A 72089-nucleotide genomic window follows, 5' to 3' on the forward strand; every position below is an offset into this window, starting at 1 on the left:
ACAGGCAAAAATGAGGCAGGGGAGGTTAGCTGGCCAGATGATGAACTGATTTTGAGGTCAATTGATTAAGTATATTAATAGCCAAAAGGGGGGAACAACTTAAATGTCCACTGACAGATGAATGGCTAAAGAAAATGTGATATAAATATAGTGGAATTTTATTCAACTATAAAGAGAAGGAAATCTGGTCCTGTGCTACAACACGTAAGAAATTGGAATACACCGTGTTAAGTGAAGTCAACCACAGAAGTCTAAATTGATTCCTAAATTGATTCCTGATTCTAAAATGATTCCTCTTATGTCATTTAAAGTGGTCAAACTGTAGCAGAAAGAATGGTGGCTTCCAGGGGCTGCTGGGATGTGGGAATGGAGAGCTGCTGTTCAGTGAGTATAAAGTTTCAGTCATGCAAAACGGAAAAGTTCAGGAGATCTACTGTACAACATTGTGCTTACAGTTGACTGTACTGTACACTTAAAACTTTAAAAGAGTAGATCGTATGTTGTTTGTTTTTTACCACCAATAAAAACAAAAAGAGAGTAATTGAACAAAAATTTCTGTAAACTGGTTTCTGTATACTGCTCATACTTTACCTTTATTGAGAATCTATCAACATTCAGAAAACTAAGATCATGGCATCTGGTCCCATCACTTCATGGCAAATAGATGGGGAAACAGTGGAAACAGTGAGAGACTTTATTTTTTGGGGCTCCAAAATCACTGCAGATGGTGATTGCAGCCATGAAATTAAAAGACGCTTTCTCCTTGGAAGGAAAGTTATGACCAACCTAGATAGCATACTGAAAAGCAGAGACATTACTTTGCCAACAAAGGTCCGTCTAGTCAGGCTATGGTTTTTTCAGTAGTCATGTATGGATGTGAGAGCTGGACTATAAAGAAAGCTGAGAGACGAAAAATAGATGCTTTTGAACTGTGGTGCCGGAGAGTTCCTTGGACTGCAAGGAAATCCAACCAGTCCATCCTAAAGGAGATCAGTCCTGAGTGTTCATTGGAAGGGCTGATGTTGAAGCTGAAACTCCAATACTTTGGCCACCTGATGTGAAGAGCTGACTCAATGGACATGAGTTTGGGTGAACTCTGGGAGTTGGTGATAGACAGGGAGGCCTGGTGTGCTGCAGTCCACGGGAATGCAAAGAGTTGGACATGATGAGCGACTGAACTGAACTGAACTCTGTGACTATAGCCATAAAAATATGTTAAAATATGACATGTAAAATAGTTATGAAAATTAAAAAAATCATGAGACCACTGAAACAGTTGCATAGAGCTAAGATCACTCCTACTTTACAAGTGAGAAAAATGTGACAGCTACATGTTAAAATAAGATCATGTGATCAGTAGGAAAGATATAACTCAAGCCAGGGAGTTTGACCTTGCCTTGTGTTTTATTCACAATGTCTTAGACAAGTCAAAGTATTAGGTTTAAATCATTATCACAAAATATCAACAAAAAGAGAGTGAGTGCTAAATTGGTGGTAGTAAGAAGGACACCATGATGAAGAATCAGCAAACTATGCACTTTGCAAGAGAAAACAGTCCTTGAATTCCAAGCTTTCACATAAGGTCCTATCCATTCTATTCACTTACTCACTCTGAGAAAAATAGATTCTCCATTCTCATGAAAGTTTCTAGTCCCTTAAACATACTCAGTTCTTCGATTTATTGCCTACCAAACTAGCTCTTCATGACTGAATTCCATCTTAAGAATCATATCAGTCACCAACTGTTGTTGATTCTACTTCCAACATGAATCTTGACTCTGTCATATCTGTGCCATTTCCCTGGTCCATCTTACCTAGATGACCACAATCACGCCTTGCACATATCTCCCTGGGTCTGTTCTTGCCCATCTTCTGCTTGTACTCCTCCATGGGACTATCAGAGTCATCTTTTAAAAGTATGAATCACTTTTGTGTATACAGATTAAAGACACCCCTTATATGTGGAATCTAAAAAGAAATGATACAAATGAAGTTACAAAACAGAAACAGACTCACAGATTTAGAGAATGAGCTTATGGTTGCCAGGGGAAGGATGAGGGGAAAGGATAGTTGGGGAGTTTGGGACAGGCATGTAAACATGTTTATGTATGGCTGATCCCTTCATTGTTTACCTGAAACTATCACAACTTTGTTAATTGGCTATACCCCAATACAAAATAAAACATTTAAAAAAAAACCAGCTCTCAGTTATAGTCTATATGGGATTCCATGGAGACTCTGGTAAAGAATCGGCCTGCAATGCAGGAGAGGTGGGTTCGATCCCTGGGTCAGAAAGATCTCCTGGAGAAGGAAATAGCAACCCACCTCAGTATTCTTGCCTAGGAAATCCCATGGACAGAGGAGCCTGGCGGGCTACAGTCCATGGGGTCACAAAAGAGACAGACATGACTTAGTTAACAAATAACAACAACAGTAGTCCATATTCCCTGAAAGGCCAAACATAACTTGGAACATGTTTATCTCTCCAAGTGTCTCTCATTCAGTACCATCCTCACCAGTCTTCCTTCAGCTTCTTAGAAATTACAAGCTCTTTCCTATTTCAAATATTCTGCATATTTTATATCCATTGCTCAGGTAGCTCTTCATCCCTCCTCAATTGGGTAATTTACGTTTGTCTTTCAAAACTGAGCTTAAAATTCACAGACTCAGAAGGCTTTCTTTAACTACCAATCTACATGAGAACCACTGTTCATTTTTTTTTCCTTTAGGATGCTTTTCACAATTTATAGTTACATCTATTTTATTTATCTATTGGCTATGCCATGCAGCATGTGGGAACTTAGTTCCCTGACCAAAGATTGAACTCAGGCTCTGAGCAGTGAGAGCGGGGAGTCCCAACCACTGGGCATCCAGGGAATTCTCCACCTACCCTTCAATGCTCCTCATGAGTGTAACTGAGTGTGGTCTGGTATTTTATATACCCCGTACTTCCCTGCATGCATGGGAGCTAGCACAGTGCCTGGCACATAATAGGCACGAGAGGGAATGGTTCTTTCTCTCTTCCAAAATTTTCTTTTACATCAAGGTAACATGGGTTTGGGTAGACTCAGGGAGTTGGTGATGGACAGGGAGGCCTGGCGTGCGGCGATTCATGGGGTCGCAAAGAGTCGGACATGACTGAGCGACTGAACTGAACGTTAATTCTTAGTCTCTACTCTCTCCTTTCTTCCCAAATTTCAGGGAGGAAATTAATCTAATTGGAGAATGAACCGGAATAAAATTCTCTCTTTTTCTTAGAAGATACAATGACCAGCACTTGTACCTCTTGTTCTCCTGTTCCACCAGTCCTTCTTCGGTGGAAAGTACTGACCTGATCCTGCTTTGCTTGTGACTGCAAAGGTAATTATGTTCATTTTGAGGTTGGTTTAGGAAGTCCATTATCCACTGACACAGAAATTACATCCCGTAATTTCTACGTTATGAAAACTAGGGTCATGTTTTGGCTGAACAAATATCTCCTGTCTCAATTACTTCACAACCTGGGTGGGATAGAGGGAAATATGTGTTAGGCCTTCTCAAAGATGTTGCATCTCCTGAAAAGAAGGGAAGGAAAAAGAAGCTGGATACCATATGTCTGGGCTTCCCAGGTGGTGTTAGTGGTAAAGAACCTACCTGCCAGTGCAGGAGATGTAAAGAGACATGGGTTCGATCACTGGGTCGGGAAGATCCCCTGGAGGAGGGTACAGCAACCCACTCCAGTATTCTTGCTTGGAGAATCCCTTGGACAGAGGAGCCTGGTGGGCTACAGTCCATGGGGTCGCAGAGTTGAACACGACTGAAGCAACTTAGTGCACTCCATATGTCTATATGCTTAGATTTTCCCTTTAATGTTTCCCGTCGGTTAAGTTGCTCCTATTTCTCAAGAGAAAGAAGTGGGATGGTGAAGCAGAGCAAATGCAGAATTACTGCCCAAATGGGACTTGCCTAATATTGAAGGAAACATCAGAAACGGGAAAGAAATGTGCTATTTTAACAATATGTTAAAAAAAATTAAAAAAAAAAACCCAATATGTTATCAGTACATACTTGGTGATTTAATTTATGAATGAAAGACTAATACATGGTATGATAAACTGAGCAACTAATTTCTTTCAATCAAGGGCTGTAACATTGTAAAGGCAAGGAGTCCACAGTGACCACATCAGAACTACCTTATCTGATTTTTCATAATTTCAGATAACAAAAAAAACAACACAGAATGGAGCTCTATAACTCCACCTTGGAAAGTGGTTTCATCTTGGTGGGGATTCTGACCGACAGTGGGTCTCCTGGACTGCTCTGCACTACAATCTCAGTCCTGTACACACTGGCCCTCACCAGCAATGGCCTGCTGCTCCTGGTCATCACAGTGGATGCCAGGCTCCATGTGCCCATGTACCTCCTGCTCAGCCAGCTTTCTCTCATGGATTTGATGCTTACATCTGTAGTTATTCCTAAAATGCTTGTGGATTATCTGCGTGGAGAGAATGTCATCTCCTTTGAGGGCTGCGCCCTTCAGATGTTCCTGGCACTGACCCTGGGTGGTGCAGAGGACCTCCTACTGGCCTTCATGGCTTATGACAGATATGTGGCCATTTGCCATCCTCTGAACTACATGGTCCTCATGAGGCCCAGGATCTGCTGGCTCATGGTGGCCACCCCTTGGACCCTGGCATTCCTGAATTCTGTGATGCACACTTCATATACCATGCATTTTCCTTTTTGCATGACCCGGGAAATCAGGCACCTCCTCTGTGAGATCCCACCCTTGTTGAAATTGGCCTGTGCAGACACCTCCAGATATGAGTTTGTGGTGTATGTGTCAGGTTCCGTCTTTCTCATGCCTTCCCTTGCTGCTGTCCTCGCCTCCTATACGTTTGTCCTAGCTGCTATCCTCCACATGTCCTCAGGAGAGGGAAGGCAGAAAGCCCTCTTCACGTGTTCTTCTCATCTGACTGTGGTGGGAATGTACTATGGAGCTGCCATGTTTATGTATGTCCAGCCCAGCTCCCACCACAGTCCCCAACAGGACAACATCCTCTCTGTATTTTATCTTGTTATTACTCCAGCACTGAACCCTCTTATCTATAGTCTGAGAAACAAGGAGGTAATGGGGGCCTTCAGGAGAGTATTAGGGAGGTTTTCTCTCATCTAGGATGGTGGCTGCCAGTGTGATATTGAAGCTCTATAACTCCTAGATGGTGCTTGATATCCACTCCTGGTTTTATGTGGTTCTTCTACATTATGAAAATTCTGAAAATCTGCCACATTAGAACTAAGTCCTCATTTGGTCTTACAGACACAATTTTGTCTCCATCAGCTCTGTATTTTGATAGTTAAGAAGCATTCATTTCTCTGATCAATATTCCAGGATATGTTTGAAATTTTTTTTCTGTTCTGACAGAGTGACCTTACATTTTACTTCAGTATTTTCTTTTCTTACCCTATGACAATCCTATACCCAATCACAGAGAAAGTTAGCCAGATTTTTTGGGCAGCTCAATTTAAAGCAGAAATAAAAACTAGAGAGGAACATGAAGATAAAATGAAGATACAAATATTGAATTTTACTTGCTGCTATTGACAGAATTTCTTGGTTCTTACCTTCCTATTAGTGAGCATTTGTAGTCATATAATATTAGACACTTTACTGTGGGCAGACCTTCCCAGGTTTATGTCAGAGTCCTAGACAATGGAAAAAAAATTCTTATAGGTTACCTACACCTTGATTTCTGCACAATTCCTCAAGCTACTCATGTTGTATCAGGACAGCCAAGTACTTTCTTTTCACATTATTTACAAATAAATCACATTATAAATTATTGATGCCTTAAAGGTCATGTGTGAAAGCAGCCAGCAAACTTGGTAATGAACATCATAATTCAAGAGCTCCCTGCTGGGAACATACTCCTTTAAAGCCTCAGCCCTGATTGATACTCCTGAATAGGAATTAATGGTCAAATCGACATCTGAAATGGAAGCAGTCTTACCAATATCTGCATCATCACCACTTACACTTTTCCCAGTGACCTTGTTTTTCCTTTATTAACTCCTTTCTGCCTCAGACACTTTGAAGATTTCTTAAATTCTGAATTTAAAATGAACTTCTCTGCTCCACATACCTTGCCTGGAAACTTTTAGCTACTCTGTAATGCTTGAAGCTAATTACATAAGGAAACAAGTTAAAAAAAGATAACTTTCCATGAAAAATAAGAACTAATATTTCCTTTGGACAAGATTTAGCAAAGATCCAATCTATCAGTAAGTTTTGTGGTATTTTTCTTTCCCTAAAAACATCCCAGTTTTCAACACTCAAATATTCAACTCTGGTCCCAATTACCATTATCTCTGCCCTGGACTTTTACTATAGCAGATTACTAACTGGTCTTCGTAATACCAGGAGCTAGATAATATACCCTTATTTTAATGCATGATGTTATCTACAAGTAATATATACATATGTATGTATGTATAAGGGCTTTCCTGGTAACTCAACTGGTAAAGAATCCTCCTGTAAGGCAGGAGACCCTGGTTCAATTCCTGGGTTGGGAAGATCCCCTGGAGCAGGGATAGGTTACCCACTCCAGTATTCTTGGATTTCTCTGGTGGCTCAGACAGTACAGAATCCGCCTGCAGTGCAGGAGACCTGGATTCCCTGGAGGAGCATGGCAACCCACTCCAGTTTTCTTGCCTGGAGAATCCCCATGGACAGAGGAGTCTGACAGGCTAAAGTCCATGGGTCACAGAGTCAGACATGACTAAGCAACTAAGCACAGCACAGCATGTATATATATAAATAAACTAGTTCTATATATGTACATATAACAGTCTTATGTATTCACCATCTAGCATTAGCAATACCACTGACGCCTTTGCTTCTCTTTTCTAGTCTCATCTTTTTGCCTCTCATCAAATATTCCAGGTCCTGATGGCAACAACACAGCTCTCAGCTGTTTTATCTCACCACACACACATCACAATCTGGATACATAGCTAGGTTTGTTTATTACATTTTTATTTTAAATGTTTTATTTTATTTTAAATTATATAAAATATTTACCTGATTAAAAAATCAACCTGTGAAGTAATATCTATCCCGAGAAGTCTAGCTGGTGTTTTTGCCCTCTCCAAACTTCTCACTCCCATTCCCTACAGCTAATGATATATACATGCTGCTTGCATAATAACTATTTTTTTGAAATTTATTGAAATTATGTTTGTAACAATATTTGTGAATCTTCCATATACACTGGAAAGAGATATAATTTTTATTATAATAATTTGCAGTTTGATATGTATTTGTACTTTTTAATTGATTATATCTTTAGCTTTTGTATTTTTGCTATTTTTTGTCCATTTGCTCTGTCTTGAATTGGGAAAGGTTTATTAAAATCTTCTCCTTTATATATATATTTCTCTATTCCTCATTGAAGCTTCTGTACAATCTGCTTTTAAAGTTATTATTGGATATATAAATATTAGTTACTTTTAGCCTTTAGAATTATAAAGATTAAAGCAGGACAAATACTATCCTCATTTCACAGATAAAATGACTGATTCTCAGAAAGAGTTGATGGTTTTCCAATATTTATACAACTATTAAATGTTCTAATTAGAAATGGTCTCTCTTTTGTTTCTGCTGGACAAATTATCTTTATTCAGTGCTAACTGAGCGAATACTACTCTAATTTTCAGCTGCCTTTAACAGAGAAATAGTCAGTGAGCTGTATTGTCCAATTACCCTTTGACATCATTGTAAAAATGTATTATTGTTGATTGTACAAAAGTAAAAAACAAAGTAGCATCAGTGAAATAACTGTGAATGAAAAAAGTCCATACACACCGCTATAGAATTGTGACATATTTTTGAAGATCTATAGCTAACAGAGGGCTTCCCTGGTAGCTGAGCTGGTAAAGAATCTGCCTGCTTTGGAGAAATGTCTATTTAGTTCTTTGGCCCATTTTTTGATTGGGTCATTTATTTTTCTGGAGTTGAGCTGTAGGAGTTGCTTGTATATTCTCGAGGTTAGTTGTTTGTCAGTTGCTTCATTTGCTATTATCTTCTCCCATTCTGAAGGCTGTCTTTTCACCTTGCTAATAGTTTCCTTTGATGTGCATAAGCTTTTAAGGTTAATTAGGTCCCATTTGTTTATTTTTGCTTTTATTTCCAATATTCTGGGAGGTGTGAGTTGCCAGTCCAGGTTTGATGCACGATACTGGATGCTTGGGGCTGGTGCACTGGGACGACCCAGAGGGATGGAATGGGGAGGGAGGAGGGAGGAGGGTTCAGGATGGGGAACACATGTATACCTGTGGCGGATTCATTTTGATATTTGGCAAAACTAATACAGTTATGTAAAGTTTAAAAATAAAATAAAATTAAAAAAAAAAGGCAAAAAAAAAAAAAAGAATCCGCCTGCATTGCAGGAGACCCCGCCTCAATTCTTGGGTTGGGAAGTTCCCCTGGAAAAGGAATAGGCTCCACACCAGTATTCTTTGGCTTCCCTGTTGGCTCAGATGGTAAAGAATCCTCCTGCAATGCGGGAGACTTGGGTTCGATCCCTGGGTTGGGAAGATCACCTGGAAGAGGGCATGCCAATCCACTCCAGTATTCTTGCCTGGAGAATCCCCATGGACAGAGGAGCCTGGTGGGCTACAGTCCATGGGGTCACAAAGAGTTGGACACGACTGAGTGACTAAGCACAGCACACAGCACATAGCTAACAGGAAAGAAAGTGAAAGTGAAAGTCGCTCAATCGTGTCCGACTCTTTGCGACCTCATGGACTATACAGTCCATGGAATTCTCCATGCCAGAATACTGGAGTGGGTAGCCATTCCCTTCTCCAGGAACAGAAGAAACATATCAAAATATGTTTTTGATATCAAAAAATAGCAAACAGGAGAAACATATCAAAAGAAGAAATAAATCCATCAGTAAGTACACAATCAGGTCTGCGTGCCCATGAGTGTGTGTATGTGTGTACTCCAAGGTTTACACAACAAGAGTTTTTACTCCCAGATGAAATATAAATAACTTGTGTGAGAAATAAATCCTGATCAAAAGCCCCTGGACTTTGATTGTTCCTATAATTGCCATCATAAGACTTTTCTTCACCCATTAGCCCTAAGGATAAGATATTCCAATAGCTAATTTTCCACTCCAACAATTATAAAGTTGAAATTGATTAAATATGTTCCCATTCCTAGAAGAAAACATAGGGTGAAATTCCTTAACACTGGTCTTGGCAATTATCTTTCGGATCTCAGACCAAAGACATAGACAGCAAAAGCAAAATAAACAAGCAGGGCTACACAAACCCTCTCCACAGCCAAGGAACCATCATAAAATAAAAGGGAAACCTACAACACAATGGGCGAAATATTTTCAAATTGTGTTATATATATGTCTAACTTATTTTACTAAGCATTATATTTTCTAGTTCCATCCATGTTGATGCAAATGGCAATACTTTTATGGCTGATTAATATTTCAGACAGAGAAAGATAAAATCTAAAAAATAATCTAGATGAATCTTTGTGGAAAACAGAAACAGACTCATAGACATAGAAACAAATTACAGTTACCAAACAGGAGAATGGGGTATGGAGGACAAATTAGGACTATAAAATAGGTAAGCAACAAGGATTTACTGTATAGCACAGAGAATTATACCAAAGATCTTATAATAACTTATAAAGGAATATATTCTGCAAAAAAAAAAGAATCACTCTGCTGTACACTTGAAACTAACACAATATTATTTATTAAAATAATTTTAATTATTCCTCAATTAAAAAATGAACTTAAAAAAGAAAGATAAAAATTTCTTTATAATATACTCACAAATTGAAAATATAATATGACAAACAGATATGAATAAAGAAAAAGCAACAAAGATGTAGTGGAGATAATTTGACAGTAAATTAGTCCCATTTCTCTGGATAGTTGTAAGGACATATGAAATCACAAGGAGATTTCATAAACCAGAATACATAATGATTTGATTGAAAGAAGAGGTAAAAATTAACAAGGAAGAAAGATAAGAAAAATTTAATCACATATCTATAATATAAAGAATGCAGTTTGGATTCAACAGAAAAATTACAATGAAAAATATAACTTGACTGATACATTTTTAAAATTACATCCAAGCAATAAATAAATGTTTTCATACTGCCAGAATAAAAGGGAAAGAAAGACAGATGGGAAAATTTAGTAGCAAAGATAATAAATGACTACAGTATTTTTCTTTTATTAAAAAGAACTAAATATCGATGAGTAAATAAAGCATTAAGTAGTTTAAATCTAGCATGTTTCAGAAAAAATATGGAACTGTCTTTAGCATATAGTTCAAACATTTGATTTTTACATAAAGTATCTCAAACCTGTTATTTTCTAAGATGAGTTAAGCTTTTGTAAAAGGTAGCCATAATATCCTCAAATTAACAATAATTTTAACAGCAGTTAAAGTGAGAAATATGAGAAAGGATGCATATTTCCACTTTTCTAAGGATTTAAATTAAAGGATGGTCAAATGCTTGTCGGCATGTATTTTACATATTGCTTCTGCTCCCAAGAAGAGAGACTTGATTCTTTCTCATATTCAGAGCCTATAGAATTTTTTCTTTGATTAGAAAAAGTCTGGGAATTAGAGGATATTCACAGAACTCTATGAATATAAACAGAAGAAAGAAAAATCTACAAAAGATCCCATGGTATCTCATTGTGTAGAGATAATGGAAGGAGCTATGCTCAGCGATACCCTGGGGACCTTCTGCTGGCATCGTCTCTCAGGGCCTCATCTTTTATGATCCTCTCAGAGAAAGACTCAATTCAGTGTTGGTGCTTAAAAAAGTAGTGTAAAATTCACCCAAGAACACAGTCAGAGATTGAAATAGAATCCACAGAAAAGTCCGTTTCATATCCAGCTGTTAGGAAAGAGGACTGAGAATCACTGTCATCCAAAACCAAACTCTGGACGTGCAGCTTGGATCCCTGGATCTCACTCTGCTGGACTCACTGGCAGGTCTGCTTACCTACAGTTCCCCATCTCTAGAACAAACTCATCCTTGGTCTCCAGGTAAGGAGGAAGATGCTGAAGGCATCAAGTCTCTGCAGAACCAGAGTTTGTCCTGGGAGAAGGGCTGTGTCTTTATTTTTACAATCCACAGTCTATTTAGGAGAACAGATTTTTCTTTATCTCTCTTATCATGAATTCTCACTCTTAGAAATCTTGCTACTGGGTACTTACCGAGGTGGTCAGTTTGTGTGCTAAAAGGCACAAGAAATCAAAAGATCCATTGTCTCTCAAACTCGCTACCCCTTTTCAACTGTAAGAATCTTCCTGTGTTCTTACCTTTCATCCCTGCTACATAGGTGTTCTCTTCCTGTTTCACTTTTTCCACACTCTCTGGGTGGTTCCCACTGAACTCACAGGAAAATACCTAGGACACAAGACAGAGCTGCTTGTAACGTACTCGACATTATCTGGGAGGTGGGAAGAGTCCAAGCACAGGAGTACTAGTGCGAGGTGTGTGGATGCTTCCTGCTCCAGTACCTAGTATTCAGGCTGCTGCCACATTGCACATCTGCTTCCATGGGAAGAATGAAAAAGAGAACAGGATGTATATTGAGGGTCTGTTCCTATTTCTACTGGAAGAGGAACAACTGCCACTGACGCCTCTCTCTTACACCAGTGTTCCAGGTGGTCACACCTAGTGTTACTCCCTCTTCGTGGTCACAGGATCTCCCCAGCCCAAAAATACCATGAAGCTGGACCTGCATCACCTGTGTCTTCCAAATTTCATGCTATGCTTTTAAAAGCATTATTAGCTTAGGAGTGTTTGAGTGCAGGTTTGTGACAGTGCCTGTGAGTATGAGAGGAATCTATTCGTTTCTGCATGTATTCAGTCATTCATATACTAATTCAGTCAGTGAATTTCCTAAAAATTTACTATATACTGGGTGATGCAGTCAATATGGATTCAGATAGGACTTTTACACTGAAGAAACATAAAACCTAGCCTGGGAGACAGGCTTGTAAACAAATAATTATGTATAAATTAATGAGAACTTTAAAAAAGCATGTCATTATATACATATATCAAAACTCATCAAATTGTACACATGAAAATATGCATAGTTCATTACAAGTAAATTTACAATGATGAAGCAGTGAAAAAAAATGGGCTTATCAGAAATCATTGGGAAATGAAATCAGTAGCAGATTATTTTGGCTACTGAGGTGGCAGTTTATCAAAGATTCTTTTGTGTATTCCCTTTACATTGTATCAATGGAAAAGATATTTCTCATTTTGTTTTATCAGTTCCTCAAATTATTTCCTGACTCTGCCTTCCTGGTCCCTCAAGGCCAATATATTATACAGTTGGTTCAGGCTGGATCCATTGCATTTCCATCTGGACAGATATTTATGAATGGAAACCTCACTGTAACCATGTGGTCTTTGAGTCCTGCTTAGCAGTTCATGAGCAGGTGGTCCAGTCACAACTGATCAGGCCACGTTTGTCCTATATTGCCAGTTAGATGTGTGGTTTTATTTTTGAAAACAAACCCTTGTATATGGGCAGTCTTCGACTCCATCTCCCCCCGCCCCGCCCCCCACCCCATCCCAAGATGTCCCTGCCAGGTAGCTGACTTTCTGCTCTGACATCTCCTTCATTGTAAAGGCAGTTCTAGGACTAGTACTTCAGTCTTTCCCTGGAATATCAGACTCCAGCCCTGATTCCTAGCCATTTGCCCATGACCCTACTACCTTCCCTAAGTCTTTCTAAACTCTTTCCCCAGGAGCTTGGATTCAGCAGGTTATTCCTTGCTTATTCCTGAGATAAAGCTATAGACTTTGAGTAGTGTTTCCTGCCTGGCAGCAGAGCATTGAACCAGTGCCTGAGACACGTCTCCGACTGATTGGACTTCTGATACATCTGCAGCATGAAGGAGCTCAAACGTGGTTATGCCAGATAAGACACTGCAACTCTGCAGGCAGCTGTTGTGGCTGCATTGGGTCACCACAAAAGGCCCTCCCTCTTTCCCAAGTGCATGGTGCTGCCTAAGTCTGGGCTGGTCTCCACTATCCTGCCTCTGTCATACAGAAGTCTGATCATGCCTTACTCTTGAGTACTTCCATTGAACCTTGATTCTCTGATCCAGTGAAGAATTTAGAACATAATCAGGACTGTGGATTATAAAATCATATAAAATGGTCTCATAAAATTTACTTTCTACTTGGAAGGATGATAAGGCATCTCTTGGAATCACAAAGGAAAAATTAATTATTTGTTCTGCTTCTTGATGAAATAAAAGTGAAAGTCTGACTAAAAAGTAAACTACAAAAAATAAAAACCTGAGTTCTCTATTAAATGCAGAAAACTTTATAATTTTTCAAATCCACATAATATGTTAGTGTTCTTTTTAGACAGCTTCAGTAGAAATATGGTGGTGGAAATTTTTAGAAATTCATGTCAAAAATTTTTAGAAATTCATGTCAAATATTTATAAGAATTTTTTTTAAATCAGATACACTTTTTATTCCAGTGAGATCTTTACTTTCAGGATCTGATGCTCAAATGTAGTCAGATTTTTATAGCTTTATTGATGTTACTGTGTAGACAGGAATAAACATCCATGGGCACAAAAAACCAAACCTATCTGACTGAATTCATCTTGCTGGGCCTTTCTTCAGATCAGCAGACCCAGATCATGCTATTTGTGATATTTCTCATCATCTACCTGCTGACTGTATTTGGGAATCTGCTCATCATACTGTTAATTCATACTGACTCTCGACTGCATACACCAATGTATTTCTTCCTTAAAAACCTGTCGTTTAGTGATCTCCTTTTCTCTACAACAATTGTCCCTCAGATGCTATTCCATTTGCTGGTAACAAGAAAGACCATTTCCAAGTCAGGGTGCTCAATTCAGATGATTTTTTTTCTAGTAGCAGGGTGTACAGAAAGCTCCCTGCTAGCAGTGATGTCCTATGACTGCTATGTGGCTGTCTGCAAGCCCCTTCACTACTCCACCCTCATAACCCAGAGGATTTGTGTTCAGCTGTCCATAGGATCTTGGACTAGTGGAGCACTTGTGTCTCTAGTAGATACAACATTTACTTTATATCTTTCATACCATGGCCAGAACATAATTAATCATTATTTTTGTGAACCTCCTGCGCTCTTGAAGTTGGCTTCAGAAGAAACCTACAAAGCTGAGATGGCCATCTTTGCCATGGGTGTGATAATTCTCCTCGGTCCTCTCTCCCTTATCCTTTTCTCTTACTGGAATATTATCTCCACTGTGATTCAGATACGGGCAGGGGAGAGGAGACTCAAGGTCTTTTCTACGTGTGGTTCTCATCTCATTGTTATTGTCTTCTTCTATGGATCAACAATATTTACCTATATGCATCCAAATTCCAAGAAAATGAATGAGGGGGATAAGGTGATCTCAGTGTTCTATTCAGTCATAACATCTATGATGAACCCATTCATTTATAGCCTAAGGAACAAAGATGTTAGGCAGGCATTTAAAAAACTATTTGGAAGATAGAGTCCCTTAGAGCCAATGATCTCTGTACTGACATACCATCATGGGGATGAAGACATTTTAAAGTGATTCAACATCTGTAATAGCTTTCTCTCTGAAGTGTCTCTAGGCTGATATATCAGTAAGGCACATACAGGTGCCCTTGTAAGTCTAGAATATTTCAAGTTTGTCTACTGCCTCTTGATTTAGATTATTCTTTGTGTTTATAGATTACTTGCCTCATAATAGATTATTATGAGGCAAGTAAAATAGAGCTTTGCTCTTATATTGCATAGTATAATATTATATTATATTGATTATATTTATATATTACATTATATGAATACTTAAAAATATTGAATAGGATCTTCATTTACACTGCACTATTCATTCACTAATCCATATTCACCCAGTGATATTACCTTTTGATTCTAAACTTCACAGATAATTGTTAGTCTCATCCCACGCTAACATCAAATACAGTCTTCAACAGATCTTGGAGTCCTACGCTAGACTCTAAAAGTTCTAGTGAGAAGATATCAATGACTTTTTTAACCCTGAAACTCTGATACTGGACCCTTGGCTTTTTATTTGTTTCATTTCCTGCAGTCTCAAAATACTCCTGTAGCCAATTCAGCTGCACATGGTGGCGCTGTTGGCTCGCACAGTAATGTGCGGGACCTCAGATTCTGGTAAGTACGATACATCTTCTGTATATCATGCACTGTTTCTCTCCAAGGATCGTCGCTGGCTAAGGGAACTAGATGGAGAGGAACACTGCCTACATCAGAACTCTCAAGTCCTTTACCTCTGACACCAATATACCACTGTTGCTCCCCCTCGGACATGCTCTCCCCTCTTCTGCAGGTTTGACTTGCCAACACCCATCAGTCCTCTTTTTTGTAAAGTGGAAGAGAATTACTGACATATGAGAAGCAATCCTAGAAGGTGAAGATTGCTCTGTAGGATGAAAGGATGCCTTTGGTCTTTTCTAACTCTGCTATAACCCTCTGTAAAAGCAGAAGCAGCATCACTGACAGACCTGTAGCTTCTGATCAACGTCCAGCCTGGAACACTGCCCCTCCCTTAGAAGAAAATCCATCATCCTCTTCTCCCCTGCCCTGAACTAAAGATCTAACTCTAAAAATCAGGAGTTTGAGCAAACTCCCGGAGATGGTAAAGGACAGGGAAGACTGGTGTGCTGTAGTCCATGGAGTTACAAAAAGTCGGATATGAGTGAGCGACTGAACGACAACAGCAAAGATCTAACTGCAAGTATTAAGTGAAATTTCTTAATGCTTCACTGGTAAGTGTGAACACTCCCGATTCACATCCATAGCCTGTTTCAGGGCTTGTGAGTGATGAAAACATAGTTGGGGACCATCTCAATCTTGCCCATTTGCTCTCATGGTTGTCCATTTCTCTTGGCAGAGGTCCCACGACGCAAACTCATTACATTACTTTTTCCTCCATTTCCAGACTTACATGTACCTCCTGACTCACCCCTACCTACCTGCTATGGAGCCATATGTAGAGATTCTTGTCATACGAAGATGAGTGCTGCTAACCATAACCAGATCATCCTTTCACAAAGTGAGAAGATTATGAAAGCACTTATCTTTTACTGAGCAATTTCCACTTGGAATTCTGCTCTCACTTCATGACCTTCTCTTTAGGCATCTGCAAGGTGACTGTGGGTGAAGGATGGTATGAGCCAGGAATAATGAGAAGCCCTCGTGAAAGTCAAATTTGCCACATTGACTTCTGCCAATTCCAGCTTCCGTGTCCATGGCCTTTTATGAGCACCCAGTGCTGTTCAGTATATGTGACAAGGTCCTTGCTGAACTGAGTGCATCATGTAGAATGATCCTACATGGGAGAATAAATCTGTGCAATACTAGATTCACCATGTACATAGATGTGTATTGTTTTCAGATTATGTGAACCAGTATGCACCTATACAAGGAAACAAAATCCTGCTCCAAAGGTTCTTTGAGAAACTAAGTTATAAACAGCAGCAACTACTTACACATGCTGCTGCCTCATGACCATTCAAAAGCTTAGTCCATTACTTGCTCTTTTCTTTCCATTTAGTAAAAGGGAAGTTGTAGCACATAATTGGAATGATTGTTGCACAAGTGGCCATGGGTCACTTTGAGTTATAGAAAACTCAAACAGGATAAGAAAATACAGATACTTAAACACAAGGAAACACCCACCTCTGACTGGATGCCAGACTATTGATGACTGTGCAGCAGAAGATAGATGAATTACAGCATGTGAGAAACTAAAAGCCCCTGAAGTCGCCACAGTCTGGGAACTATTCATGTTCTCTAGAGCAAATAGTTTTTCAAGTTTAAAGAAATAAATTTCCTTTCATTATGCTACAGGTTGTATGATTGTTATTTTTGTATTAAATCAACCCATATAATATTGCTTTCAATAGCACAGTTTGAGCTTATTTACACAATGAATATCTAATTGATTTATTAACTAAATATTTATTGAGAACTCTTCTAGGTGCTGAATATATAGGAATGGACAGTTTAAAATTCCTATCCCCACTGAGTTTACATTTTAGAAGAGGGCAATAAAAATGAATTAACAATAAAACACATAATATGTCTGATGGTGATAAGTGCTTTGAGAAAATAAAAGCAAGGAAAGGTAGGCTGCAGTTTTAAGCAGGTGGTCAAGAAAGACCTTTCTGAGAAGGTCATCTTATATCTTATATCTTAAAGGACATCTTATATCTTGTAGAAATCAGCATTTGTGCTGTGACCAGAAGGTTGAGAAGAAAGAACCAACCAAGAAGAGATTTAGAGAGGAGGGTTTGGGCAGAGAAAATATAGTGTCTTGGATTGCAATAAGTTTTTTTGAAATAAGGACAGAAACAGATCAGAATGGAGGTTGATGAGTGACAGGGGGAGTGCAATGAATGAGGTCATAGACATAGGCAGAGGACAGATTGGTAGGGTCTTGGTATTAGCTTCCTAGGGCTGCCATAACAGATTTCCACAAACTCTGTGACTTAGATCAGAGTTCTATGAATAGAAATTCATAGTTCTGGAAGCCAGAAGTCTGAAGTCAAAGATATATGCAGATTATGCTCTCTCAGAAAGCTCTAGTGGAGGAGACTTCCTTGGCTTGTGGAACCATAACTCCAATCTGTGCCTTTGTCTTCAAAATGCCTTGTTCCTTCATTCTGTTTGTCTTCCGCATTTTTTAAAAAGGCATCCTTCACTGGGTTTAGGGACCATTAGCTCAGGAGGATCTCATCTTGAGATTTCCCATAATTACTTCTGCAAAGAACTTTGTTCCGAAAAAGTCACATTCTGATATTCCAAGTAGACATCTTTTAGGGTGACACAATTCAATTCATTACAACCTTGGAAGTCCTGAAAAAAGTGGTTTATTTTATGTTCAGTAGAAAGCCATTCCAATATGCTTTTTAAAGGTCCCTTTGAGCTTTATTTTCATGGCTGCAGTCACCATCTGTAGTGATTTTGGAGCCCAGAAAAATAAAGTCTGACACTGTTTCCACTGTTTCCCCATCTATTTCCCATGAAGTGATGGGACCAGATGCCATGATCTTCGTTTTCTGAATGTTGAGCTTTAAGCCAACTTTTTCACTCTCCTCTTTCACTTTCATCAAGAGGCCTTTGAGTTCCTCTTCACTTTCTGCCATAAGGGTGGTGTCATCTGCATATCTGAGGTTACCGATATTTCTCCCAGCAATCTTGATTCCAGCTTGTGTTTCTTCCAGTCCAGTGTTTCTCATAATGTATTCTGCATATAAGTTAAATAAACAGGGTGACAATATACAGCCTTGATGTACTCCTTTTCCTATTTGGAACCAGTCTGTTGTTCCATGTCCAGTTCTAACTGTTGCTTCCTGACCTGCATACGAATTTCTCAAGAGGCAGGTCAGGTGGTCTGGTATGCCCATCTCTTTCAGAATTTTCCACAGTTTATTGTAATCCACACAGTCAAAGGCTTTAGCATAGTCAATAAAGCAGAAATAGATGTTTTTCTGGAACTCTCTTGCTTTTTCGATGATCCAGCGGATGTTGGCAATTTGATCTCTGGCTCCTCTTCCTTTTCTAAAACCAGCTTGAACATCAGGAAATTCACGGTTCACATACTGCTGAAGCCTGGCTTGGAGAATTTTGAGCATTACTTTACTAGCGTGTGAGATGAGTGCAATTGTGCGGTAGTTTGAGCATTCTTTGGCATTGCCTTTCTTTGGGATTGGAATGAAAACTGACCTTTTCCAGTCCTATGGCCACTGCTGAGTTTTCCAAATTTGCTGGCATATTGAGTGCAGCACTTTCACAGCATCATCTTTCAGGATTTGGAATAGCTCAACTGGAATTCTATCACCTCCACTAGCTTTGTTCGTAATGATGCTTTCTAAGGCCCACTTGACTTCACATTCCAGGATGTCTGGAGAAGGCTAAGCACCGAAGAATTGATGCTTTTGAACTGTGGTGTTGGAGAAGACTCTTGAGAGTCCCTTGGACTGCAAGGAGATCCAACCAGTCCATTCTGAAGGAGATCAGCCCTGGGATTTCTTTGGAAGGAATGATGCTAAAGCTGAAACTCCAGTACTTTGGCCACCTCATGTGAAGAGTTGACTCATTGGAAAAGACTCTGATGCTGGGAGGGATTGGGGGCAAGAGGAGAAGGGGATGACAGAGGATGAGATGGCTGGATGGCATCACTGACTCGATGGATGTAAGTCTGAGTGAACTCCGGGAGTTGGTGATGAACAGAGAGGCCTGGCGTGCTGCGATTCATGGGGTCGCAAAGAGTTCGATACGACTGAGTGCCTGATCTGATCTGATCTGATCTTGAGCATCATTTGGAGACTGGATTGTAAGTGGACAAGGATAGAAACAAGAAAAGCAATCAGTAAGACTGAGCTTTGCTATGGTAACCCGGGAGAGAGATGATGGTCTTCTCTAGACTTGTAGCAATGGAGAGGTAGAAGAGATGGTAAGACTTAGGAGTAGATAGGAAATAGAGATAAAAAAAAAGAAGAACGAAATATCTCTGCTAAGGCTTTGAGCAATTCTGTATATGATGAAGAGGACTCAAAACAGAGGGAGTTTGGATGGAAAATTGAGAATTCTCCTTTGGACTTGTTTATATAGTCCTATATTATATGTTTAGTTCTCAAACAGTCTTCTGTATTTGAATAGTTATAATAAAGCTTTCGTTTAAACAGTCATGCCATCTTAAATTGCATCTTGTACCTCTAGTTTTTTTTCCCCCATCAGCTGAAAATAATTAAAGCATTCTTAGTATAGCTGCAGACAGGAATTCTGAAATCTCCTGGCACTTTTTATTTGGGAGGTATCATCAAGATAATGCAGCATACAAATATGTCAGCTGTATTTTATATGAGTGATACCATTATTATTGAAAGCTATTTAAAAAATTCTTACAGAACTTGGAGACCTCAGAGTTCCTCGGACTGACCTGAAAAACAGTAGTGAAGAAATTCACATCAGGTAAGATTCAGGTATTTCTGTTTGTGATTACCATAAAAAATGCCCCAGGGTATCTGTCATTGTAGAAAGTTAAAAAAAAAATAAAAATAGTAAAAGTGCAGCTTGCTCCAGGGAATGCCCTGTTTATAATAGCTCTTAGCATGTTAGGTTTAAAGACTTCCTTCAAGGAAAGTTCTCCAGAGAAGTTTGGAATTTTAACAAAAAGTCACACCTTGGCTTGATATAGAGTCAGACATATAGTCCAGGTAGTGTCCAAACCTTCAGAATATCTTGTAAACTGCAGTGGAGGTTGACTGTTGGGACATGGATTAGCAGACTGCAGAAACCGCAGCTTTCTTCACTCATCAACTTCTCTCTTCATCACCACTGTCTTGTGTTTCCCTCATGCACCATCATCTAGGTGAGAGTGGGTGGGGTAACTACGGAGCATTGATTCTCTTAGGGAGTCTGAAATCTCAAGTCTGTTCTTCGGAATTGGGCTTTGCCTTTCACTCTCCTGTTCCTCTCTCTTTTCAACCTGGTTTCTAGAAAGAATACTTGCTTGTCTTTTGCTGCTTCTCCTGAATAAAGGCCTCATGAATCCTTTTCCGCAACTCCAAGGAGGAGGATGAAGCTATTAACCAGGGATACTAGAGTGACTGCAAGGCTGTGGATATCCACTGCTGCCTCTCTTTTTGCATCAAAAGTTAATCTACCAAATTCTTCTCTGCCTGTTGCTATCTCAGTGCTCTCCTTTCAGAGACTGCTTCCTCCTTCCTTTTAACCACTTAGGTTTGAACACTGGGAGGAAGGAAGACCAGGATGGAACCTGAATTTCCTGTCCTGGCAGGATCTTGTTGTGTTTGGAGGTCCCTGAATGGCCACACAAGGCTATGTGAGTCTGCTCATTTGTGTGTGCTGACATACACAGATCTTGGTATCTTGTCCTTTATCACACTGAACTTGTCCTTCTTCATTTGGATGTGGCTGACAGTTTATTCACTCTCTTTAATCTGGTAATCTAGGATTTAACCCAAGATTTTAATCTTTAACCAAGGATTTTCTAAGTCAAGATCTTCCACCCCAGGTCAGAGTTCGATGTTCCAACAGCTAACATAGCCCTCTCTTTTCACTTTTATTTCTCTTGAGAGAGTGAATGTATTGGTTTGCTGTGTAGGCATGAGTCTGTTTATTGATTCATTTAACTCATTTTTAAACCTGTACTATGTGTCAGGTGATGTTAGTATACAGATAAGTGAGATAGATTTTACTATCTTGGAAAAACAACCTAGCCCAAGAAGATGGATGTTTAATCAAATACTTAATGTACAGTGTAATCTTTTCATGAAAACAAGGATGTATAAATCTTCTTCTGGACGTTGTGAAGAGAACAGTCAGTTCTACCTTGTATTCTGATTACAGACCTTTAAGAAAGTGATTACTTTAAAGCCGACTCTAGGTAACTAAATGGGTGGTTAAAATAGAGGAACCAGAACATTTATGTGAAGGAATGCAAAGTTTTAGAGAACTATAGATGATTGTTTTGACTGTAGTCTAAGATAATAGGTTAAAAAGAGAAAATTTATGATGTATATGTTGGCAGATGACAGATCACCCAAAGAATTTGAAAAGAAAAGAATGCTATGAAATTGAGAAGAGAATTCACAATTCTACAGTAGTATCATTTGCATTTTTTTCTGATTTGTTTTCTCTCGTGACTTGAGACAACCAGAAATTATAAGTAAAAATTCAGGATGGGGTTCAGAGGACATAATTAAGATGTAGAAAAATAAGAGAAGAAAAGCAGAAAGCGATCCTACAATAGCAAAAGTGAGAGATTTTTAAGAGATATTTATAGTTAAATTATGCCAAATTCCTTAGACATTGAAGATGATATGGGATGAGAAAAAGGTCATTGAATGGACAAAAGAGTATCTTTGATTTCAATACAATCATAAAATTAAAAAAAGAGACTGAAAGGATTTGAAGAGTCAATGATATGATAAAAATGTAGAAGTAATGGGTAATGAGTAACTGATGAATTTACGAATGAAGTCAGATAACAACAGGGACTAGTATGATAAAGGAAGGTTGTGCTGATTCTCTTTTTTTTTTCCCTAGAGGAAAAAGTTAAGGTAGTTAAAATTTAAAAGTTACTCAACTATCTTAAGGCTCAGTTTCACTATTTATGAAAAATGATTGGATAATATTACCAAAGAGTAAGATCATTCTAAAGAATGAATGGGATAATGACTATCAAGAGTTTAATGCAGGACTTCTCAATGAAAAGCAGCTTTAAGAAACAATATTTATAATGGTCCAGAATATAAAGTCAGAGGATAAGAAGAGGCAAGAAATGAGAGTGAAGAGGTAAGCAGGCACCAGATAACAAAGGATTGAGTGAAAGATTACTTATTTTCTGTATATAAAACAATTTGTTTTTATTAAAGATATAAAATCACATAAAAATGGAAAGAAAAAATTTTTATAATCCCATCACCCAGAAAGACACACACATGAACACCTTGGCCAGGCAAGTTTTTAAATGAGAATATTTTTAAATATAACATATTTTTATAATTCACATTTCATCTTAAATGTTTTGCAAAATTTTGATATTAAATAATTTTACAGTTTTGGGGGCTGCATAGTATTCCATCATTTGGATGTTCTATATTTGATTTTTTGAGAATATCTCTTCCTTTAAAGAGTTGTAGTTATAATATTGTAATAAAATCCTCACAGATTTATTTTATCCATATTGTATTTTGACAAAATATTATTATATTTATTCATGACAAACTAGTAAGTCTGAATTTACTATATCAAAGTATACTGCTCATTTTAATGCATTTTCTATATGTTGACAAATTACCCATCAGGCAGGTTTTAATATTTTTGTTTCCCAAAAAACAAGAACTTCATTATCATTGAATACTACAAATTTTAAAAATTCATGCCAATGTGATGGTCAAAAAGAACATCTAATTTTAATTTGCCTTTTCTTGTATTGAGATTGAAATTCACTAATTATGAATTGTCAATTCATGTGTATACCTTTTCCCTACAATATTTATAATTTATTTTCTGATTATCATTAGACTTTTTAATACTAATTATAAAATTAATATCAAGGATATTAATCCTTGATCTCCTACATTTGCTAAAGTTAATTTTTCCATGTTGTTGGTTACTTTCAATTTTTGTTTTGTGAATGCATTAAAAAAATTTCCCCAGCTTTACTGAGGTATAATTGACAAATAAAAATTGCATATATTTAAGGTACACAATGTGAGGTGTTGATGTATGTATACATTGTGAAATGATTACCAAAATCAAGTTAATTAATATATCTGTCTCTTCACAGTTACTTTTGGGGGGGGAGAAAAATGAAAATCTATTCTCAGCAAATAAGTGTATAATACAATTTTATTAACCATAGTCACTGTGCTATATGTCAGATCTTCAGAACTTATTCATCCTGCCTGATTGAAATTTTTTACCCTTTTATCAAGATTTTCCCATTTTCCCTACTTGCCAGTCCCTGGTAACCACCAGTCTACTCTCTGCTTCTATGAGATCAATTTTTCAGATGCCACATATAAATTAGACCATAAAGTACTTGTCTTTCTGTCTCTGGTTTATTTCAATTAGCATAATGTCCATCAAGTTCATCCAAGTTGTCACAGATGGCAAAATTTCCTTCCTCTTTAAGACTGAATAATATTCCATTGCCTATGTGTGTGGGGGTCTGTATCACAATTTGTTTATCCAATCACCCATGAACAGATTCTTAGGCTCTTTCCATAATCTTGGTTATTGTGAATAATGCTGTAATGAACTTGGGGGTGCAGATGTCTCTCTGAGATACAAATTTCACTTCTTTTGATCATATATCCAGAAGTGGAACCACTGGATCATTTGGTAGTTCTATTTTTAATTTTGAGGGGAAATTCTACAGTTTTTCAAATCGCTTCCCACCAACAGTATAAGTGGCCCCCTTTTCTCTGCATTCCATCAAAATATGTTATCTTTTGTCTTTTTAATAGTAGTTCTAATAGGTGTGAGATTATTTGTCATTGTGGTTTTATTTACATTTTCCTGATGATTAGTGATATTGAGCCTCTTTTCATATCCCTGTTGGCCATTTGTATGCCTTCTTTGGAGAAATATCTATTCAATTCTTTCATTTTAAAATCAGGTTATGTATTTTCTTGCTATTGTGCTGCTTGAATTAATGTGTTGAGATGAAAATTGAAGTAAAATAAGTTGTTTTTTTTTTTTTTTATAGTTGGCACTTTTGTTGTAATGCTCAGAAAGGTATTCTACTACATGAGATCAATGGATAATTACCTTATTTTTAAATGTTTAAGGTTATTTATATGTGTGTACCCATGTGTAATGAACAGACACATATCCTTCACCCTTCTGGAATGTTTTCTTTGTAATGAATGAAGTGGACACATTTCATTTGTTTGTCAACTCTAGGCATACCTCAGAGATACTATGGGTTTGGTTGCAGACCACTGCAATAAAGTGAGTATTGCAATAAAGTGAGTCATGTGAGTTTTTTGGCTTCCTAGCACATATAATAAAAGTTATATTTACACTAAACACACTAAAGACTATGTGCAATGACATTATGTCTAAAACTAAACACACTAAAGACTATGTGCAATGACACTATGTCTAAAAAAACAATGTACATGCCTTAATTTAAAAATACTTTATTGCTAAAAACCTAACCATTACCTGAGTCTTCAGCAAGTTATAACCTTTTTGCTGGTGGAGGGTTTGAAATATTGTGAGAATTACCAAAACATGATATAGATACACTAAGTGCAAACATGCTTTCAGGAAAAAATGGTGCAAATTGACTTGCTCAACTCAGAATTGCCACAAATCTTCAATTTATTAAAAAAAAATGCAGTATCTGCAAAGCACAGTAAAGTGAAGTGCAATAAAAAAGGAATGCCTGTGGTCAATTATTCCAGCATGATTTGCTGAATAATATGTGCTTTACTGACTTATCAGAAGCATTTACACAATTCTTGCACAGCCTTTGAAGGTTCTATTTCTATTCTGATCCAGTGATATAACTTTCAGTTTTTACATTATTCTAATATTATTTTCATTGTTACAATTTTTATTGCTTGTACTGTATTATCATTGTAATTCATTCCGGTTTTTCATTTTAAGTAATTTAAATTTTGTTTTTTACTTAGAAAATGCAGGCTACATTGTACAATTCAAACAATACAGACAGGCTTAAAAAGTAAAAGTGTGATCTCAGTCACTTGCCCTGATCCCTCAAGAATTCTACTTTCTGGGGATAATCACTGTTAACAGAATAATTTCTATCGATCTACAAATCATGTATACAAACTATTCTATAGCACAATAGACTTTGTAAGAATCCTTAAATATGGTTATTTTTATTTTTTATGTTTGAATTTTGAGAAAAAGTTGGGTTCTAATGTTAGACTTATATGACAATAATTTCCCTTTTAGACTTTCAGTAGTTACATTATTCAGTAATAAAGGAGCTTTTAAATAGCTATAAGTATATTTTATTATGTCAAACTCTAATAAGTTAGATGATCAAATTATCAAAACTGATGAATGCATTTGAATCTTATTTTTAGGCATTTGACATTTTATTTAGTATTCTCTTCACTTTCATATATACACTTCAGATGCCACATTTGTTAAATATAAAATTTCATACATACTAGGAAATGTTTCTGTTCTATAACATATTTATTGGTCAAATGCTTTATGCCAGTTCACTATATACAATATTAGTAGGTAAGGAAAATTTTATTATATATTTTATATCTGGTTAGGTATGTTTCCTCTACTCCCTCATTTTTCTTTTCCACACCTCATTTTCTACTATAAAATTATGAATCTAGAAGAAATTAAAAATAAGTTTATTAAATTCCATTACAAAAATCTTCTGTGAATTTGGTTGGAATTTCAGTGAATTTATAGATGAATTTGGATGAAATGAACATCTTTACAAGATTATGTTCCATGTAAGTCGGACACAACTTAGCGACTGACTGAATTGATGCATAAAATTAATCTGCCTATTCACTTATTCAAATATAATGTTTCATGGTTTTCTTCACATAAGTCTTTGAATGTTTTTTAACTGTACACTGTTAGGTTTAGCAACTGTGAAAGAATTCTTTTTTTTACTAAAATTTCTACTTATTTTTCACTTACTCATCTTACTAAGCTTGCTTTGGATCCCTTTGCATTTCTTAAAGGTGTACAATTAGAGATCTGCAAATAATCTTTGTCAGTTTTCTCAATATTTTTCCTTAAATTCTCTCTATTGTCCTTTAGGCAGGACACCTCAAAATGCTTTAAAATATGTTCAAATATGCCTGTTATTTGTGTGCCTATAAATATGAGTTTGAGTTAACGCCGGGAGTTGGTGATGGACAGGGAGGCCTGGTGTGCTGCAGTCCATGGGGTCACAAATAGTCAGACACGACTGAGTGGCTGAACTGAACTAATAACTAGCTCTGCCATAGTGGATGAGCTCTAAAACCCTTAAAATGGAGAAAGTCTGTGGATTTATCTTCAAGGAGTGGAGAGAACTGGGCTAAACCTTAACCTTCTCTACAACCAGTTTTTTAGTAAGAAAGGAACATAATTGCAGGATATAGAAAGGGTGACAAAGGCTTAGATGAACCAGTTTGAAAATTTCTGAGTCTTTGTTTCATCATCTGTATTTGGGGGATAATAATAATGAACTCATGGAATTAAAATTTACAATTAAAAGGATAAAGAAACAATAATGACTGGCCCCAGGAGAGTGCCTGACACAGGATAATTAGTATGATTCTTGCCAAAAGGCTTTGTGCAAAGAGAGAGAAAAGAGTGTTGAGGACAGAATAGGGCATATTTAAAGGACACCACAGAGTACAATGACCAAAGAGGCAGCTATTTTTACTGATGCACCTCAGCGTCCTCCTCACATTGAGAACAAATGACAGATGAATTTGTTTAAGGGCCAGGATTACAAACAACAATGTCTTCCTTTAACTTCCCTTTCCTGGCTTCAGAGCACTTGTTTAGGATTACTTTGTAAATATAAAGACAAAAATCTGCTTTCACAAATGTTGTCAGTTTGCAGCATAAAAATCTAACTGGTTTAAAGAAAGGATGCACTGTGAGCAGCTCTTAAAATCTTCTCAGAACTATGTGTAGTCCAGCCAAGGCTCGATCACATAGCATATTCAAGATGATTGCTGGCTTTCTGGTTCTACTGAAAGGTTCAAGGGCACAGAAAATCAGAAATGGATTTCAACTGTCAGAACTACCAAGCAAAAAGAAAACTCTTCTAACACATGGAAGCAGATAAAAGTTGGAAGTCAATGGCCCAGTTTTGTATATTGATTGATAAAATACTTGTTACTCATACAGTTTTTAACTGATCAATATGTGTGTGCTTTTTTTTCTTGGTGCTGACCTATAAAGAATATTAAATATTCATGGGAGAAGAAAACCAAACATATGTGACTGAATTTGTCTTCCTGGGCCTTTCACAGGATCCACACACACAAGCCCTGCTCTTCTTCCTTTTTCTGATCATCTACCTGCTGACTGTGCTGGGAAATCTGCTTATTGTTGTGCTCATTCACATAGATTCCAGGCTCCACACACCCATGTACTTTTTCCTTAGCAACTTGTCCTTTGCTGATCTCTGTTTTTCTACTACTACAGTTCCCCAGGTGCTAGTCCACTTCCTGGTAAAAAGGAAAACCATTTCCTTTGCTGGATGCTCAACACAGATGGTTGTTTTACTTCTGGTCGGGTGTACTGAGTGTGCGCTGCTGGCAGTGATGTCCTATGACCGGTGTGTAGCTGTCTGCAAGCCCCTGCGCTATACCACCATCATGACACATCGGGTATGTGCCCAGCTGGCCACAGGGTCCTGGGCCAGTGGGGCATTTGTGTCTCTGGTGGACACCACATTCACGTTGTGTCTGCCCTACCGAGGGAACAATATCATTAACCATTTTTTTTGTGAACCTCCTGCCCTCCTGAAGCTGGCTTCTGCAGACACCTACAGGACAGAAATGGCCATCTTTGCAATGGGTGTGGCCATCCTCCTAGCTCCTGTCTCCCTGATCCTGGCCTCCTACTGGAATATAATCTCCACTGTGATCCAGATGCAATCTGGGGAGGGACGGCTCAAGGCTTTCTCTACCTGTGGCTCCCATCTCACTGTGGTTGTCCTCTTCTATGGCTCAGCAATATTTGCCTACATGAGACCGAACTCCAAGATAATGAATGAAAGAGATAAAGTGATCTCTGTTTTCTATTCAGCAGTGACACCCATGCTGAACCCCATCATTTATAGTCTGAGGAACAAGGATGTCAAAGGGGCGCTCAGGAGGGTGACTGCAAAATATTTTTTTTGAAAGTGGGAATCTCTGATTTTGATGACAATTTTAGGGATGTGGAGAGAAGTGACTTTATTATAAAATTTTCCTATTTTCATTCCATTCCTACACTTCTGTTTTCTTCTCCTATTTTCCCACATCTTCTCAAATAAGTTTAGCATATTGCCTAATCAAAGCAAGGGACCTTGATAGACACAGGAAAATAATATAGAAAGGAAAAGAAGGAAGAATAATATAGGAAGAAAGGGAAAAAGAAAAGAAAGAAAGGAAGGAAATGAAAGGTTGATGAATAAACAGTCACTACTCTTCAAGCCCATACAAGCTAATAAGGAAATCAAAACAGGTAGACAACTGTACGTCAAAAAAACAAAGACGCAAACAAAACTATCACAAATAGAAGAGTGTATTTCTGGCAAATGGATTCATTTTTTTCATACTTGCATGCATTCATCAAATATATTTTGAGTAAATCATATATTTCAGGTATATTTCTGTAAGATCAGGCTATAGATGTTAAAAAAATAAAGTCTTGATGTTGTTATATTTCTAGCATAGCTTAAAATTCTCATTTAAACAGTATCTGAAATTTTAAAGAGAGGATATTTAAGGAACAGCAAACGGCAGAATTTTTCTAAAGTATGTATATGTTAAGAAAATAATGAGCTATAAAAATGAAAGTAAGACAGAGTCTAGACTGAGAAATACTCTTTTTTGTACTGAAGAATTTGCCCAGCATGCTGCTGCTAAGTCACTTCAGTCGTGTCCGACTCTGTGCGACCCCATAGACGGCAGCCCACCAGGCTCCCCCATCCCTGGGATTCTCCAGGCAAGAACACTGGAGTGGGTTGCCATTTCCTTCTCCGATGCATGAAAGTGAAAAGTGAAAGTGAAGTCGCTCAGTCGTGTCCGACTCCTAGCGACCCCATGGACTGCAGCCCACCAGGCCCCTCCATCCATGGGATTTTCCAGGGAAGAGTACGGGAGTGGGTTGCCAGCATGTAATTCTGTAAATGCTGAATATGGGTAATTTATAAGACAGTAATAGATAATGAGGATGAAGTTAAGAAAATGAGAATTGTGGCACTACTTTATGCCTTGGTAAGGCATTTATACTGTAGACCATAGTTTTACATATTATGACAAAATGATTCCTAGGTCTTTTTTTGAAAATATTGTTCAATACACGGTGGGGTAGGGAAGTTGGTCTTAGGAATCTCCTTTTGTAATGAGTCCCAAGTGATTTTTAAGCGCACTAAAAATTGTACACTGCATTTTAGGTAATGGAATGGCTTTTGTAGAAGCAAATTGTATCATCATTTGCTTAATATCTGATTCATCCATTAGGCTGCAAATTCCATGGCAGTAAAAACTGTGACTGCTTTGTTGATCTCTATATTATCATCTATAGTAAAGTATCCAGCCATTGTTATTGTTCAAGAAATATCATTTTCAAATGAATGGATAAAGCAAGAGTTTAAAAGAGAGATATGGGCTGGAGAAATAGATCTTCAAGTTTACTGTAAATAATTGCAAGTGAAATTTGACATATCTCAGGATATGTGCCAAAGGTTTTAATCAGAAAACCAAGCTTATGCATTGCAATCTTGAAGGAGTTATATTAAAAAGCAAATTCTTGGTCCTATTATAGACCACAGGGGTGGCAAAGATAGAGGCAATACAGATGTTTTGTAACAATATCCCAAGGTAATTCTGAAGTGCAATCGTGGATGAGATGTGATGTTCAAGAAAGATAGTGGGAAAGAATCCAAGACAGAACCTTGCAGTTACCAACATTTCAGGCAGCAAGAATCAGAGAAACGGAGTGTCAGATGTGGTGAGAGGAGTGACCGTCCAGGAAAGATTTCTCAAACGACTCAGAGTTTTATATATTATTGATAAAAGCCTACTGTATTTGCCAATTTGGTCATTACTGACCTTGGCAAAGATTATTACAGCAGAATAATTGAATGGCATAATTATAGACTTTTGGAAATCATATAGAATCAATTTGTGAGGAGGCAACTTTTAAGTTGAAAACTGAAGGATGAAAGAGTCAACCAGACAAAGGTGTGATGGGGGGGTGGGGGTGGGGGTCGTAAAAGGCTAGAATCCTTTTCTTTTTACTAAGAGAGACTTTTCTCACCCTTAATAGAACAAAAATATTCTATGTCATCTTCCAGTTCTAGTTCTAGTTTTGATACCTGAAATCTGGATTCACCTTTTGGTGGGTATCAAGTCAAAAGACACAGCTAAGGCAAAGTCAAGAGAAGGAAGGATTTCTTGTTTTTCTTGACTTTTCTGTATTCTTTTGCTCCCTTAAGATCATTAATTACTGAGACCTGCTCAAGGGCTAGCAATATGGCCAAACTTAGAGCACAAAATGGTTTAGGTGAAAAATGGCTTCTTCCTATGTCAAGAAAGCCATGCCTGGTTCTCTTTATACAGTGATCCCCTACCTTATCTGCTCACAGTTTTCCTTTATGTAAAATAATACTATTTGCTTTAGCATAGTAGTCAGCACACTTTTTCTGCAAAGGGGTAGAAGCTAAATAATTTGGGCTTTGCAGGCCACACTGTCCCATCACAGCTACTATTGCAGTGGGACAGCAAGTCACAGGCAATACAAAAATGAATGTGTTCCCATACAACTTCCCCGGTGTATTTACCAATCCCTGTTCTAACAGATAAGTCTCAGATCTCAGTGGTTTAACAAGCAGAAGCTTATTTTTCACTTACACAAATTCTAGTTGAGGGACGGAGTGAAAGATGTGTAGACCTAGGTTGACAGAAGTTCTGCTGTTTGCAGGTTTCATGGTTATCTTGCATGCCAATATCCAGAAAAATGAAGATTAAAAGGTTTTTCATTGGTAGGCTTTGTGCCTTAGGAGGAGCACACATCATATTCCACTGGTTGAAGTTCAATCACATGGTCCTACATATGCACAGAAACAAGAGGGACATTAGACTGTGTTTTAACCATTAGATCTTAAAAAAATCTGGAATGTATTTTAGGAGAATATATATATATATATTCCTGTATTGTGAATTAATATGGTACTATTTTCCTAAATATTTAGCCATTTTTTCTAGTATCATGGTTACTCATCTTTTCCCATTAATATCAAATATACCATAAAATACACTAAATTTCAATATGAATATTGCCTATTTATCAACTACTACACTTTATTATATTTCAATTACTGTAGTTTTAGTTGGTAGCACATATCTCTTATATATCATTTATTCTACAATTTTCTACTTCTTAGCTTGTCCAAATTCACTTTTTAAAATGCCATTAAAGTTTTGATAGTTATAAATTTGAATTTATAGGTTATTTAGCAAAAACTAATATATTGTATTTAAATAAAATAGTAATCTTTGTATGTACGAACATAGCATATTCCTCTATTTCATCAGTGAAGATATATACATGCACTTACATGCATATACATTGCTATTGTAGAGACTGTTCTATATCCATACCTCAATTTTTATGGAGAAGAAGCTATGACACACACATAGCAGAGTCCATGCTCTCACAGAATTTTCATTTTGGAAAGTGGAAATAGAGAGTGAGCAGGTAAACCAAGGTGTAAGAAAGTTTTACATGATAAATACAATGAAAAAAATTAAAACTCAGTGTGTGATAATGCCTTTTGGTTTGGGTGCATGGCACTTCAATCGGTAACCTTTTTGAAAAGTTACGATTTTTAAGATGAGATGTGAGTGACAAGAAGTAGTAAGACAAGCAGATCTGACAGAAAAACATCACAGGCTAGGACAACAGCTACTAACTGGCTCTAAAGCAGAAATAATTTTGAACCGTGTAATGGGCAATAGGAAGGTCAAAGGAGTTAGAGTGAATGTAAGAGAGCACAGTTTCAAATATGGACTGACCAGTAGACACAGCGAGATAATGTGTATCCTTCTTGAAAAGTGAAATGCTCTGACATGTTTATGATGGTCAATCTTAAACCATCATAAACAGTTTAAGGAGGGAGAAAGGGAGAAAGCAGATTATAGAGGGAAAACAATGGAAATAAGAAATAGCTACTGTGGAACAATAGGCACCAGATTATGGTGACTGGACTAAGATGCTTTGGGGAGAGACTGCAACAAGTGCCCACATTTGGAATGTATTGTATGGATGAAACCAACAGGATTTACTAGAGTCAATAAGCAAAAAGGGAAAACAATGTCTATCATTTGTTGTACTATAAATGGTAGCAGCACAGCATATTTAAGCTACTAGAGAATAAGCTTGTATTTGTATGTGCATGTGAGTCCTCCTTTTCAGCATAAATACATAACTGTAGACTCACACATCTACACATGTCAAACATACCTTTCGCAAGTGTAAGGATATTTCAATATAGCCTTGAGATAATAGAAAACTAGTCTTGTTTGTGTGCTTGTTTATTGTGAAATAGTAAACATAGCTGTTTACTTACAGCCTTTACTGATGCCTTGTTTTTCTTTTACTCATTTCAGTATTTTTGGAATTTTAGGCAGCATTAAAAAGTCTCCATGTCAAAAATAAAGCAAGGAAAGATAAACAAATAAAAAACACCTGTTACAGTGTTCAAACTGGGGAGTTTCCATGATGGCTGATGTTTGGAAAAAGGAGGGGTGAACATGATGCAAATACATCCAAACCACTACTAGTGTGGGTGTTAAACTAGGCTACTAACATGATCTTTTAAGAAGGTTGTGTGTGCATGCTCAGTCACTCAGTTGTGTTCAACTTTTTGTGACCCACGCAGACCATAGCCCAGTAGGCTCCTTTGTTTATGGAATTTTCCAAGCAAGAATACCGGAGCAGGTTGCCATTTCCTCCTCCAAGTATCTTCCCGACCGAGGGATCAAACCTATGTCTCCTGCATCTCCTGCATTGGCAGGCGAATTCTTTACCACTGAGCCACCTGGGAAACCCTTTTAAGAAGGTCAGTTGGTCTAAAATTTGTACAAAACTCAATCCCCTGCCCCTGATAACTACATCTCATCAGCTGTATGGTCCTTGCTTAGGCTTCCCAGTTGAAACTTTCTTTTTTGGGACCTTATATTGGTTCACTATGGACTCCTCCAAGTCAGAGGTCATGTCTGAAGTTTGCAAAACCTCCCTCCCCATTTAACAAAGTAGTTAATTGGGAAAACAAAAAGTAAATTTTAAATACAATGTGATCAAATAACAAATGCTGGAGAGGGTGTAGAGAAAAGAGAACCCTTCTACGCTGTTGGGGGGAATGTAAGTGCAGCCACCCTAGAAAACAGTATAAAGATTCCCCCAAAAGAGAAAAATTGAATTACCATATGATCCAGCAAGCTCACTCTTGGGCATCTATCTGGACAAAACTACAAGTCAAAAAGATACAAGCACCCCTTTGTTCATACCAGCACTATTCACAATAGCCAAGATGTGGAAATAAACTAAATGCCCATTAACAGATGAATGGATGAAGATGCGATATAGGTATACAATGGACTACTACACAACCATAAAGAAGAATGAATTAATAATTAAGTATAATTACAATATTTAATTATGATATAAATAACTATGATTAAATAATTATATTGAATACAATTAGTATATATTTATTTATTTAATTATACACTTGATTTAATATTAATTATTAATTATAATTATCATGTGCTGTGCTTAGTCATGTCTGACTCTTTGTGACCCCATGTACTTAATTAACAACAAATGAATTAATTCATTCTTTTTATGTCTGAGTAGTATTCCATTGTATATATGTGCCATACCTTCATCTGTTCATCTGTTAATGAGCATTTAGGTTACTTCCATGACTTGGCTATTGTGCGGAGTGCTGATATGAACAGAGGAGAGCATGTATCTTTTTGACTTGCAGTTTTGTCCAGATAGGTGCCCAGGAGTGGGATTGCTGGAGCATATGGTAACTCAGGTTTTTTTTTGTTTGTTTGTTTTTTTAAGAACCACTAAAAAGTTCGTGTATGGTTTTTCCTGTGGTCATGTATGGATGTGAGAGTTGGACTGTGAAGAAGGCTGAGTGCCGAAGAATTGATGCTTTTGAACTGTGGTGTGGGAGAAGACTCTTGAGAGTCCCTTGGACTGCAAGGAGGTCCAACCAGTCCATTCTGAAGGAGATCAGCCCTGGGATTTCTCTGGAAGGAATGATGCTAAAGCTGAAACTCCAGTACTTTGGCCACCTCATGAGAAGAGTTGACTCATTGGAAAAGACTCTGATGCTGGGAGGGATTGGGAGCAGAAGAAGAAGGGGACGACAGAGGATGAGATGGCTAGATGGCATCACTGACTTGATGGACATGAATCTGGGTGAACTCCGGGAGTTGAATGTTGGACAGGGAGCCCTGGTGTGCTGCGATTCATGGGGTGGCAAAGAGTCAGACACGACAGAGCGACTGATCTGATCTGATACTGTTTCCTATAGTGGCTACACTAACTACATTCCCACCAACATTGTCCAAGTGTTCTCTTTTCTCCACACCCTCTCCAACATTTGTTATTTGATCATATTGTATTTAAAATTCACTCTTTGTTTTCCCAATTAACTACAGTGTTAAATGGGGAGTGGAGTTTTTGAAAACTTGGGACAGGACCTCTGACTTGCAGGAGTCCATACTGAACCAAGTTAAGGTCCCCAAAAAGAAAATTCAACTGGGAAACCTAAGCAAAGACCATATAGCAGGGACAAGGACCTTGAGTTTTGAACAAATTTTAGACCCACTAACCTTCTTAACGGAGAAGGCAATGGCACCCCACTCCAGTACTCTTGCCTGGAAAATCCTGTGGACGGCGGAGCCTAGTAGGCTGCAGTCCATAGGGTCACGAAGAGTCAGACACGACTGAACGACTTCCCATTCACTTTTCACTTTCACGCATTGGAGAAGAAAATGGCAACCCACTCCAGTACTCTTGCCTGGAGAATCCCAGGGACAGGGGAGCCTGGTGGGCTTCCATCTATGGAGTCGCACAGATTTGGACACGACTGAAGCGACTTAGCAGCAGCAGCAGCGACCTTCTTAAAAGGGTGGTTATAGGAAGATGGGGGCTTCACTGATGGCTCAGATGGTAAAGAATCTGCCTGCAATGCAGGGGACTGGGTTTGTTCCCTGGGTCAGGAAGATCCCCTGGAGTAGGGAATGGCTACGAACAAAGCTAGTGGAGGTGATGGAATTCCAGTTGAGCTATTCCAAATCCTGAAAGATGATGCTGTGAAAGTGCTGCACTCAATATGCCAGCAAATTTGGAAAACTCAGCAGTGGCCAAAGGACTGGAAAAGGTCAGTTTTCATTCCAATCCCAAAGAAAGGTAATGCCAAAGAATGCTCACACTACTGCACAATTGCACTCATCTCACACGCTAGTAAAGTAATGCTCAAAATTCTACAAGTGAGGCTTCAGCAATACGTGAACCGTGAACTTCCAGATGTTTAAGCTGGTTTTAGAAAAGGCAGAGGAACCAGAGATCAAATTGCCAACATCTGCTGGATCATGGTAAAAGCAAGAGAGTTCCAGAAAAACATCTATTTCTGCTTTATTGACTATGCCAAAGCCTTTGACTGTGTGGATCACAATCAACTGTGGAAAATTCTGAAAGAGATGGGAATACCAGACCAGCTGACCTGCCTCTTGAGAAACCTATATGCAGGTCAGGAAGCAACAGTTAGAACTGGACATGGAACAATAGACTGGTTCCAAATCAGGAAAGGAGTACGTCAAGGCTGTATATTGGCACCCTGCTTATTTAACTTCTAGGCAGAGTACATAATGAGAAACGCTGGGGTGGAAGAAGCACAAGCTGGAATCAAGATTGCCAGGAGAAATATCAATAACTTAGATATGCAGTTGACACCACCCTTATGGCAAAGTGAAGAGGAGCTAAAAAGCCTCTTGATGAAAGTGAAAAAGGAGAGTGAAAAAGTTGGCTTAAAGCTCAACATTCAGAAAACGAAGATCATGGCATCTGGTCCAATCACTTCTTGGGAAATAGTTGGGGAAACAGTAGAAACAGTTTCAGACTTTGCTTTTTGAGGCTCCACAATCACTATAGATGGTGATTGCAGCCATGGAATTAAAAGGCGCTTACTCCTTGGAAGGAAAGTTATGACCAACCTAGATACCATATTCAAAAGCAGAGACATTACCTTGCCAACAAAGGTCCGTCTAGTCAAGGCTATGGTTTTTACAGTGGTCATGTATGGATGTGAAAGTTGGACTGTGAAGAAAGCTGAGCTCTTTTGAACTGTGGTGCTGGAGAAGACTCTTGAGAGTCCCTTGGACTGCAAGGAGATCCAATCAGTCCATTCTAAAGGAGATCAGTCCTGGGTGTTCTTTGGAAGGACTGATGCTAAAACTGCAACTCCAATACTTTGGCCACCTTATGCAAAGAGTTGACTCATTGGAAAAGAATCTGATGCTGGGAGGAATTGGGGGCAGGAGGAGAAGGGGATGACAGAGGATGAGATGGCTGGACAGCACCACCGACTCAATGGGTGTGAGTTTGAGTGAATTCTGGGAGTTGGTGATGGACAGGGAGGCCTGGCGTGCTGTGATTCATGGGGTAGCAAAGAGTCGGACACGACTGAGTGACTGAAATGAACTGAACTGAACCCACTCCATTATTCTTGCCTGGAGAATTCTATGGACAGAGGAGCCTGGTTGAACTACACAGTTCATGGGGTCACAAAGAGTTGAACGTGACTGAGTGACTAACACTTTCACTTTTGGAGACATGAGTTCAATCCCTGGGTCAGGAAGATCCCCTGGAGAAGGCAGGTGGCAACCCACTCCAGTGTTGTTGCCTGAAAGATACCACAGACAGAGGAGCCTGGTGGGCTACAGTCCAAAGGGTCACAAAGAGTTGGCTATGACTGAGCAGCCAAGCACAAGCGCACAACAGGAACACGGATGAAAATAGAGATCATCAGGCCAAGTGAAGTAAGTCAGAAAGAGAAAGAAGAATACCATAGGCTATCACATATATGTGGAATCTAAAGTATAACACAAAGGAACCTACTTACAAAATAGAAACAGACTCACAGACATTGACAACAGACTTCTGGTTGCCAAGGAAGAGGGAAGGAGGAGGAGGGATAGACTAGGAGTTTGGGGTTAGCAAATCAAACCATTACATACAGAATGAATAAACAAGGTCTTACTGTATAGCAGAGGAAGTTATATCCAATATCCTGAGATAAGCCATAATGGAAAAGAATATATAAATGAATATATATATATATATATATATGTATGTATGTATAACTGAGTCACTTTGCTGTATAGAGAAAATCAATACAACATTGTAAACCAACTATAATTCAGTAAAAATAAATAAGTGAATAATTACATAAATACAGTCTGATACATATCTCAGAAATTATTTCACAGAAAGACAATTTAAAATAACATTTGACAAGTAAAGCTACATTCTTCATTTTCCTATTAAAAGATATACTCTCCACTATGGTGCTTTTGCCATGAGTATTTCATTTTTAGCAGAAAAACGTCTGACTTTGAGGAGGAATGAATTTTGGTGTCAAAATGTAAGCTCTCCCAAGATGGTGAAGTGTGTTCATAGCATATATTTTCGTAGGACCCTCCTCAAGGCCCCCATAACCTCTTTATTCCTCAGGCTGTAGATGAGGGGGTTCAGGGCTGGGGTGACCATCGTGTAGAAGACAGAGATGATGTTGTTTTGCTTGGGGCTGTGCAGGGAACTGGGCAGAACATACATGAATGTGGCAGCTCCATAGAACATCCCGACCACAGTCAGGTGGGAAGAGCAGGTGACCAGGGCTTTCTGCCTCCCTGCATTTGAGGGCATGTGGAGCACAGTAAGTAGGATTAGTGTGTAGGAGGCAAGGATAGCAACAAGAGGTGGAATCAGGAAGGTCACACCAGTCACATACAACATGAGTTCATATCTAGAGGCATCTTCACAGGCCAACCTCAATAGAGGTGGAATCTCACAGAGTAGGTGGTTGATTTTCCGGGACCTGCAGAAAGGGAAGTGCATGGTATACAGGGTATGACATAATGCATTTAGGGAAGCCAGGACCCAGGGAGTGGCCACCATGAGCCAGCAGACCCTCGGCCTCATGAGGACCATGTAGTTCAGAGGATGACAAATGGCCACATACCTGTCATAGGCCATGAAGGCCAGTAGGAGGTCCTCTGCACCACCCAGGGTCAGTGCCAGGAACATCTGAAGGGCACAGCCCCCAAAGGAGATGGTGTTTTCACTGAGCAGAAAATCCACAATGGCCTTGGGAGTGACAACAGATGTGAAGAGGAGGTCCATGAGAGAGAGCTGCCTGAGCAGGAGGTACATGGGCACGTGGAGCCGGGCATCCATTGTGATGACCAGGAGCAGCAGACCATTGCTGGTGAGGGCCAGCGTGTACAGGACTGAGACTGTGGCACCGAGCAGCCCAGGAAACCCACTGTTATTCAGAATCCCCAACAATATGAAGCCACTTCCCAAGGTGGAGTTCCAGTGCTCCATTCTGTGTTATTTCTTTAGTTGCCTAGAACCAAGTAGATTCTTGGTGAATTTTTGTTATGATGGGTCCATAGTTTTGTAACATCAGAGGCCCTGTAGGATGGCCAATCCAATGGTAACTGATTTTTCCTCTTGATCTCTCAATTTGTGACTCTTTATATCTTGCTAAAAAGAACCCATCTAGTTGGAGAATAAGCATCACAGTAATAGATAAACAGTAAGAGGTCACTAGATGAGAATATTATTCAGGATCTAAAACCTAAATATATATCTCCCCAGAAAGATCAAATCACCTCTCTCATAACAATAAAGCAATATTCTGACATCCAGGCTTCTGATTTTTCTGGTACTTAGGTTTTAAGTATAATGTTTAATCAAATGATCTACATACCCAGTCTGTTCTGCATAGGCCTATTTTGAAAATGTAATACTAAAACAGGTACAGAAATGTGATTTCAATAAAGCACCTCAATATACTTCCCCAAATAACTTATGTTCACTTTGCTTACAGCATTCAAAACTGTAGTCACAGCCTCATTAGAAGAGATAAAGTATGTCCAACTTGGTTCACTGGACCAGGCTTTCACTCTCTATAAGCCCAAGAGGGAAGGGGTTATAGACTGTCTGCAACTAGAGATTGTTGAGTTTGAGGTACTGTCACTATTAGAGCTAAACCTTTAGGATCAATGCAAGTAAAAAAGGAGTTTTTTTTTAAAATAGGTTATGATAAAATGTCAGCCTGAAATTACTGAGAAATATGATAAAAAATAAAGACCTAGTCAAGAAATTCAGGTTGTTTTGGGCAGAAGTGGTAAAAGATGTCAGAAGCAAAAGAATTTGTGTTGTATGCTGTAATCAGGCTCAACAATCCTAGCTTTTCTCTCTTGCACCTTATCCAGATCCCCATTCTCCCTCCTGCAGGGCCAGGGTATCCACACACCACTGAGGAGCCACAAAGAGGAGGAATATGAGTTCCTGTTCTGGAAGCTGCTCTTGGGTGTGGTACCCAATCTCAGGGAGAAAATCAAAGAGACAGGGATCTGAGGTTGACAGAAATCAGCCTCATGCATCTTAGGAACTGGGCAGATAAATCCAACCCCGAACATAGGAATGTGTAAGTGAAACACATTTCTCTAAGTCATTTCCCTCTACTGTGTCACAGATTTGACATTTACTGGTTTCTATTAGTCCTTATGGGGTTTACAGGATTTTAATGGTAAAACGGTGTTAGAGCATGTGATAGACCTATCAGGTGCTTTTTAAAGTTCCTTTGGGGGCATTTATTATAATCTAAGTGTAAATACATTTATCAGAAGCCAGAAAAAGTACATGGGGTCTGAAGACAGGTCCTTATGCTTTCACCAGGAAGTAGATACCCTGGCCTGGGATGTAGCATAGAATCTTCCGTCAGTCCTCACTGATTCCTCTTCATGTTTAGAAAGCCAAGAATAGAGGGAGTTGGGGTGAGGTTTAGAGCCCATCACCAGAGATCCTAGAAGACAGAGTAGCTGAAGCTCTTAGGTCTGCACTGGGCTTCATCTTTTAAGAGGCTGTCCCCTGAAAGTGAGCCAATATTCTTACCTCAGGTGGTTGAGAAACCCAGCTGATTGACCACACAGACTACCCAGGGGACTGTTTGAGGGTCAAGGAAGATCCAGGAGAAAAGGAGAAGGAAGGGGGCTTCCCTGGTGGTCCAGTGGCTAAGACTCTGCACTACTACTGCAGGGAGCGAGGGTTCAAGCCCTGGTCTGGGGACCAAGATCCCACATGCTCTACAGTGCAGGCAAAGAAGTTGAATGCATAAAATAAAGTAAAGTAAGTTTTTTATGAAGAGAAGGAAGATAAGGCCTTTCCAGCAGTATTCAATTTGTAAAATTTTGGCTAAGTTGGGTTAGAAGTCTGAGGAGTCTGACCAAGAGAAGTACAGGACTCCTGTTCCTTCAGTTCCTCTGCAGATGTGCTCTGGAAATGTGGCACTTACAGATAGAGAGCTAACTGAGTCCTTGGGCCTTGGAAGTTTCTATGGAACGAGAATACGGCTTACCTCTTCTCAAGCCTGTAGAGAATTAGGAGAAACTTCTAATTCAGAAGCTGTGTGCTTCTGTCACACAGCTCCTCAAGTAAGAGGCTCATTAGCTATGATGCATTTGTCAGACAAAGTTCATGGGTACTGATGCTACTCTTGCTGGGGTCTGGGAGAAAAATTGAAAGCAGTGGGAATCGGGAGGAAGTAGATATTAGAAGGGCTGCTCAGAGGAGACCCAGTAATGACTGATCTCATTGTCCCTGGGGCCAACACAGAGCCAGGGCCTGTCCTGGGGGAGGCTGCCCAGTTTCCTCATCTCAAAACCGCACCCCCTATAATCTACCCCTGTGTTTAGAGGGACGTAGCCTAACTTCTCAGCAGAAATGGTCTCCCCTAGAAAAGCTGGTTGTAGAAACAGGATGGTAATGAATCCCTTTGGGCCTGTTTCCTGGTCCTGTATCCCTGCACTCTTCTCTCACTAAATGAGCTTGGAGGCCCTGGGTTTCTATGTCACCTAAGGGAGGCACTGACGGCCTGTTTCCAAATTACTGACAGAACTGAGCAGGAAGCAAAGGTCCCTTTCATGGTCAGCCAGCCCTCTACCCCAGATTTAAGGTGGGTCTTAGGGCATCTGTGAAATGTAGCTTCTCACCTCCATAACCCTGGCCTCTCTCATCATCCTCTTAGACTGGACTATTTAAATCAATATGACTGTGCTCTGTGAAGTCTGTAATTATCAGGTCTTCCCTTCATTGACCTTTGTGTGAAAGTCACTCAGTCGTGTCCAACTGTCTGTGACCCAGGCCTGGGGGAATTGCAATCAAAGCCAGAATTCTCCAGGCCAGAATATTAGAGAAGGTAGCTGTTCCCGTCTCCAGGGGATCTTCCCAACCCAGGATTCAAACCCAGGTCTCCTGCATTGCAGGTGCATTCTTTACCGTCTGAGCCACCTCTGGCTATCTGTTGTATCCTCTACATAAGTATGTGTGTTTGGTGTTATTACTGTCTGCCACCAGTAACAGCTGAAGAGAAACTATGAAACTCTGTGAATATTGAGCAGGAGCCACAAAAAGAAATAGAGACAGTACTGAAGTTGGAGAATGTTAGTGTTAATGAAAATCTTTTAAATGTTCTCAGAGAAAAATGACAGATTTCCCACGGACAAAGACAGATACAGACAGAAGATAGTGGAATTTTCACTGCCAGTAATCAGACAAGAAATAAACAACTTCAAAAGCAATGAGGGAACATAACTGCCCCCACTTAGAGTTCTCTCTATGCACAGATAAAGTATCACTAGAGAGTGAGAACAAATTACAAACAGAAGCACAAGACTTTACCACCAAAGATGCCCAATAAAATAATTTCAGCAAGAAAAAGTGTGATGCCTAGGGATGTTTACAACACAGGAAGCAATAGTGAACACGGAAACTGACTCAAGAAATGTGTTGCTAATTTTAACTGACCAATAATAAATATATTTGTATTTCAAAATAGTACAATTGAAATTCTTGACAAAAATCAAGAGATGGCAGGGGAATTTTTCCACTGGTACTTAAAGAAGGCTGTCAAAGGAGAATATTAAAAACTTCATATATATTTATCTCCAATTATTATTTCCCACATTTTTTCATTTTTATTAAGGAACAACTTTCATACAGGAAAGCTCACCATTTTTAGTACATATTTTACAGGTTTTGACAAATATATATAGTATATAACCACATCAAAATCAAGATAGAGAAGTTGTATTGACTCTGTAAATTCTCTGTTGCCCTGGGTATTCATATCCCACCCTCACCCAAACTCTTGCCAACTCTCTGATCTGTTAACTGTTGCTCCTATTTTCGTGTTTTTCTGCATGTTATATGAATGGTTTCAGATATTTTGAGTCTAGCTCCTTTCACTTAACATAATATGTTTGAGATTCATCCAAATTCTGCTATTATTCTGTTACCACTTTTTGCTGAGCAGTGTTCAGTCGTCTGGGTGTATCATAATTTGTTTATCCATTCACCAGTTAAAGGACATTCGTGTTGTTTCCAGTTTCTGTTGTTTGTGGAAAAAGTCATTCTAAATATTCACATATAAGTTTTTGAGTAAACAGAAGTTGCTATCCACTTGGGTAAGTACCTTGTAGCGAGCTTGCTCACTTATGATAAGTGCATTAAGTTGATAAGGAACTCTTTTCCATTGTGACGAATCCATTTTCATTCCCAATTTTATTCTCATTTTTCATTCTGTTAAGCGATAAAATAGAAAGTCTTTAAATTCTGATTAAAAGTGAAGAAAAGTGCTTACTTTGGCAGCACATATACTGAAATTGGAACAACACAGAAAAGATTAGTGTGGTCCCTGTGACAAAAGATTCATGAAGTGTTCAAAATTTTTGTTCATTGCAATACTATTCACAACTGCCAGGACATGGAAGCAACCTACATAAATGGATAAAGAAGGTGTAGTACATATATACTAATACAGTGAAATATCAGCCATACACAGGAATTTGAGTCAGTACTAGTGAGAAGGATAAACCTGGAGCCTGTTATACAGAGTGAAGTAAGTCAGAAGGAGAAAAACAAATGTTGTATATGAACACATATATATGGTATCTAGAAAAATGGTACTGATGAACCTATTAATATTTGTAGGGCAGTAATAGAGATGCAGACATAGAGCACAGTGGGGGAAGGAGAGGGTAGGGCGAGTTGAGAGAGTAGTATTGAAACATACATTACCACAGGTGAAATAGACAGCCGGTGGGAATTTGCTGTATGACACAGGGAGTTCAGTCCAGTGTTCTGTGACAACCTAGAGGGATGGGATGGGGTGGCAGGTGGCAAGAGGGAAGGGACATGTGTAAATCTATGGCTGACTCATGCTGATGTATGGCAGAAATCAACACAACATTGTAAAGCAATCATCCTGGTATTAGCATTTAAAGAAAAAAGAAGAGTTTGGGGTAATGAGCAGGGTCATTTAGGCAAGTAAACAAGGATGTGCAATTCAAGACAGAAAGTCATTTGGGGACACACACATACACACACACATAGAGTTGGAAACTGAAAATTAATGAGTTAAATCCTGACTATTTAGCAATTCTGGAAATATTCTTAAAATTGTTTAAAGTCTTTCTGAGATATGTAGATTATAAAGATTTATTGTATCTTCTATGGAATGTAGCTGTTAATCTCTATGCCCTTTTAGGCTCATTGGTAATCATTAGTAATGGTATTAAAATTCACATTTTATAAAATATATAAACAGTCATTTCTTTGTCAGACAGATGAGTCGTACACCTCTGTCACTGTTTGACAAGCACTACTCTAGTGCTGAGGGATTGAGTGAGGGCAGCCTGATTATGGTGGCATGAATCGTGAATGGTAGAAAGGGATCAGAAGCTATAGGTACAGTTAAGTCTTTCAAGAATGTTTGCTCTAAGAAATTCTCTGAGAAATGGAAGGGGGAGCCTCTTTAAAATGGGAGATACTGGAGCATTTGTTTAACCTGTAGTAAATGTTCTTGTAAGGAGGGAGATGATACAGAGGGAAGCAGGAAATTCCAAGACCAGTATCTTTGAGAAGTGAGAGAGCCTGGCTGAAGAGTACCATCGGAGGATCTGGCCACTGATGGCCTCTTTTTATTTGACAATGGAATACTAGTCATAAAAAAAGCAATTTTACCACTTATATAGCAATGTTGATGGACCTAGAGAATATGATGGGCTCTTTTGAAAGAAAAAACTCTATGTGCAGATGGGCTGGTAAATGTGGTATTGGAAGGTGAGGGAGTCCTATATGACACCTCTTTTCTCAGTGATGCAAAGTCATAAGCTAAGAGTCAAGGGCATTTTTAAAAAGAATAACAGATTTATTAGGATATGGCAATAGGATACTATGTCCCTGGAATTTAAGACTGAGTATTGCAAAAAGACATTATTTCCAAATCAGTGTATGAGTTACATACAATTGCAATTAATATACTAATAGGATTTTTTAGACATTTAGCAGATGACTCAAAAGTTCATCAGGAGGAATAAACAGATGACAAAACTTTAAGAAATATGAGGAAATACGGGAAAGGATACCCCTTACAAAACACAGAAACTAGAAAACATACCCAGAAATACTCCCTACTGCTCTACTTCTAAAAAAAGAGTTTATAGTCAAGGGGTTGTAAATAATAGTGAGAAGAGCCATGATAGGAGAAAGTTATTAAGGAAGCTAAAAGTAAAATCAGCTATTTAGAAACATATTAACTTAAAGTTTCACCATCCATCATGTACCAAAATAACTGCAGAGAAATTAAAGCTAATGTCACTTGTGAGATTATTAAAGAGATCTAAGAGAAATATGCAAATTTCTCTGAACAAAAAATGGAAATTGTAATGGCACAATTACCTTAAAAATACAAAGGAAAATATGAATATATGAAACTACATAAATATTGTAGCACTTCTTTATCCAACAGATTCCACTACATATCTACATAACAAACTAAAAATAAATGTTGGAACATGAATAACTGTCAAATTGTTGGGGACCTTTGTCTATAAATAGCTAAAATAAAGAGTTAAAATAAAACCAAGTAAGTAATATAAATGAAAACATCTGTTACATTTTCATTGATATGTTTAAATTAGCAAAGAGTTCATATGATGAGACAGCCCTAGAAAGAATACAGTGAGGCAGGCACTCCCACACAATGCTAGCCAGTATGCAAACAGTTTCCAGCTTTCTCAGAAGCAGTCAGCTCTGGCTCTTTGTAAAGAATTAAAATTGTTGTTTTTTTTTTTTTTTGCCTATATCCAGTAATTTCACTTCTAAAAATTTGACCTACCATAGTAAGAAAATTTGGGGGAACAAAATTAAATGTAAGCAAATCCCTAAATACATTATATAGGATTCAAATGATGATACTACATAGTCATTTAGATTGATCATTTATCAAGACTATTTACTAGTTATTCATATAACAGCTAACACATATTAAGCACTATTTGCCAGGCTCTGGTCTAAGTGTGTAATTATCTTATTCAAGTCCCTACAAAACATCATGAAGTTATCATAAATCCTATTATTATCACCACTTTTCAGATGAGCAAACTGAGACACAAATGATTCAATTTAATGTTCACAGATGATAAACTGACAGCAGAGATTACACTCGGCACTCTGACCCCCTCCCTCCCTCCTCCTCTTCTCTCCACCCCTACCCTATAGTGTTCCCTCTTCACAAGAAGAAGCTTCACCAAATTTTAAATGACAATAAAGCAAGACCTTAACCAACGTGTACAGAACTATTTGGTAAACTGCATGTATGAATAACCCAAAAAAGTGAATGCCAAACTTGAGAGTCCCTTGGACTGCAAGGGGATCCAACCAGTCCATCCTAAAGGAAATCAGTCCTGACTATTCATTGGAAGGACTGATGCTGAAGCTGAAGCTCCAATACCTTGGCCACCTGACGAACAGACTCATTTGAAAAGACCCATGATGCTGGGAAACATTGATGGCAGGAGAAGGGGATGACAGAGGATGAGATGGTTGGATGGCATCACCAACTTAATGGACATGAGTTTGAGTAAACTCCAGGAGTTGGTGATGGACAGGGAGGCCTGGTGTGGTGCAGTCCATGAGGTCTCGAAGAGTCAGACACGACTGAGCGACTGAACTGAACTGAAACTTTATAGGTGATTTTTGCTTCTTTCTAAATTTTCTGTTTTTATAATGAACTTGGATTATAGTGTCATAGATTAGCTTTTGCCTTTGCATTATGGTTGATCTTAATAGATTAAGTAATTTAAGATAGTTCTGTAAAAAAAAATATTTCTGAATCTTTACAAAGCCATATCCACAAAAATAATTCCAATGATGTGAGCAGGAGTACTTTGTCACCTCTTAACTGAATAGACTGAAGTTACCAGATTTGTCCAAAATATTCCCACACTGATAAATCAAATCACAGAAATAAGGCATATTTAAGGTAGCTAGAATATATATATATATATCCCTCCTTTCATGTGGACACAGAGATATACATATACTCACTTCACAATTGTCTCGATGTTTTGAAAATTTTCCGTATATATATAAACTACATATTTAAAAAATTCAAGCAATATAACAATAGGTGTATCTATGGCTGTATCTCTAACCCTAATTTCAAATTGAGGAATTCTACATTCAGTTTTATTGGTTTCTATCTTTTAATTTTAAATTAAGTCACTATTAAATTTTCCCATTTGGATTTTTCCATTATCTCAACAAAAACTGTCCCTTGAAACTGAAGTAGATGCATAGACACAAACAGGTTCTTCTTTCAAAATAATTATTTGAACAACAGCTACATAACAGACAAGAAGTCCAGTATATCTTCTGAGGATTCTTATTCCTGCAACAATCTAAGAATCTTGTTCAAACAAAAGAAGTCTTCCTCTGATTTTAAGAGGCTATTGGAGTTTGCTCAGACTAAATCTACTGCTATTGATGACTGATACATGATATTGACTGAAACTTAGCCCCCTACCATGTCTATTTTGTAACTGTGTCTGGAGTGTGTCCGCAGCATGTATTTTTGTAGGACCCTTCTCAAGGCCCCCATGACCTCTTTATTCCTCAGGCTGTAGATAAGGGGGTTCAGGGCTGGCGTGACCATCGTGTAGAAGACAGAGATGATGTTGTCTTGCTTGGGGCTGTGCAGGGAACTGGGCAGAACATACATGAATGTGGCAGCTCCATAGAACATCCCGACCACAGTCAGGTGGGAAGAGCAGGTGACCAGAGCTTTCTGTCTCCCTTCACTTGAAGGCATGTGGAGCACAGTAAGTAGGATTACTGAATAGGAGACAAGTATAGCAACAAAAGAGGGAATCAGAAAGGTCACACCCATCACATACACCATGAGTTCATATCTGGAAGTATCTGCACAGGCCAACTTCAACAGAGGTGGGATCTCACAGAGCAGGTGGCTGATCTCCCGGGACATGCAGAAAGAGAAGTGCATGATATACACAGTATGACCTAAAGCATTCAGGAATGCCAGGACCCAGGGTGTGGCCACCATGAGCCAGCAGACCCTCGGCCTCATGAGGACCATGTAGTTCAGAGGATGACAAATGGCCACATACCTGTCATAGGCCATGAAGGCCAGTAGGAGGTCCTCTCCACCACCGAGGGTCAGTACCAGGAACACCTGAAGGGCACAGCCCCCAAAGGAGATGGTGTTTTCACTGAGCAGAAAATCCACAATGGCCTTGGGAGCGACAACAGATGTGAAGAGGAGGTCCATGAGAGAGAGCTGCCTGAGCAGGAGGTACATGGGCACATGGAGCTGGGCATCCATTGTGATGGCCACGAGCAGCAGACCATTGCTGGTGAGGGCCAGCGTGTACAGGACCGTGATTGTAGCACAGAGCAGCTCAGGAGACCCACTGTCGTTCAGAATCCCCATCAATATGAAGCCACTTCCCAGGGTGGAGTTCCAAGGCTCCATTCTTGTGTTGTTTCTTTAGTTGCCTGGAAACAAATGGATCCTTGGTGAATTTTTGTCATGATAGTCTCATAGTTTTATACCATCAGAGTTCCCATAGGATGGCCAACATGAATCCAGTGAGATGATGCCTTTCCCACTGGTAACTGATTTTTTCTCTTAATCTCTCAGTTTCTGACTTTTTAAATTATATCTTGATAAACAAAAAGCCCATCTAATTGGAGAATAAACATTACTATAAGAGCTAAACATTAAGAGATAACCACATGAGGATTATTCAGGACATCAAACCTGAACATGTATCTCCCTAGAAAGTCAAATCATCTCTTTCACAACAATAAAGAAATATTCTACTACACATGCTCCTGATTTTTTATGGTACCTATGTTTTAAGTAGAATGTTAATCAATAATTTATATACCCAGTCAGTGTTCTGCATAAGTCTTTTTTTTTTTTGATTTTCTGAAACAGGCAGGGAAATGTGATTTCAATAACGCACCTCAATATACTTCTCCACATAACTTGTGTTATTCATCCTACCTTCTCACTTTTGCTTAGACTCAGATCCCCATTCTCCCTTTGACAGGGCTAGGGTATCCACACTGGATTGAATGGCCACACAGAAGGAGAAGAGCTCTGGATCTGGAAATGGCTCTTGGAGTGTTGCACCCAATCTCAGGGAGAAAACAGAGAGCCAGGCACCTAAGAATGACAGGAATCTGTGTCGCTCAGCATGGGAACTGGGTAGATAAGTCCAGTTTTGAACACAGTGAAGCATATTTCTAAAAATCACTTTCCTCTATTGTGTCCTATATTTTGACGTTTCACTAATTGCCATCAACCTCTACAAGGTCCACAGAATTTTGATGGTAAAAGGTATTATGGCATATCACAGACCTTTCATCTACTCTTAAATGTTCCTTTGGAGGCATTTATTGTAATGTAGGTGCCAACACTTTTATCAAAGGTCAGCAAAGTCTATGGAGTTTAAAAACAGGTCCTGAGGCTTCCAGCAGGAAGCAGATACCCTGGTCTGGGATATAACTTAGAATCTTACAGCAGACTGTCAGATTCACCAATTCCTCTTCATGTTTAGAAAACCAAGAATATAGGAGTTTGGGAAGGGGTACAGACCAAAGCAACATAGAACTTGGAAGTCAGAGTAGCTGAAGTTCTTATGTGTGCACTGGGCTCCATCTCTCAACTCAGCATTCCTAGAAGCTGCACACTTTCCTGGAAGTGAGACAACACCCTTACTGTGGGAAGCCAGCTTCCTGAGCACACGGTCTGGCCTGGAGATAGTCTGAGTCAAGGAAGTTCCAGTAGAAATGGAGAAGGAAGATAGACACTTTCTAGCAATATTCAGTTAGTTTTTTGCTAAGTTGAGTTAGAAGTCTGAGGTATCTGACCAAGGTAGGTGTCAGGCTTATTCTGTTCCTTCAATTCTTCTGGATGTCTTCTCTGGAAAAGCAAAAAATGCAGAAAGAACATCAATACAGTTCTTGGAGAGTTTCTATGAAACAAGAAGATAGCTTTCCTGTTCTCATGCCTGTGGAGAATTACAAGAAGCTGCTTCTCTCACACAGTTCCCCAAGTAGGAGGCCCATCTAGCTCTGGAGCATTTGTCTGACTGGGTTGGTGGGTACCAATGCTCAGACTTTCATTTACTCTTGCTGGGGAGTGGGAGAAAAATGAAAGCAGTGGGAATCTGGAGGAAGTAGATATTAATTAGAATGGCTGTTCAAAGAAGACACTGCAATGACTGACCTCACTGTCTCTGGAGCCAACACTAAGCTCCTGGGGGAGGCTGCTTGGTTTCCTCACCCATGACCCCACTTCTCTACTCTATTCTACCCCTGTGTTCAGAAGGACTTAGCCTCTCAGCTGAAATGACCTCCCCTGGAAATGTTGGTCCAGGACACAGGGTGGGAATCAACCCCTTTGGGCCTGTTTCCTGGTCCTGTCTCCCTGCACTCTTCTCTCACTAAATGAGCTTGGAGGCCCCGGGTTTCTATGTCACCTAAGGCAGGCACTGATGGTGCATTTCCAAACTACTGACTGAACTGAGCAGGAAGCAAAGGTCACTTTCATGGTCACCAGTCCTCTGCAGCAAATTTAAGGCGGGTTTTGGGGGCATCTATAGCATCTTGCTTCCCATCTCCACTCCCCTGGCCTCCTGACAAAAGATTAATCTCCAAAACAGACAATCAGTTCAGGCAGCTCAGTATCAGACAAACAAACAATCCACTCAAAAAGTGGGCAGATGACCTAAACAGACATTTCTCCAAAGAAGACTCACAGATGGCTAATAAATACATGAAAAAAAAATATTCAACATCACTTATTATTAGAGAAATGCAAACCAAAACTACAATGAGGTTATCAACTCACACCAGTCAGAATGGTAATCATCAAAAATATCTACAAACAATAAATGCTAGAGAGGGTGTGGAGAAAGAGTAACCCTCTTGCACTGTTGGTGGGAATATAAATTGATACAGCTGAAGGAGGAAACAGACAGAGCTGGACTCCATCTTAGACCAGGCTGCGAACATTAGGCTACACACATGGTCACCCTCCCAATGGACTCTGAACTTTGTGCCCAGTGTCTACAGAAATGGCATACCAATGGAAAACCAGACCCCCAGATAAAAAAGCCTCAGGACTTGTATTTGGACTCTCCGTTGCCTAAAAGAATATGCTAATTATCTCTGTAGCAGAACAAAGTGGTAAATTCCATTATGTTTATCAGGATATGACCACAGGCCTATTGATAAATATCCACTGTTTATCTAGTCTTGTGACACATGAATCATGGGTTAACTTTGATTGTATCTCTCTTTTACCTTGTCCAGACTAGTTTCAAGGAATCTGGGGAGGTGGGTTTGAGCAAGTACACTTAGAGTATATAATAAGGTTTTCACAAAAACTGGTCAGGGTCCTTGGCTAACAGGAGAATCTGCCTTGGGCCCACCAGTGTAATAAACTGCACTCCACTATCTGCATTGTCCTTCTGAGTGAGTTTGTTTCCCGGAACGCGTGGCTACAAAAGTTGTCCACCAACAACTCTCCCGGAGTTTACTCAAGTCCATCGAGTCCAAGATGCCATCCAACCATCTCATCCCACCTCTGTCGTCCCCTTCTCCTCCCACATTAAATCTTTCCTGGCATCAGGGTCTTTTCAAATGAGTCAGTTCTTCGCATCAGGTGGCCAAAGTATTGGAGTTACAGCTTCAGCATCAGTCCTTCCAATGAATATTCAGGACTGATTTCCTTTAGGATGGACTGGTTGGATCTCCTTGCAATCCAAGGGACTCTCAAGAGTCTTCTCCAACACCACAGTTCAAAAGCATCAATTCTTCGGCTCTCAGCTTTCTTTATAATCGAACTCTCACATCCATACATGACTACTGGAAAAAACCATAGATTTGACTAGACAGATCTTTCCTGGCAAAGTAATGACTCGGCATTTTAATATGCTGTCTAGATTGGTCATAACTTTTCTTCCAAGGAGTAAGCATCTTTTTATTTTATGGCTGCAGTCACCATTTGCAGTGATTTTGGAGCACAAAAAAATAGTCTCTCACTGTTTCCATAGTTTCCCCATCTATTTGCCATGAAGTGATGGGACCAGATGCCACAATCTTAGTTTTCTGAATGCTGAGTTTTAAGCAAACTTTTTCACTCTCCTCTTCCACTTTCATCAAGAGGCTCTTTAGTTCCTCTTCCCTTTGTGCCATGAAGTTGGTGTCATCCGCATATCTGAGGTTATTGGTATTTCTCCCAGCAATCTTGATTCCAGCTTGTGCCTCCTCCAGCCCAGCATTTCTCATGATCTACTCTGCATAGTAGTTAAATAAGCAGGATGACAATATACAGCCTTGACGTACTCTTTTCCTGATTTGGAACCAGTCTGTTATTACATGTCCAGTTCTAACTGTTGCTTCCTGACCTGCATACAGATTTCGCAGGAGGCAGGTCAGGTGGTCTGGTATTCCCATCTCTTGAAGAATTTTCCACAGTTTATTGTGATCCACACAGTCAAAGGCTTTGGCACAGTCAATAAAGCAGAAGTAGATATTTTTCTGGAACTCTCTTGCTTTTTCCATGATCCAGCGGATGTTGGCAATTTGATCTCTGGTTCCTCTGCCTTTTCTAAAACCAGCTTGAACATCTGGAAGTGCACAGTTCACGTACTGTTGAAGCCTGGCTTGGAGAATTTTGAGCATTACTTTGCTAGCGTGTGAGATAAGTGCAGTTGTGCTGGAGTTTGAGCATTCTTTGGCATTGCCTTTCTTTGGGATTGGAATGAAAACTGACCTTTTCCAGTCCTTTGGCCACTGCTGAGTTTTCCAAATTTGCTGGCATATTGAGTGCAGCACTTTCACAGCACCATCTTTTAGGATATGAAAGAGCTCAACTGGAATTCCATCACCTCCACTAGCTTTGTTTGCAGTGATGCTTCCTAAAGCCCACTTGACTTTTCATTCCAAGAAGTCTGGCTCTAGGTGAGTGATCACACCATTGTGATTATCTGGGTCGTGAAGAACTTTTTAATATAGTTCTTCTGTGTATTCTTGCCACCTGTTCTTAATATCTTTTGCTTCTGCTTCTGTTGCTGCTGCTGCTAAGTCGCTTCAGTCGTGTCTGACCCTGTGCGACCCCATAGATGGCAGCCCACCAGGCTCCCCTGTCCCTGGGATTCTCCAGGCAAAAACACTGGAGTGGGTTGCCATTTCCTTCTCCAATGCATGAAAGTGAAAAGGGAAAGTGAAGTCGCTCAGTCGTGTCCGATTCTTAGAGACCCCATGGACTGCAGCCTACCAAGCTCCTCCATCCATAGGATTTTCCAGGCAAGAGTACTGGAGTGGGGTGCCATTGCCTTCTTTATCTGCTTCTGTTAGGTCCATACCATTTCTGTCCTTTACTGTGCCCATCTTGGCATGAAATGTTCTCTTTGTATTGTTGTAGCCACGCGTTCTAGGAAACAAACTCACTTAGAAGGACAATGCAGATAGTGGAGTGCAGTTTATTATACCAGCAGGCCTAAGGCAGAGTCTCCTCTTAGCCAAGGACCCTGACCAGTTTTTGTGAAAACCTTATATACCCTAAGTGTATGGCTCAAACCCACCTCCCCAGATTCTCTGAAACTAGTCTGAACAAAGGAAAAGAAAGATACAAAGTTAACCTGTGATTCGTATGCCTTAAGCCAGGTAGTTAACAGTGGGCAATTATCAATAGGCCTGTGGTCATACCCCAATAAGCATAAATGAATTTATGATTCTATTCGGTTACATAGATAATTAGGGTATTATTTTAGGCGACAGAGAGTCTAGGTACTGAAAGGTTGTTGTTGAATCACGCGAATACACCAGGATTCTTGGCGCCCGGAGGAGAAGAATTCAATCCGGGGCCAGAGACGAGGCTTGATCGCTCAGAGCTTTTGTGTAATAAAGTTTTATTAAAGCATAAAGGAGATAGAGAAAGCTTCTGACATAGGCATCAGAAGGGGGCAGAAAGAGCACCCCCTTGCTAGTCTTCAGCTGGATGTTATATAGTCACTAGCAGTCTGTTAATGAAAGAAAGGAATGTCTTATAATTTAGAATGGCACCAAATGGTTTATCTTGGGCCATAAAATAACTAACTTGAATCTTAAAGAAGGGCAGACCACCATACAAATAGTTTCATTTACATAGATTAGGGGAACAATATCTGAGTATAACATACTGGTTTGTCAAGTAGGTTCTGGGCCAAGAGGCGGAACCGACTTGGAGACCGAGTTTGGGGTAAAGGCGTAGTACATTAGCATGGCTTAAGACAAACATTTCCATAAGAAAAAGGCATTGGTTATCTCTAGGCTCAAGAATAGCTAACTTCAGGGAAACCAGGTGTCATTATGGCAACACAGTATTTTAAGAGAAACCTCTCTTTAAATTTGTATAGAGAAGGAAAAAAATGTTAGTTTGTTTCCTCCTGCCGCTTAAGAGAGATAAAAATGTCTGACACTTGCAGGCTATTTCCTCCATTTGGAGACCCCTCTCTCCTTGGGGACCCCTAGATTTCCTATCAATCTGCCTAGGAAATGACTCTCTCAGTACCAGCCCTGGGGCTCTTCAACCTGGGGCTCTTCAACCTGGGGGCTCTGATTATCCATTTTGTATGTCGTTTCCATAGATACAGGGCATATAGATTAAATTCCACAGTCCGGCTCAAAATGGAGGCCTGCTTTCAAGATGGAACCTGTTCTTTCTGTTTCCTCCTTCAGCATCTCTGATTTGCTTGAAGAGATCTCTAGTCTTTCCCATTCTATTGTACCCTCTATTTCTTTGCATTGATCACTGAGGAAGTCTTTCGTATCCCTCCTTGCTATTCTTTGGAACTCTGCATTCAAATGGGTGTATCTTTCCTTTTCTCCTTTGCCTTTCTCTTTTTTTTCTTTTCACAGCTATTTGTAAGTCCTCCTCAGAAAACCATTTTGCCTTTTTGCACTTCTTTTTTTGGGTGATGATCTTGATCCCTGCCTCCTGTACAATGTTACGAGCCCCCATCCATAGTTCTTCAGACACTCTGTCTATCAGATCTAATCCCTTGAATCTATTTGCCACTTCCACTATATAATCATAAGGGATTTGATTTAGGTCATACCTGAATGGTCTAGTGGTTTTCCCTACTTTCTTCAATTTCAGTCTGAATTTGGCAATAAGGAGTTCATGATCCGAGCCACCATCAGCTCCCGGTCTTACTTTTGCTGACTAGATAGAGCTTCTCCATCTTTGGCTGCAAAGAATATAATCAATCTGATTTCATTGTTGACCATCTGGTGAGGTCCACACGTAGAGTCCTCTCTTGTGTTGTTGGAAGAGGGTGTTTGCTATGACCAGTGCGTTCTCTTGGCAAAACTCTATTAGCCTTTGCCCTGCTTCATGCTGTACTCCAATGCCAAATTTGCCTCTTACTCCAGGTATTTCTTACCTTCCTACTTTTACATTCCAGTCCCCTATAATGAAAAGGACATCTTTTGGGGGTGTTAGTTCTAGAAGGTCTTGTAGGTCTTCATAGAATCATTCAACTTCAGCTTCTTCAGCATTACTGGTCCCGGCATAGACTTGTATTATTGTGATACTGAATGGTTTGCCTTGGAAACGAACAGAGATCATTCTGTCGTTTTTGAGATTGCATCCAAGTACTGCATTTCCGTCTCTTTTGTTGACTGTGATGGCCGCTCCGTTTCTTCTAAGGGATTCTTGTCCACAGTAGTAGGCAAGAATCACCAGTAGGATTCATGGTCATCTTAGTTAAATTCACCCATTCCAGTCCATTTTAGCTTGCTGATTCCTATGTTGACGTTCACTCTTGCCATCTCCTGTTTGACCACTTCCAATTTGCCTTGATTCATGGACCTGACATTCCGGGTTCCTATGCAATATTGCTCTTTACAGCATCAGGCTTTACTTCTGTCACCCATCACATCCACAACTGAGTGTTGTTTTTGCTCTGGATCTGTCTTTTCATTCTTCCTGGAGTTTTTTCTCCACTGATCTCCAATAGCATATAGGGCACCAACCAATCTGGGGAGTTCACCTTTCAGTGTCCTATCCTTTTGCCTTTTCATACTGTTCATGGGGTTCTCAAGGCAAGAACACTGAAGTGGTTTGCCATTCCCTTCTCCAGTGGACCACGTTTGGTCAGAACTCTCTACCACGATCCGTCTTGAGTGTTGCTACATGGCATGGCTCATAGTTTCACTGAGTTAGACAAGGCTGTGGTCCATGTGATCAGATTAGTTAGTTTCCTGTGACTCTGGTTTTTAGTCTGTCTGCCCTCTGATTGAGAAGGATAAGGGGCTTATGGAAGCTTTCTGATGGTAGAGACTGACTGAGGGAGAGTTCAGTTCAGATCAGTCACTCAGTCGTGACCAACTCTTTGCCACCCCATGAACTGCAGCACGCCAGGCCTCCCTGTCCATCACCAACGCCCAGAGTTCACTCAAACTCATGTCCATCGAGTTGGTGATGCCAACCAGCCATCTCATCCTCTGTCGTCCCCTTCTCCTTCTGCTCCCAATCCCTCCCAGCATCAGAGACTTTTCCAATGAGTCAGCTCTTTGCATGAGGTGGCCAAAGTACCAGAGTTGCAGCTTTAGCAACATTCCTTTCAAAGAAAACCCAACACTGATCTCCTTTAGAATGGACTGGTTGGATCTCCTTGCAGCCCAAGGGATTCTCAAGAGTCTTCTCCAACACCACAGTTCAAAAGCATCAATTCTTTGGCGCTCAGCTTTCTTCACAGTCCAACACTCACATCCATACATGACCACTGAGAAAACCACGTGCTTGAATAGACGGACCTTTGTTGGCAAAGTAATGTCTCTGCTTTTCAATATGCTATCTAGGTTGGTCATAACTTTCCTTCGAAGGAGTAAGCGTCTTTTAATTTCATGGCTGCAATCACCACCTGCAGTGATTTTGGAGCCCCCCAAAAATAAAGTCTGCCACTGTTTGCACTATTTCCCCATCTATTTCCCATGAAGTGATGGGACCAGATGCCATGATCTTCGTTTTCTGAATGTTGAGGTTTAAGCCAACTTTTTCACTCTCCTCTTTCACTTTCATCAAGAGGCTTTTTAGTTCCTCTTCACTTTTTGCCATAAGGGTGGTGTCATCTGCATATCTGAGGTTATTGATACTTCTCCCAGCAATCTTGATTCCAGCTTGGGCTTCTTCCAGCCCAGTGTTTCTCATGATGTACTCTGTGTATAAGTTAAATAACCAGGGTGACAATATACAGCCTTGACGTACTCCTTTCCTGATTTGGAACCAGTCTATTGTTCCATGTCCAGTTCTAACTGTTGCTTCCTAATCTGCATATAGGTTTCTCAAGAGGCAGGTCAAGTGGTCTAGTATTCCCATCTCTTTCAGAATTTTCCACAGTTTATTGTGATTCACACAGTCGAAGGCTTTGGCATAGTCAATAAAGCAGAAATAGATGTTTTTGGAACTCTCTTGCTTTTTTGAAGATCCAGCAGATGTTGGAAATTTGATCTCTGGTTCCTTTGCCTTTTCTAAAATCAGCTTGAACATCTGGAAGTGCACAATTCACATATTGCTGAAGCCTGGCTTGGAGAATTTTGAGCATTACTTTACCAGTGTGTGAGATGAGTGCAACTGTGTGGCAGTTTGAGCATTCTTTGGCGTTGCCTTTCTTTGGGATTGGAATGAAAACTGACCTTTTCTAGTCCTGTGGCTACTGCTGAGGTTTCCAAATTTGCTGGCATATTGAGTTCAGCACTTTCACAGCATCACCTTTCAGGATTTGAAGTAGCTCAACTGGAATTGTATCACCTCCACTAGCTTTGTTCATAGTGATGCTTTCTAAGGCCCACTTGACTTCACATTCCAGGATGTCTGGCTCTAGGTCAGTGATCACACCATCGTGATTATCTGGGTCATGAAGCTCTTTTTTCTACAGTTCTTCTGTGTATTCTTGCCACCTCTTCTTAATATCTTCTGCTTCTGTCAGGTCCATATCATTTCTGTTCTTTATCGAGCCCATCTTTGCATGAAATGTTCCCTTGGTATCGCTAATGTTCTTGGAGAGATCACTAGTCCTTCCCATTCTGTTGTTTTCCTCTATTTCTTTGCATTGATTACTGAAGAAGGCTTTCTTATCTTTCCTTGCTATTCTTTGGAACTCTGCATTCAGATGCTTATATCTTTCCTTTTCTCCTTTGCTTTTCACTTCTCGTCTTTTCACAGCTATTTGTAAGGCCTCCCCAGACCGCCATTTTGCTTTTTCACATTTCTTTTCCATGGGGATGGTCTTGATCCCTGTCTCCTGTACCATGTCACGAACTTCCATCCATAGTTCATCAGGCACTCTATCTATCAGATCTAGGCCCTTAAATCTATTTCTCACTTCCACTGTATAATCATAAGGGATTTGATTTAGGTCATACCTGAATGGTCTATTGGTTTTCCCTACTTTCTTCAATTTCAGTCTGAATTTGGCAATAAGGAGTTCATGATCTGAGCCACAGTCAGCTCCTGGTCTTGTTTTTGCTGACTGTATAGAGCTTCTCCATCTTTGGCTGCAAAGAATATAATCAATCTGATTTCGTTTTTGACCATCTGGTGATGGCTATGTGTAGAGTCTTCTCTTGTGTTGTTGGAAGAGGGTGTTTGCTATGACCAGTGCGTTCTCTTGGCAAAACTCTATTAGCCTTTGCCCTGCTTCATTCCATATTCCAAGGCCAAACTTGCCTGTTACTCCAGGTGTTTTTTGACTTCCTACTTTTGCATTCCAGTCCCCTATAATGAAAAACACATCTTTTTTGGGTGTTAGTTCTAAAAGGTCTTGTAGGTCTTCATAGAACCGTTCAAATTCTGTTTCTTCAGCGTTACTGGTTGGGGCATAGACTTGGATTACTGTGATATTGAATGGTTTGCTTTGGAAATGAACAGAGATCATTCTGTCGTTTTTGAGATTGCATCCAAATACTGCATTTTTTACTCTTTTTTTTTTTGACCATAATGGCTACTCCATTTCTTCTAAGGGATTCCTGCCAGCAGTAGTAGATATAATGGTCATCTGAGCTAAATTTACACATTCCAGTCCATATCAGTTCGCTGATTCCTAGAATGTCGACATTCACTCTTGCCATCTCCTGTTTGACCACTTCCAATTTGCCTTGATTCATGGACCCTAGATTCATGGACCCTTCCAGGTTCCTTGCAATATTGCATTTTACAGCATCGGACCTTGCTTCTATCACCAGTCACATCCACAACTGGGTATTGTTTTTGCTTTGGCTCCATCCTTCATTCTTTCTGGAGTTATTTCTCCACTGATCTCCAGTAGCATATTGGGCACCTACTGACCTGGGGAGTTCCTTTTTCAGTATCTTATCCTTTTGCCTTTTTATACTGTTCATGGGGTTCTCAAGGCAAGAATACTGAAGTGGTTTGCCATTCCCTTCTCCAGTGGACCACATTCTGTCTGATCTCTCCACCATGACCGGCCCGTCTTGGGTGGCCCCACAGGGCATGGCTTAGTGTTGAGTTAGACAAGGCTGTGGTCCGTGTGATTAGATTGACTAATTTTCTTTGATTATGGTTTCAATGTGTCTGCCCTCTGATGCCCTCTCACAACACCTACCATCTTACTTGGTTTCTCTTACCTTGGACATGGGGTATCTCTTCACGGCTGCTCCAGCAAAGCGCAGCCACTGCTCCTTACCTTGGACAAGGGGTATCTCCTCACTGCCGCCCCTCCTGACCTTGAACGTGGAGTAGCTCCTCCATGTTCTGATGGGGAAACTGGGTCTTATTCAGATGGGCAGGGCCAGGCTCATTAAATCTTTAATCCAATTTTCTATTGATGGGTGAGGTTGTTTTCCTTCCCTGTTATTTACCTGGGGCCAAACTGTGGTGGAGGCAGTGAAGATAATGGCGACCTCCTTCAAAAGGTCCCATATACGCTCTGCTACACTCCATGCCCCCAACCCTGCAGCAGGCCACTGCTGACCTATGCCTCCACTAGAGACTCCTGGGCACCCATGGGCAAGTCTGGGTCAGGCTCTTGTGTGGTCACTGCTCCTTTCTCCTGGGTCCTGGTGCCCACTAGGTTCTGTTTGTTCCCTCCAAAAGTCTGTTTCCCCAGTCCTGTGTAAGTTCTGGTGGCTCTATGCTGGGGTTAATGGCGACCTCCTCCAAGAGTGCTTATGTCATACCCAGGTCTGTGGCACCCAGAGCCCCTGCCCCTGTGGCAGGCCACTGCTAGCCTGTACCTCCACAGGAGACATTCCAACACAGTTCTGTCTCAGTCTCTGTGGGATCTCTGGCTCCTGGTGTGCACAAGGTTTATTTGAGCCCTCTGAGCATCTCTGGTATGTATGAGGTTTGATTCTAAATGTGTTTTTGCCCTTCTTACCATCTTGCTGGTGCTACTGCTTTGCCTTTGGATGTGGGGTATCTTTTCTCAGCCGCTGCTCCAGTGCTGTGCTGTATAATCACTTCCACTGTATCATAAGGGCTTCTCTGATAGCTCAGTTGGTAAAGAATCCGCCTGCAATGCAGGAACCTCGGTTCAATTGCTGGGTCGAGAAGACCCACTGGAGAAGGGATAGGCTACCCACTCCAATATTCTTGGGCTTCCCTTGTGGCTCAGCTGGTAAAGAATCTCCTTGACATGCGGGAGACCTGGGTTCAATCCCTGGGTTGGGAAGATCCCCTCGAGAAGGGAAAGGCTACCCAGTCCAGTATTCTGGCCTGAAGAATTCTATCGATTGTACAATCCATGGGGTCACAAAGAGTTGGACACAATCAGTCCCATCACTTCATAACAAATAGATGGGAAAACAATGGAAACAGTGACAGACTTATTTTGGGGGGGTTCCAAAATCACTGCAGATGGTGACTGCAGCCATGAAATTAAAAGACGCTTACTCCTTGGAAGAAAAGTTATGACCAACCTAGACAGAATATTAAAAAGCAGAGACACTACTTTGCCAACAAAGGTCCGTCTAGTCAAAGCTTTGGTTTTTCCAGTAGTCACGTATGGATGTGAGAGTTGGGCTATATAAAGAAAGCTGAGTGCCGAAGAATTGATGCTTTTAAACTGTGATGTTGGAGAAGACTCTTGAGAGTCCCTTGGAAAGCAAGGAGATCCAATCAGTTCATCCTAAAGAAATTAGTCCTGAATATTCATTGGAAGGACTGATGCTGAAGCTGAAACTCCAATACTTTGGCCACCTGATGCAAAGAACTGACTCATTGGAAAAGATCCTGATTCTGGGAAAGATTTAAGGTGGGAGAAGGGGATGACAGTGGATGAGATGGTTGGATGACATCACCAACTCAATGGACGCGAGTTTGAGCAAGCTCCAGGAGTTGGTGATGGACAGGAAGCCTGGTGTGCTGCAGTCCATGGGGTCACAAAGAGTCAGACACGACTGAGCAACTGAACTGAACTGACTGAACATTAAATCCTTTTTCAAAGCAGATAGGATATAAATAAAAAATTTTTAATTCACAGAAAAAAATCAAGACGACAGGGGACTTTTTTCTATTGGTACTTAAAGAAGGCTGTACAAGCAGAATATTAACATTTTTATTCAATTATTTCTTACTTTTTAAATTTTTATTAAGGCACAAATTTTTACCCAATAAAACCTGCCTCTTTTTGTATACAGTTCTGCAATTTTTAACAAATGTATATAATAGCATATGTAAAAAGGGAAAGTGAAAGTGTTAGTCTTCAGTCTTGTCCAACTCTTTAAGACCCTTTGGACTGTACCTCACCAGGCTCCTCTGTCCATGGGATTCTCCAGCCAAGAATACTCGAGTGGGTTGGCATGTGCTCCTCTAGGGGTCGTCCTGAGACAAGAATCAATCCCACATCTGTCTTCTGCAGTGCAGGTGGTTTCTTTACCTGCTGAGCCATCAGAGAAGCCCATAATAGAATATAACGACCACCAAACCCAAGATATAAAAGTTGCCTCAATGCTGCAAATTCTCTGGTGCCTTTTGATAATCATCCCATGCTCACCCAAGCCCTTGGGAACTCTCTGATCTGTTTACAGTCTCCCCTATTTTTTCCCTACATGTCATATAAATGGTATCAGATACTCTGAGTATAGCTCCTGTCACTTAGCATAATATGTTTTAGATTCATCCAAATTCTGCCATCTATTAATAGTCTGTTCCCATTTTTTGCCAAGTAACATCCAGTTGTGTGGCTGTATCATAGTTTCTTTATCCGTTCACCAGTTAAAGGACATTTGTGTTGTTTCTGTTTATTGTTGTTAGTGGAAAAAGCCATTATAAACATTCATGTATAGGTTTTTGAGTGACTATAAATTGTTATTCACTTGGGTAAGTCCCTTGTAGTAAACTTGCTCTGTTGTGTGTTAAGTATGTGTTTAATTTGATTAAAAACTGTCCATCTGTTTTCTGTAGTGACTGAACAATTTTATTCTCATTTTGCATTTTTAAGCTATAAAATATGGGTTTTTAATTTAAAAATGAAGCACATGTTGCATGAAGTTTTAAATTTCATGTCTCTCTAATTAGTATTTAAGGATAAAAAGAAGAGTTTTGGGGAATGAACAGGATTATTTATGCAAGTAAAAAGAAGGTGCAATTCAAGACAGAAAGTCATACAGGGACACACACACATACACACACCTAGGCCTGGAGACTGAAAACCTTAATGGTAGTTAAATCCTGTCTAGTTAGCATTCTGGAAATAGTTACAATTATTTAAATTTTTTCTGAGATATGTGGACTATAAAGATCTACTGTATCTCCTATGGAATATAGGTTTCAATCTCTAAGCCCTTTGAGGCTCATTGGTAATCACAGGTAACGATTCTAAAATTCACATTTTACACTTTTATAAAATATATACTATTATTTTTTTGTCAGAACAGATGAGACATATACCTCTGCCACTGTCGACACGCACGACTACAATGAGGTAGGGAGGGGAGGTGCTGTTGGCTGCGGAGTAGAGCCTGATTACAGTGACATGAGTCGTGAATGGTAGAGGAGGACCAGAAGGTGTAGGTACGGTGAAGTCTTTTAAAATGATTTGCTCTGAGGAATGGGGTAGTACTAGACCAGTACTAGAGACACCCTCTACCACTATACTTACAAGAAGAAAATATATAGTCAAGCAATTGTAAATAATAGTAATAATAAATGCAAAATAGGTAAAGATTATTAGGAATGCTAACAGGAAAATCAGCTATTTAGAAAACAACTAACTTAAAGTTTCACTATCCATAATGTATTTAAATAATATCAGAGAGATTGAAGTTTATTAAGCAAATCTAAAGATTTATGGCAATATTATCTGAATTAAAAATGGAAATTGTTAAGGGTACTATCACCTATGAAATACAAAGGAAAAAATGAATCTATGACATTTTGTAAATGTTGTAACACTTCTCTATCCAACATATCCTACTACATATGTAATAAACTGAAAATAAATGTTGCCACGTATATAACTGCCAAATTGTCTAGGACCTTCCCTGACTTCACTGGTGGCTTAGATGGTAAAGGGTCTGCCTGTAATGCAGGAGACCCGGGTTCGATCCCTGGGTCGCGAAGATCCCCTGGAGAAGGAAAGGGCAATCCACTCCAGTACTATTGCCTGGAAAATCCCATGGACAGAGGAGCCTGGTAGGCTACAGTCCATGGGGTCGCAGAGTCCAGACACGACTGAGCGACTTCACTTTGTCTGTATAGGGCTACAGAAAAATCATTAGAATAAAACAAAGTAAATATTATAAGTGAAAACACCTGTTACTTTTTGTTTATGTGCTTAATAAATTATCAAAGGGAGTTTATGTAAGACAGGATGGAAAGAGTACAATGAGGCAGAGACTCTCACAAAATGCTAGCCAGCACGCAAAAGGTCTCTAACTTTCTCATAAACACTTAGCTCTTTAAAATAAGAATTTCAAATAGTTTCTTTGCTTATATTCCATTTTTTACACTTCAAGAATTTGACCTCACTTAAAATATACCCTTACATCAGAAAATTTGAAGGGACAAAATTAAATGTAAGGAAATCCCTAAATACATTATAGAGGATTCATATGATGCTCTTACGTAGTCATTTGAAATGAAGTTTTATCAAGATTATTTATTAGATATTCATATAACAGTTGGCATGGTTTAAGAACTATTTGCGAGGCACAGGTCTAAGTGCATTATCATCTTATTCAAGTCACCCTAAAACATGAGATCATCATGAGTCTTATTATTATCACTGCTTTTCAGAGGAGCAAAATGAAAAATGAATGGTTTAATTTGTGTTCAAACATACACAGATATACATGGTGAGCAGAGATTAAACTCAGCACTCTGGCCACCTACCTCCCTAAGCCCCCCAGCCCTACACTATAATGTCCTCTCTCCAAAGGAAGAAACTTCACCAAATTTCAAGCAAAAAAAAAAGCAAAACTTTAGCCAAAATGTAGATAGCTATTAAGTAAACTGCATATAGATAAGCAAAAAATGAATAGAAAACCTTATAGGTTTTCTTTTTCTCAATTTCTGAATTTTATGTTTATATAATGAACTTGGACTAGTTCCATAGATTATTAGCTTTTATATTATCATTGATCTTAATACACCAAGTAATTTAAGACAGCTTCTGAAAAGAAAATATTTCTGAGTTTTAAAAAAGCACTACCTCCCCAAATAATTTCAATTAGGTGAGCCAGGAAAGTTCACAGTTTTTGTTATAAATATTTCCACACAGGTAAATCAAATGATACAAATAAAGCATATCTAAATTAGCATAAAGTGAATTATATATGATAGCTTTTCTTTCCTGTGGACACAGACAAAGACATATACTCACCACACAATTGTTCTGATGTTTTAAAACAGGTCTACATGTATGTAAATCACGTTTTTAAAAACTCAAGCAAATAGTGAGAGTTTTACTTCTTCTTTTCCAATTTGGATTCCTTTTATTTCTTTTTCTGCTCTGATTGCTGTGGCCAAAACTTCCAAAACTATGTTGAATAGTAATAGTGAAAGTGGGCACCCTTGTCTTGTTCCTGGCTTTAGAGGAAATGCTTTCAATTTTTCACCATTGAGGATAATGTTTGCTGTGGGTTTGTCATATATAGCTTTTATTATGTTGAAGTATATTCCTTCTATTCCTGCTTTCCGGAGAGTTTTTTTTATCATAAATGGATGTTGAATTTTGTCAAAGGCTTTCTCTGCATCTATTGAGATAATCATATGGTTTTTATTTTTCAATTTGTTAATGTGGTGTATTACATTGATTGATTTGTGGCTATTGAAGAATCTTTGCATCCCTGGGATAAAGCCCACTTGGTCATGGTGTATGATCTTTTTAATGTGTTGTTGGATTCTGATTGCTAGAATTTTGTTAAGGATTTTTGCATCTATGTTCATCAGTCATATTGGCCTGTAGTTTTCTTTTTTTGTGGCATCTTTGTCAGGTTTTGGTATTAGGGTGATGGTGGCCTCATAGAATGAGTTTGGAAGTTTACCTTCCTCTGGCAATTTTCTGAAAGAGTTTGAGGAAGATAGGTGTTAGCTCTTCTCTAAATTTTGGTAGAATTCAGCTGTGAAGCCATCTGGACCTGGGCTTTTGTTTGCTGGAAGATTTCTGATTACAGTTTCAACTTCTGTGCTTGTGATGGGTCTGTTAAGATTTTCTATTTCTTCCTGGTCCAGTTTTGGAAAGTTGTACTTTTCTAAACGTAAAACCAGAAACTATAAAACTCCTAGAGGAGAACATAGGCAAAACACTCTCTGACATACACCACAGCAGGATCTTCTATGACCTGCCTCCCAGAATATTGGAAATAAAAAAAATAAATAAACAAATGGGACCTAATTAAACTTAAAGGCTTTTGCACAACAAAGGAAACTATAAGCAAGGTGAAAAGACAGCCTTCAGAATGGGAGAAAATAATAACAAATGAAGCAACTGACAAACAACTAATCTCAAAAATATACAAGCAACTCCTACAGCTCAATTCCAGAAAAATAAATGACCCAATCAAACAATGGGCCAAAGAACTAAATAGACATTTCTCTAAAGAAGACATACAGATGGCTAACAAACACATGAAAAGATGCTCGACATCACTCATTATCAGAGAAATGTAAATGAAAACCAGTATGAGGTACCATTTCACTCCAGTCAGAATGGCTGCTATCCAAAAGTCTACAGGCAATAAATGCTGGAGAGGGTGTGGAGAAAAGGGAACCCTCTTACACTGTTGGTGGGAATGCAAACTAGTACAGCCACTATGGAGAACAGTGTGGAGATTCCTTTAAAAACTGGAAATAGAACTGCCTTATGATGCAGCAATCCCACTGCTGGGCATACACACCTAGGAAACCAGAAGGGAAAGAGACACGAGTACCCCAATGTTCATCGCAGCACTGTTTATAATAGCCAGGACATGGAAGCAACCTAGATGTCCATCAGCAGATGAATGGATAAGAAAGCAGTGGTACATATACACAATGCAGTATTACTTAGCCATTAAAAAGAATACATTTGAATCAGTTCTTATGAGGTGGATGAAACTGGAGCCTATTATACAGAGTGAAGTAAGCCAGAAAGAAAAATACCAATACAGTATACTAACGCATATATATGGAATTTAGAAAGATGGTAACAATAACCCTGTATACAAGACAGCAAAAGAGACATTGTTGTATAGAACAGTCTTTTGGACTCTGTGGGAGAGGGAGAGGGTTGGATGATTTGGGAGAATGGCATTGAAACATGTAAAATATCATATATGAAATGAGTCGCCAGTCCAGGTTCGATGCACAATACTGGATACTTGGGGCTGGTGCACTGGGACGACCCAGAAGGATGGTATGGGGAGGGAGGAGGGAGGAGGGTTCAGGATGGGGAACACATGTATACCTGTAGTGGATTCATTTTGATATATGGCAAAACCAATACAATATTGTAAAGTTAAAAAAAAAAAAAAACTCAAGCAAAATACACAACACATGACTCTCACTGCTATTATATTTCCAATGCTTACTTGAAACCTGGGAACTTCCACATTCTGTTTTACTCATCTCTGTACTTTAATTTTCATTTTGCGGTATAAAAATGACCCGTTAGTTTTTCCCACTCTCTCAACATAAGTATTTGTACAAATGTAGTCAAAAATTGATTATTCTTTCCAACTAATTGTTTTAACAACCATCTACCTAATAAACAAGAAGCCCAATATGTCTTATGAGGCTACTTCTGTCTACAATTGTCTAAGAATCCAGTCAAATGAGAGCAGCTCTCCTCTGATGTAAGAGGTTATTGGAGTTTGATCAGACTTCTATAAGCTACCATTATCACAGCCACATGACACTTAGTCCCCTACCACCTCTACTTGACAACTCTGTCAGGAGTGTGTCCACAGCATATATCTACCCAGGATTCTCCTTAAGGCCCCCATGACCTCTTTATTCCTCAGGCTGTAGATAAGGGGGTTCAGGGCTGGCGTGACCATCGTGTAGAAGACAGAGATGATGTTGTCTTGCTTGGGACTGTGGAGGGAACTGGGCAGAACATACATGAATGTGGCAGCTCCATAGAACATCCCGACCACAGTCAGGTGGGAAGAGCAGGTGACCAGAGCTTTCTGTCTCCCTTCATTTGAGGGCATGTGGAGCACAGTAAGTAGGATTAGTGTGTAGGAAGCAAGGATAGCAACAAGAGGAGGAATCAAGAAGGTCACACCCATCACATACACCGTGAGTTCATATATGGAAGTATCTGCACAGGCCAACTTCAACAGAGGTGGAATCTCACAGAGCAGGTGGCTGATCTCACGGGCTTTGCAAAAGGGATAGTGCATGGTGTACACAGTGTATACAATGGCACTAAGGGATGCCAAAATCCAGGATGTGGCCACCATGAGCCAGCAGACCCTCGGCCTCATGAGGATCATGTAGTTCAGAGGATGACAAATGGCCACATACCTGTCATAGGCCATGAAGGCCAGTAGGAGGTCCTCTGCACCACCCAGGGTCAGTGCCAGGAACATCTGAAGGGCACAGCCCACAAAGGAGATGGTGTTTTCACTGAGCAGAAAATCCATGAAGGCCTTGGGAGTGACAACAGACGTGAAGAGGAGGTCCATGAGAGAGAGCTGCCCGAGCAGGAGGTACATGGGCACATGGAGTCGGGCATCCGTTGTGATGGCCAGGAGCAGAAGGCAATTGCTGGTGAGGGCCAGCATGTACAGGACTGTGATTGTAGCACAGAGCAGCTCAGGAGACAAACTGTCATTCAGAATCCCCATCAATATGAAGCCACTTCCCAGAGTGGAGTTGCAGTGCTCCATTCTGTGTTGTTTCTTTAGTTGCCTAGAACCAAGTAGATTCTAGGTGAATTTTTGTTAAGATGGTTGCAACATTTTGTAACATCAGAGGCCCCATAGAATGACCAATATGAGTCCAATATAGTGATTCCTTTCCCACTGGTAGCTAATTTTATTTCTTGATCTCTGTTTCTGAATCTTTCAAGTATCTTGAAAAGAACCATCTGAATGGAGAACAAGCAACACATTAACAGCTAAATATTCAAAGATCACTAGATAAGAATATTATTCAGGATATCAAACCTGAATATGTATCTCCCCAGAAATTCAAATTATCTTTCTCATTGTAATATATCAATATTCAGGTATGCATGCTCTTAATAATTCTTATACCTATGCTTTAGGTATAATGTTTGACTGATGATTTAAGTACCCAGTCACTGTTCTGTGTACCTATTTTGAATATGAAATACTAAAACAAGAGCGTCAGTGTGATATCAATAATGTACCTCATTATTTTTTTCCATACACCGTATGTCCACATTGATTTGCAGCCCTCAAAGCTGTAAACAGCCTTATTAGAAGAGCTAAAGTGTGTGCCTTAGTTCACTGGACCAGCCCTACACTCTCCATGTGCCAAAGAGGGAAGAGAATTTAGATTGTCTGAGACTATGGAATAGTGTGCTTGAGGTGATGTCACTTTCAGAACTTAACCTTTAAAATCAAGGCAAACATAGCTGTTTATTTTATAACATATTATAATAAATGTGACCCTGGGATTACTTAGAAATATGAAAAACATAAGGAATTGATGAGGAAGCTCAGATTGTTTGGTGGAGAAATAGGAAAAATTGTAGGAGAAAAAAGAGCACATGTTGCATTTGTAACAAGCTCATTAACCTTAGCTTCCCTCTCTTTCACCATCTTAAGTCCCCAAACTACAGAGCCAGGGTATCCAGACTGCATTGAGGACCCACAGGGGGAGGAAAAGAGCTCCTGTTCTGAAAGCTGCCATGGGAGTCTGGGACTCATTCTCAGAGAGAAGCTTTCTAGAACAGGGACACGAGATTGACAGAAATCAGTCTCATGCATCATGGAAACTGGGCAGATAAATCCAGTTTTGAACATATCTTAAAAAGCCTGTAAGTGAAACATATTTCTAAAACTCACTTTCCTCTATTATGTCATATATTTTGACATTTCCCTAGTTTCCACTGACTTCTACAAAGTCCACAGAATTTTAATAGTAAAGAGGTACTAAAGCATGTCACAAAACTATCATCTGATCTTAAATGGTCCTTCAGAGGCATATATTATAACATAGCTACAAATATTTTTATCAGATGCCAGCAAAGCCTATGAGGTCTAAAGACAGATCTTAATGCTACCACCAGGAAGCAGATACCCTGGTCTGGAATGTAGCATAGCATTTTCCATCAGGCCTCACTGATTCCTCCTCATATTTAGAAAACAAAGAATAGAGGAGTTTGTGATGAGGTATAGAGCCCAAGCACCAGAGAACCTGGAAGACAGAGTAGCTGAAGTTCTTGGGATCTGCACTGGGCTCCATTTCTCAAGTCAAAATTCCTCAAGACTGCCCTCTTCCCTGAAAGTGAGACAATACTCTTACCTGAGGTGGTTAAATGCCAGCTGCCTGACCACATGGACAACTCTGGGGATTGTTTGAGGGTCAAGGAAGATGCAGTAGAACACAAGAAGGAAGATGGGACTTTTCAGCCGTATCCAATAGGTTTGATTTTGCTAAGTGATGTTAAAAGTCTGAGGGGTCTGACCAAGTTCGGTTAGGACTCCTTCCATTCCTTCAGTTTCTCTACAGGTCTGCTCTGGAAATGCAATACTTGCTGACAGAGCCAATTGAATCCTTCTGACTTGGAGAGCTTCTACGGAACAAGAGTATAGCTGTCCTGTTTTTACACCTGTGGAAAATTAAAAGAAACTGCTTCTGTCACGTAGCTCCTCAAGTAAAAGTTTCATCTATCTATTGTGCATTAGTCAGACAGAGTTCATGGGTATTGACGCTCAGACTTTTATTTACTCTTGCTGGGGTCTGAGAGGAAAAATGAAAGCAGTGGGAATCGGGAGGAAGTAGATATTAGAAGGGCTGCTCAAAGGAGACCCTGCAATGACTGACCTCACTGTCCCCGGGGCCAACACGGAGCCAGGGCCTGTCCTGGGGGAGGCTGCCCAGTTTCCTCATCCCACGATCCCACGATCCCACTCCCTCTGTTCTACCCCTGTGTTTAGAGGGACTTAGCCTAGCTTGTCAGCTGAAATGGCCTTCCCTGGAAAGGCTGGTCCAGGAAACAGGATGGTAATGAGTCCCTTTGGGCCTCTTTCCTGGCCCTGTTTCCTTGTACCCTTCTCTCACTAAATGAGCTTGGAGGCCCTGGGTTTCTACGTCACCTAAGGAAGGCACTGATGGCCTGTTTCCAAATTACTGACTGAAATGAACAGGAAGAAAAGACCCTTTCGTGGTCAATCAGTCCTCTGCCCCAGATTTAAGGTGGGTTTTGAGGCATCTGTGGGACGTTGCTTCCCACCTCCACCCCCCTGGCCTCACTTATCATCTTCTTAGCCTGGACTATTTAATTCAACATGACTGTGCTCTGTGGAGTCTGTAATTACCCAGTCTTCCCTCCATGACCTTTGGCAATCCGTTTTGTCCTGTACATAGGTATATGTGTTTGGTGTTATATTGTGTGCCACAAGTGATATTTGAAGAGAAAGTGTGTGACTTTGTAAACATTGAGCAGCCAATAAAAAAAGTTATCCAGACAGTACTGAATATGGAGAATATCAGTGTTAATGAAAATCTTTAAAATTCTCTCAAAGAAACAAGACAGATTTCCCACTGATAAAGACAGAAGGTAGTGGACTTTTCACTGGAGTTATAGGACAAGAGAGAAATATCTTCAAAAGTGCTGAGGGAACATAACTGCCCGCACCGAGAGTTCTCTGCATGGATAAAAGCATCAGTAGGGAGTGACAAAAAAATTACAAACAAAAGTATAAGGCTTTACCACCAAAGATGCTCGAATATAATAATTTCATCAAGAAGGAAGGTGATGCCTAGGGATGTATATATATATATTACAGGGAACAATGATGAACACAGTAATTGGCTCAACAAATGATCTGGCAAGTTTAATTGACAGAATAAATACGATTGTATTGCAAAACTATAACACTAAACTCTTAACAAAAAACAATACGGCAGGGGACTTTTTCTATTGGTATTTAAAGAAGGTCGTAGAAGCAGGATATTAAAAGCTTCATATCCTTTTATATACAATTATCTTTTCCTATATTTTTTTCAGTTTTACTAAGGTATAGTTTTCATACAGTTAAATTCACCTTTTGTAGTATATAGTGCTGCAAGTTTTCATAAATGTATATTTGTTGTTCAGTCAGTTGTGTCTGACTCTTTTGCTACCCCATGGACTGCAGTGTGACAGGTTTCTCTGACCAGGGGACTTCCTAAGCAAGAAACTGGAGTGGGTTGCCATTTCCTTCTCCAAGGGCTTTTCCTGACTCAAGGATCAACCCGCATCTCCTGCACTGGCAGATTCTTTGCCACTGAGCTACCAAGGAAGCCCATATATAGTATACAGCCACCACCAAAATCAAGATATAGAAGTTGTATCAACCTCCCAAATTCTCTGGTGTCCTTTGGTAATTATATCCTGCCCTCCACCAGTCCCCCGCCAACTCTCTGATCTGTTTTACTATTGCTAC

At 39.6% G+C, this 72089-nt stretch overlaps 6 protein-coding genes and 1 pseudogene across 6 annotated transcripts; 4 read left to right on the forward strand and 3 right to left on the reverse strand.

Moving 5' to 3' along the window:
- The first annotated feature begins 3396 nt into the window (after positions 1–3396).
- Positions 3397–5204, forward strand: LOC129628125 (olfactory receptor 2AG1-like). Its single transcript, XM_055547558.1, has one exon. It carries the CDS (start codon positions 4220–4222, stop codon positions 5153–5155), a length of 936 nt encoding a protein of 311 aa, XP_055403533.1. The 5' UTR covers positions 3397–4219; the 3' UTR covers positions 5156–5204.
- An 8440-nt stretch (positions 5205–13644) lies between these two features.
- LOC129628162 (olfactory receptor 2D3-like) lies at positions 13645–14568 on the forward strand. Its single transcript, XM_055547587.1, has one exon. The coding sequence runs from the start codon at positions 13645–13647 to the stop codon at positions 14566–14568; it is 924 nt and encodes a 307-aa protein (XP_055403562.1).
- Positions 14569–27505: 12937 nt separating this feature from the next.
- On the forward strand, positions 27506–28480 carry LOC129627752 (olfactory receptor 2D3-like). The gene has a single exon (XM_055547281.1). It carries the CDS (start codon positions 27548–27550, stop codon positions 28478–28480), a length of 933 nt encoding a protein of 310 aa, XP_055403256.1. The 5' UTR covers positions 27506–27547.
- A 9562-nt stretch (positions 28481–38042) lies between these two features.
- LOC129628126 (olfactory receptor 2AG1-like) lies at positions 38043–39257 on the reverse strand. The gene has a single exon (XM_055547559.1). It carries the CDS (start codon positions 38973–38975, stop codon positions 38043–38045), a length of 933 nt encoding a protein of 310 aa, XP_055403534.1. The 5' UTR covers positions 38976–39257.
- A 4034-nt stretch (positions 39258–43291) lies between these two features.
- LOC129629396 (uncharacterized) lies at positions 43292–43389 on the forward strand (annotated as a pseudogene).
- A 4125-nt stretch (positions 43390–47514) lies between these two features.
- Positions 47515–59810, reverse strand: LOC129627753 (olfactory receptor 2AG1-like). The gene is made up of 2 exons (XM_055547282.1): positions 59667–59810; positions 47515–48515 (listed from the first exon to the last, which is right to left on the reverse strand). The coding sequence occupies exon 2, from the start codon at positions 48490–48492 to the stop codon at positions 47515–47517; it is 978 nt and encodes a 325-aa protein (XP_055403257.1). The 5' UTR covers positions 48493–48515; positions 59667–59810.
- Positions 59811–67412: 7602 nt separating this feature from the next.
- LOC129628127 (olfactory receptor 2AG1-like) lies at positions 67413–68357 on the reverse strand. Its single transcript, XM_055547560.1, has one exon. The coding sequence runs from the start codon at positions 68355–68357 to the stop codon at positions 67413–67415; it is 945 nt and encodes a 314-aa protein (XP_055403535.1).
- Positions 68358–72089: the final 3732 nt, after the last annotated feature.

This window comes from Bubalus kerabau, chromosome 15 (genome assembly GCF_029407905.1).
Source record: "Bubalus kerabau isolate K-KA32 ecotype Philippines breed swamp buffalo chromosome 15, PCC_UOA_SB_1v2, whole genome shotgun sequence".
Classification (NCBI taxonomy): domain Eukaryota; kingdom Metazoa; phylum Chordata; class Mammalia; order Artiodactyla; family Bovidae; genus Bubalus; species Bubalus kerabau.

Coding starts and splice junctions, on each gene's coding strand:
- LOC129628125 (XM_055547558.1), top strand. CDS start 4,220: ATGGAGCTCTATAACTCCACCTTGGAAAGTGGTTTCATCTTGGTGGGG.
- LOC129628162 (XM_055547587.1), top strand. CDS start 13,645: ATGGGCACAAAAAACCAAACCTATCTGACTGAATTCATCTTGCTGGGC.
- LOC129627752 (XM_055547281.1), top strand. CDS start 27,548: ATGGGAGAAGAAAACCAAACATATGTGACTGAATTTGTCTTCCTGGGC.
- LOC129628126 (XM_055547559.1), bottom strand. CDS start 38,975: ATGGAGCACTGGAACTCCACCTTGGGAAGTGGCTTCATATTGTTGGGG.
- LOC129627753 (XM_055547282.1), bottom strand. CDS start 48,492: ATGGAGCCTTGGAACTCCACCCTGGGAAGTGGCTTCATATTGATGGGG.
- LOC129628127 (XM_055547560.1), bottom strand. CDS start 68,357: ATGGAGCACTGCAACTCCACTCTGGGAAGTGGCTTCATATTGATGGGG.